The 71,246-nt window shown below is 49.0% G+C and overlaps 1 protein-coding gene across 7 annotated transcripts; it reads left to right on the forward strand.

Moving 5' to 3' along the window:
* The first annotated feature begins 15,939 nt into the window (after positions 1–15,939).
* KCNA6 (potassium voltage-gated channel subfamily A member 6) lies at positions 15,940–52,106 on the forward strand. Of its 7 annotated transcripts, XM_043441128.1 has the most exons (3): positions 15,940–20,786; positions 32,464–32,706; positions 51,701–52,106. In XM_043441128.1, exon 1 carries the CDS (start codon positions 16,055–16,057, stop codon positions 17,639–17,641), a length of 1,587 nt encoding a protein of 528 aa, XP_043297063.1. In that variant the 5' UTR covers positions 15,940–16,054; the 3' UTR covers positions 17,642–20,786; positions 32,464–32,706; positions 51,701–52,106. The 7 variants fall into 7 exon arrangements, with proteins under 7 accessions (XP_043297063.1, XP_043297061.1, XP_043297062.1 ...); XM_043441126.1 differs by lacking the exon at positions 32,464–32,706 and having other exon boundaries at positions 51,698–52,106; XM_043441127.1 differs by lacking the exon at positions 32,464–32,706.
* The last annotated feature ends 19,140 nt before the right edge of the window (positions 52,107–71,246 follow it).

The following is a 71,246-nucleotide window of genomic DNA, read 5'->3' on the forward strand; positions in this document are numbered from 1 at the left end:
AAAAAAAAACCTAGGTTTGAATTCCAGCTCAACCATTTGTCAACTTGGTGAACTTGCAGAAGTGTGTTAAACTCTCTGAGCTTCAAAGAACAGTGAGGATTAAAAGAATAATATATGTAAAACCCCGACAGTGTATGGTTCATAGCAATCACCTGTCAAAGTTCACCAATGCTGTGAAAAATTCTTAGTTTGATCAAGGAGATTAATAGGAATATGGGGAAGACATCCCAGACAGTGTGATAGAGCTGTCCTCATGCAAATAGAAATCTGAAGGTCTTTTTCGTGAGGTTTGCCCCCATTTGGAGTTCAGAGACCTGGGTTCTAGTTATGGTACCACCATGGACAAGCTCTGCGACCTGGAACCTTTCAAGAGCAGGCCCTCTTGTTAGAAATCAGGAAGACACTGAGCGCTTGCTTGGCTGCGTGGGGTTCCCTGGGGGTCATCAGAAAAACTGGAGACAGCTCATGAAAGGCAAGAGTCTAGGCAAACATGAGGGGTCCCAGGTGGGTGAGCTGGGAGCAGAGACAAGATGACTAGGGAGTGAGAGACGGAGGAGGAGAGAGAGAATGTCCTAGAAGCTCTGGTAACCATAAGATTGTTTTGAGTCAGTCCTAGTGAGGGGGAGGAACCTAGAGCCTGTTATACAGAGTGAAGTAAGTCAGAAAGAGAAAATCAAATATGGTATATTAACACACACACATATGTAGAATCTAGAAAAATGGTATTGACAAACTTATTTACAGGGAAGGAATGGAGGCACAGATGTGGAGAAGAGACTTGTGGACACAGTAGGGGAGGGAGAGAGTGGGATGAATGGAGAAAACAGCATCAACAAAAATACACTATCAGGTTTAAGATGGATAGCTGGTGAGAAGTTGCTGTGAGCACAGGGAGCCCAGTCTGGCATTCTGCGATGACCTGGAGGGATAGGATGCAGGGAGGGGAGAGGGATTCCAGAGGGAAGGCATGTATGTATAATTATGGCTGATTCCCTTATTTTATTGGAGAAGGAAATGGCAACCCACTCCAAGATTCTTGCCTGGAGAATTCCATGGACAGAGGAACCTGGTGGGGTACAGTCCATAGAGTTGCAAAGAGTCGGACACCATTGAGTCGGACACAAAAAAAAACACCCTTTTTTTGTATGGCAGAAACCAACACAACATTGCAAATTTTTTTTAGAAAGGCAAATAAAAAAAAAAGGTTGTTTTTTATGTCTGTGTTTCTATTTTCTAAATAAGTTTATTTTTTCCTATTTTTGAGACTCCACATATAAGCGATATCATATATTTGTCTTTCTCTGTTTGACTTATTTCACTTAGTGTGATAATCTCTAGGTCCATCCATGTTGCTGGAAATGGCATTGTTTCATATTTTTTATGGCTGAGTAGTATTCCATTGTATATATGTCCCTCATCTTTCTCCATTCGTCTGTGGATGGACTCTTGAGTTGCTAGCAGTTGACATTTGTGAATCAGTATGGGTACCAGCACATTGCTGGCAGGAGGCCAATGGAGAAACTCCTAGAGCTCTAAAAGGGTGAGAAAAAGTCATCAGATTTGGGGCATATTTTTAAAGCTTCTTCCTGTGATGAACTAGGGTGAGTGACATTCTTGCTCTATCTCATTTCATCCTCACACCAGCTCAGGGTCAGCTTTAGCCCATAGAGAACATCATGCAAATTAGAGAAAGATGCCCCTTTCTCTGGAAGTGAGCAGCCAGGCCAGGGTGCATGAAGTAGATTGGGGTGCGGGGTGCCCCATAGGGTGCAGCCTGCCAGTTCATGACTCTGTCCTTTTAACTCCACTGACAGAGGTACTGTCAGGACTCCCAGTTCATAGATGAGAAATATTCAGTCCGTATTAGTTGAGTAACTTCCCTGGAGTGGGGGAGACGAGATTTAAACCCAATATACAACCTCACACCCCAGACAGAATCTTCATACCTGGACTGTAAGGAACCCAGACTGCAAGGGCAAGGAGGTGGAAGGAAGAGGAAGAAACTAGGGCTACAGACTTCCATGGCAAAAGTTCATTCCTTGTGCCAACAGAAGCTAAGGTGAAAGGAACTACGGTTATTAAGTTTCTACTTGATGAAAACTATCCCATATGTCTTCACATTAATTTGGGGGGAAAAGAGATTTTAGCTTCATTTTTTTTTCCCCTTTGGTCAATGTTTCTTTAAAAAATATTTTTTATCTTTAGTTGGAGGACAATTGCTTTACAATGTCTTGCTACTTTCTGGTGTACAGCAAAGTGAATCAGCTGGATGTACACATACATTCCCTCCCTCCCACCCCACCCATCTCTTCCCTCTAGCTCAGTACTAAGCTGAGCTCCCCGTGCTATGCAGCAGCTTTCCACTAGTTATCTACTTTCAACATGGTAGAGTATATATGTCACTGCTAATCTCCCTTCCATATATATGCGTTAGCATGATATTTTTCTCTTTCTGACTGACTTCACTCTGTAAAACAGGCTCTAGGTTCGTCCATCTCAGTTCAACTGACTCAAACTTGTTCCTTTTTATGGCCGAGTAATATTCCACTGTGTATAAGTACCACATATAGATGGGAACACGGAGGCTCAGAGAGGTTGGGAAATGCATCCAGGCTCACACAGTTGGAGAGTGGCGTCTGGTCTGTGCTCCTTCCTCGTCATCTCCCTTGAGCTTGGGCCCTACCAGTGGGCAAAGGAGCTTCCCCCGTTTCTCAGAAGATCAGAGGGCATCTGAATGGGGAGTGGGCCACACACTTCCTAATATTTTAGGGACTTGACATCAGGGCAGTTGTGTGGAGATCATTTCTTTTTTCCACTCACTCAATAAGGTATGAATCTCTATTATTTAGACAGTGATGTATGGGGGCTGCAGTCAGATCAGAGGGCTTCTCTCTGGCCTTGTAAATTAGTCCACACCCTGCCTGGTTCCCATTTACAATTCAGGGTGCGGGCGCCATATGCTCAGTCCCCACCCACCCAGGGCTCTAAGGGAACTCAGGGATGCCTGTGTGGTTTGATATTTCCCCAAGCGGAAATAGAATCTGGACATATGAAAGGTGGGCTTCCCTGGCGGCTCAGTGGTAAAGAATCCACCTACCAAGCAGGAGATGCAGGTTTGATCCCTGGTTTGGGAAGATCCCCTGGAGAGGGAAACGGCAATCCACCCCAGTATTCTTACCTGGGAAACCCCAAGGGCAGAGGAGCCGGGCAGGCTTCAGTCCATGGGGTCGTAGAGTCAGAAAGGACTTAGCAACTAACAACAAAACATGTGATAGGTATCAAAAGTTGCAACTTCCCTTTCCTGTTTCCCTAAGGTTGCTTTGCCCTTTCCTCGGCCAATTCCTGAGCTGATGGCACAGAATACCCCGAGAGCAGAATCTCCAGACAGCGGGGGCCCACCCTCCACCTCCCCTGCCCCCCTGCATCCCCCATTCTCAACCTCCTTGTTTTTGACAAGAGAGTAGGAACCTGTTTTGTAAGGATGCAGGGCTCTTTCCTAGCGCGGGGCCCCTTCCTGGCTTCGGGAAGGACCAGAAGATTCGGCTGGACGTGTTTTTCATGGAAATGGAATTCAAATTGGAACCTTATGTGTTGCAGAACAGGGCTAGAGTGTGGCCTGCACCAGCCAGACTCGGATTTCACAGGTCTGCTGACTCGGCTTAGCTGAGCTGCAGCTTTCTCTCTAAAGGAGGGACTTTCTGCCGGTGCTTTTCCTGCATGGACTCCCTTCTGATGATGAGATGGTGAAATGTGATGCCTAGGGGTGAGTGAGTCCGTGTGTGTGTGCGTGCATATGCACGCATGTGCATGTGTGCGCAAGTGTGCGCGCGCACATGTTTTTGTGTGCATGTGTATGTGTTTGTGTGCATGCGTGTGTGTGAGTGTGTGTGTGAAGAGAAAGTGCAGAGGGCTAGTCCCACTTTGAGGAAAGTTCTGGGCTCCCCTGGACTCTACCCCCACCCTCACTCCCCAGGAGGCAGTCAATTGTCGCAACTCAGCTGGGTTGGAACCTCTGCTGTAAAACCTAATAGCTGAACAACTCTCTGCAGGTTACGTGGCTTCTCTGAGGGGTTCAGTTATCTCTGTCTGCATGACCAGGCAGCTGACACCTCGTGTCTTCAAATATTGATTTGCTGTCATTATAGCTCATGATTCTGGGGCTCAGGAATCCAGACAAGTCAGAGTGGGGATGTTCTGTATCTCCTGTGGTGTCTGGGGTCTCAGCTGGGATGATGTGAATTCCCGAGTCCCGAAACAGCTAGGGCTGCTTGAGGAGCCTCTCGGTCCCTGTAAACGTGTGTGTGTGCACCTGTGTCTGTACGCTATGTCGGTACATGCATGTGTGCTCAGTTGCTAAGTCATGCCCAACTCTGCATGCCAGGACTATAGCATGCCAGGCTCCTCTGTCCATGGGATTATTCAGGCAAGAACACTGGAGTGCGTTGCCATGCCCTCCTCCAGGGCATCTTCCTGATCCAGGAATCGAACTGGTGACTCCTACACCTGCTGCATTGCTCCTCATTTACCCACTGAGCCACCTGGGAAGCCCCTCTGTACACCTGTATGTATATACTCCCCCCTCGCCAGGTGGGTAGATTGTCCTGAGGGTTAGGGTCATGCTTATGGCTATTTCATACAACACTTTCAACCCAGCATCTAACACAGTACTGGTATACAGGAGACGCTCAATGATTATTTGTTGAATAGATGGATGACTGCCTCTTGGGTTACCAGTGTGTGTGACCAAGACAGCAGGCGATGACAAGACAAGTGAGCATGGTGACAGCCTTCTCAAGGAGCCACTTGTCCCCTCCACACACAGAAACACTGCTCAGGTCACCCTGGACTAGGTGGAGAGTTCTGTTTGACAGCTAATCCAGCTTGAGTAGTCCAGGACTCACACATTCTTACCATACTCTGTCTCATATAATTGAAAATGTGCACACTAACTAATCTAGTCTTTTCACATGAACAGGTTCTGGAAATAACTGAGAGACACAGAGTACTTTGAGATCTCGAGATGACAAGTCAGTTGGGAAACGTCCTCTACTGTAATTTGCCGCTAGTGTCAGATCCTTCATCTTGTCCCCATGAGCATGTCCCCATGCGGAGTGGTCCAGGCTTGCTTGGGAAGATGGGGGGAAGTGGCCTCCGGGTGTTGGGGGTGTCTGCCTTCTCTCTTGCTGCCTCTGTGCACTGCAGCTGGTGATACACATCCTCCTGGGCACCACCTCCAAGAATCAGGTCCTGGACCAGCTGGGAGGGGTGCCTAAAGTCCTCCTCTCCCCCAACAAAGGGAAGGACCTGTTGGGTGTTGCCAGGGATCACGATGTGAGACCTGTATTGGGAAACTGCTCTCTACCGATGCTGTTGTTTTAGAAGAAAATGGAATTCTTTCTACCTACAGTGAACACATGCCCAGAGACCCTCTGAGATGGTAACAGCCTAGGATTAGGAGCTCACAAGACAGAGAGTGAGGGTTGTAGAACCAGGATTAGAATTTACCTTAGACCCCAAAGACCTCTCATATAAACCCCTCACTGTGCAAGGGAGGAAACAGGCCCAGGAAAGTGCAATGATGTGGGCTGAACATGGACACCCCAGATCTGGAAGTCAAGCTCCCCAACTTCGACTTCAGGGCTCAAGCCTCTGAACATGACTGTTCTTTGCCAACTGTAAAGCACTGTGAGCAAGTGAGGGCCTTATTCATGATATTATGAACATGTGTCCCCTGGTCATTGGATGGGAAACGTACATGGAGAGAAAGCAGCCATCACCCCTCCCTTTTCTCCCCTAAATTCCCTCTGACACCCCTCCACCCCCGCCCCTTCTCTGGACTCTGACCCCCTTGCTGGTGTCCTGGCCTCGGGCCTGGGTGGGAACAACTTGTACATTTTAGAAAAGAGGGTGTGGAGGAAGAGGGACGTGTGTGAAGGCTGCCTGGTGAGGCTTCCAGGTCTTCAGAAGAAATTCACGAAATGTGGGGAAACCAGGAGAGCAGCATGACTCCCCTTCACTCTCCTCCCGTACGGCCTCCGAGGCCCCCAAGGCCCCCAACCTCCAGATGTCCTGGAAGACCAGCTCTGTGGAGCGGGATTCTGGATTCCCTGCTCCCAGCCTGGCAGCCAGCATCCTGCCCCCACTGTGGTCAGGGCCTGGCTGCCTCTGGGAACTGTATCTGGGTGGAAATGAGGTCCTCCCTACCCCAGGCCATCTCCAGGCTTCCTGAACCACCGAGAGCAGTGGGAGGAGGGATGAATAATTTAGTAAAAGGCCATCAAATATAATTTGTTCCTGGGAGTGAATTAGAGGCTGTAGTTAAAAAAAGAGAGAGGCTACCATCGGTGGACCGGGAGTGTTGCATTATTCAGCCCCAGCTATTTCATTCCCTTGGGAAAGCGGACAAGCCAGAACATGAAAATCAAACTCTTAGCTCCTCAGGAAAGGGAGCAGCACCTTGGAGGCCCAACCACATCCAACTTAGACTCACTGGGCAAGGGACAGTGGCTCTTTGCCTGCAGGGTGCTTGGGGGCTTTGTTGTTGTTCAGTCAGTAAGCCTCATCCAACTCTTTGCGACCCCATGGACTGCAGCATGCCAGGCTTCCCTGTCCTTTACCACCTCCCAGAGTTTGCTCAAATTCATGTCCATTGCATTGGAGGTGCCATCCAACCATCTCATCCTCTGCCACCCTCTTCTCCTCCTGCCCTCAATCTTTCCCGGCATCAAGGTCTTTTCCAATGAGTCAGCTCTTCGCATCAGGTGGCCAAAGTATTGGAGCTGCAGCTTCAGCATCAGTCCTTCCAGTGAATATTTAGAGTTGATTTCCGTTAGGATTGACTGGTTTGATCTCCTTGCAGTCCAAGGGACACTCAAGAGTCTTTTCCTGCACGATCTGAAAGCATCAATGCTTTGGCGCTCTTTGGTGCTCAGCCTTCTTTATGGTCCAGCTCTCACACCCATACCTCCTTACACTTGGGGGTAGGAAGCATATATGCTTTGGAAGGAACCAGGCACCAGCTGTCTGGCCTCCCCTTACAGCTCCCCTGTGTCCATTTGTATCTGAAAGAGAAAGAGGGGAGTGGTGGATTCAGGTGGGGTCTCCTCTTTCTGTGGAGTCCTCCCTAACTTCCTCTGTCTCTTTCTCCAAAGCAGCTCTGTCATTATCCAAGGGGAAACCAAGCCCAGAAGCTAAAAGTGCACACCAGACATCTCTGTTTAAGTTTCTGCATCTGACAGGCTACCTCTCAAGGTCTTTGTGATCTTGCCTCCCCACTCTGTTCTGGGGACCTGTCCTCCTTGATAGACAGCCTTCTCTAATTTCTTTCTTTTTATTTTTTTATTTTATTCTCTTTCTTTGCTTCTTCCTTTAAACTTTTTTTTTTTGGTGGTGGTGTTGCATAGCTTGTGGGATCTTAGTTCCCCAACCAAGGATCAAACCCACGCCCTGGGCAATGAAAGTGCCAAATTCTAACCACTAGACTGACAAGGAAGTCCCAATTTGTTCCTTTTTAGTTTCCTGCAAGTTCCTGACCCTGGGAAGACAATCAAAAAGCATTTTACTTCTGTTCTGAGGCAAAGCAATAGAACTTCCTTTGCCTTAAGCTCCCATCACAAACCTGCTGTTTCACCACCCTTAATTATAAAAATCCTTTCATTTGTCATCAGAACGAAAAGAACTTTTAACACCAGTTAGCAAAATCAACTAGAGAAACAACTCCTTTAACTGTGTCAGAGCTTCCAGATCCATCTCTTCATGAACTTGCACTTCACTCCAGTAGAGGAAGAATCAGGGAAATGTTTTCTCCATCTTTTCCGAGCATCCCCTCTGCAGGATGATATGGTGGAGGAAGAAATAACTAACAACAAGAACACCAAGAACAAAAGAGTTGGCCAAGATTAAGCTTTTGAAATGAATTCATGATTTATGTTCATTTTTTTTCTTGTGGCCATAGAAAATAGAACATTAATGATTGTTGGGCTTCCCTGGTGGCTCAGTGGTGAAGAATCCACCTGCCAATGCAGGGGACATAGGTTTGGTCCCTGGTCCAAGAAAATTTCACACTCCATGGAACAACTGAGCCCAGATGCTCCAACTATTAAGCCTGTGCTCTGGAGCTCGGGAAACAGAACTACTGAGCCCATGAGCCACGACTACTGAAGTCTGCTTGCCCTAGATCCCCTGCTTTGCAACAAGAGACACCACCATGGTGAGAAGCCGGTGAACCATGGCTAGAGAAAAGCCTGCATAGCAATGAAGACCTAGCACAGTCAAAAAATAAAAATGATGTCTGTTGTATGTATTTCCAAGCAGGAAAACAAGTAGCTGAATTAGTCAGGAGAGGCTAGGTTAAGCTGTAGTAATAAACATCCCATACCTCAGTGGGTTCCATTGAAGGATTATTTATTTCTCAGACTATGCATACTTCATTGGCATTCTTGGGGCCCAGGTTGATGGAGCGGCCACCTTCTCAAGCACTCAGGATTGTTATGGCAGAGGAGAAGACTCAGGGTATTACAGTGCTGCAGGCCAGATAGGACACAGTCAGTTCAGTCGCTCAGTCGTGTCCGACTCTGCGACCCCATGGACTGCAGCATGCCAGGCTTCCCTGTCCATCACCAACTCCCGGAGTTTACTCCTGGAGATCATTGAGTCAGTGATGCCATAGATGGGACACAAGTCACAGCGAATCGGTTGGGACTAGTCACGTGACCCCACTCTACCGAACGTGGACCAGGAAGGACACAATCCTACCACGTACCCAGAAGGTAGGAAGATGGAAATATTTGGTAAACAGCAGCAATGGCTACCATTGTCTGCACTTCTGATCAAAAATGTTTGACCAAAAAAAAAAAAAAAAAAAAAGTTTGACCATCACAGGCAAAATACACGTACTCTCTAAGAGAGACAACCCAAAAGTCCTATCCAGTCCAGATATCAAGCTCAAAGTATAGGACCTCCAATGATGGGCAGTAGTCTTTGTGTTCAAAGGGACATGTTTGATATTAGCACATACATATGAAATCTAGAAAGATGATACTGCTGAACCTATTTTCAGGGCAGCAATGGAGATGCAGACATACAGAACAGATGTGTGAACACAGCGGGGGAAGGAGAAAGAGGGACAAATTGAGAGAGAAGCATAAACTATATACATTACCATATGTAAAATAGATAGCCAGTGGGAATTTGCTGCCTGATGCAGGGCGCTGGAAGTAGGTGCCCTGTGACAACCTAGAGGGGTGGTAGATGGGGTGGGAGGTGGGAAGGAGGTTCAATAGGGATGGGACATATGTTTACCTATGTCTGATTCATGTTGATGTATGGCAGAGAACACCACAATATTGTAAAGCAATTATCCTCCAATTAAAAATAAATGCATTTAGAAAAGGGACATGTTCTGGTCTCTAAATCAGTTATAGATGTGGCTCCTCCTAGTTAAAAACCTCAGGGAAACAAAAAGATAGATTATCTTTCCCTAGTCTACAGCACAACAGACAAAGGTTGATTTGGGGCTTCCCTGGTGGCTCAGATGGTAAAGAATCTGCCTGCAGTGCAGGAGACTTGGGTTCGATTCCCTGAGTCGGGAAGATCCCCTGGAGAAGGAAATGGCAACCTATTCCAGTATTTTATCAGGGAAATTCTATGGTCAGAGGAGCCTGGCGAGCTATAGTCAAGGGGGTTACAAGGAGCCGGACACAACTGAGTGACTAACACACACACACACACACAACCTTAATAAATATTCCCATTCAGAAAGGGGAGAGATGGAATCAGTGCAGCCTTCCCTAGACTGTGGTCGTGACGGTTCTGAACACCTCTTTACAGAAAGAGGTCCTCGTGTGGCTGCTTGGGAGGGATTCCCAGGTCACTGTTCTTTGTCCCCTGACTTCTCCCCCCCTTTTCTCTGTCATCTTCCTTGGTCCTACCTGAGATGGGTGTTGCAAGTGATATGCTCCTTGGAGACAGAGCAGCTTTCTCTGCCTGCTTCTTGACCATAAAGATTTAGGACCCTAAAGATTGTTGCACATCAAGCAATTAAAAATAAATGCATATAATTAAAAAAAAGGTTGTTGCGAGTCTTGAACAGTCCTGCATGGGTTAGTCCAGATGTCACTTCCCTTGGTGGCGTGACTGGTGTAAATCATCTTAGATTTTCTCCTATCTGTCCAGGCAGCTCTCTGGAAATATAGCCATACCTCCTGGAGCCAATAACCATATCCACAGTTCTTCTTGAGATCAACCTAACAGTGGATAATTTGAGCCTATTAGTTTTCCTTTTTTTAACAATTAAAAAAAACTTAAGTCTTTATTGAATTTGTTACAATATTGCTTATGTGGTTTATGTCCTGGTTTCTTGGCCATGGGGCATATGGGATCTTTGCTCCCCGATCAGGGATCGAACCTACATCCTCTGCATTGGAAGGCAAAGTGTTAACCACTGGACCAGCAGGGAAGTCCCAAGACTATTCATTTTCAGTGGGAGCTTATACCCTCTAACTTCTCCCTTCTACCCCCAGAAGTCAATTTGTCTAATGCAAATACTTGTTTTTTGAAAGCTACAACTTTAATTAGGCTTCTGTAAAACACCTTATTTTCTTCAGAGGTATTAGCAAGGGGCATAATTGTCCTATGCTTGACTTGCTCCATGAAGCAAGCCTGAATCCTAGTCAGCCCTTCTGGCACAGAAGTCTTTTAAATTTTATTTATTTCTGATTGACAAGCAGTTGCCTCTGCCAACCCTGAAAATCCCCATGTTTCTGGACTCTCTCTTGTCCATCTCCTCTCTGCTGCCAATAGTAGCTACCATGTGATACTAACCATCTGGTTTCCAACTTCTTCACAGATGTACGAGTTTTTAGGTACATTATCTGCCTTCTAAGTTATCACCAGAAACAATTTTTCAAATATTTTGCCACTCATAACATGAATGGCCCATAACAGCCCCCAATAAAATGTCTTTATTACCCATAACTTGGCCCCTGATTGTTGCTGTTGTAGTCATTCAGTTGTGTCCAGTTCTTTGTGATACCATGGATTATAGCCCACTGGGCTCCTCTGTCCATGGGATCCTCCACGCAAGAATACTGGAGTGGATAGTCATTCTGTTCTCCAGGGGATCTTCCTGACCCAGGGGTCAAACCTGGGTCTCCTGGATTGCAGACAATTTCTTTACTGTCTGAACCACATGCTGCTGCTGCTAAGTCACTTCAGTCATGTCCAACTCTGTGCGACCCCATAGACGGCAGCCCACCAGGCTCCCCTGTCCCTGGGATTCTCCAGGCAAGAACACTGGAGTGGGTTGCCATTTCCTTCTCCAGTGCATGAAAGTGAAAAGTGAAAGTGAAGTTGCTCAGTTGTGTCTGACCCTTCGAGACCCCATGGACTGCAACCTACCAGGCTCCTCTGTCCATGGGATTTTCCAGGCAACGTACCAGGTCATAAATTTTAGGTTTTGGTTATAGTAGCTTCTCAATTCTGGGTATTATAGTGAGTCAGTGTGGGTAGACTAAATTAGGCCATGGAAATAAGTCCATCCCCAGATATCAGAAAATTAGAACAAAAGATTTTTTCTTACTTATGCTTCATCCCTGTTGCTTTGTCTGGGGGCCCTGTCTCAGGTCACTTCACTCTGGGACTCATCTCATTCTGCCAGAGCAGTCACCATCATGGATGATGCTGACCATTGTGGCTATGATAAAGAAAGTTCTGGAGGCTTTAATGAAATATTTTGGTTCAGAAATGACACACATCACTTCTGCTTACAGCTCATTGGTTAGAACTACTGGCCTGGTCCAACCGTAAGTGAGTAGAGTGTACAGTTCCCCACCTTCCTGAAATGGAGAGAGTTGGAGACATTTGGAAAATATCACTGATGATGCCACAGTAGGGAAATGGGATGAAGAAGCAGGCTGCAAACTTGCAGAACTAACAAGTGCTCTTGGGATCCTCCCTGAATGATAAAATGCTCTTTATAGATTTATTTCTTGGCAGGGTTAGTCATCTCCTAGGGCTGTTGATTTGCACGACTCAGATGTCTAATGCATTCCTTTTCCAATATATAGCTTCACTCAACTGAAAACTGTTAGATTTTTCTCTGGTGGATTCTGGAGCATCATTATCTCCTTCACCAGTCTGTAGCTGATATCATCACCATCATCGTCAAAAACTCCAGCTAAGCAGCTAATTATAAATGATCCTTATCTATAAGACGTATTTGCGTTTGTCCTCCACTTGTCACTCTGGTCCCAGGGAAAGCCCAGAGGGAGGGAAATGGTCATGGGACACAGTGTAGAACTTATTATTCCTGCCCTCAACAATCTACGGTGAAAAGCTAGAGAGAGAGGTGATTCTTCTTAGGAAGGGTATGTGTATGCACACCTGTAGACAGATAGGAACTGAGGAAGCTGACCCCTTACAACTCTTTCCTTCCATGGAGGTCTATGGCTGAAGGGGCAGTGGAAAGGACCATTCACAGAGATTACTCAGAGAAGCAAGGCTAAGTCTCCCCAGAGGAAAACCATGAAGATCCCACTGCTGGGGTAATGACAAGCGCACATGCTCGTACACACATGCACACACAAGTGTGCACACACACACACACATACCTATGACCTGTCTAGCTCACGGCTTTGGAACTTGTCTGCCCAGAATGATCTTCCCTGCTTGTAGCAAGTCTGGCTCATTCTCTTTGAATTCTCAGTTAAATTAGTACCTCTTCAGAAGGAACTTTCCCAACCACCTGATGCTTCAAAGCAGAATTCCCAGGTTCGTGCCTAACTCAGCATCCAGTTTATTTTCTTCAGAGCCTTTAGCACAATATGTAAATATCTTCTTTATTGTTTACTGTGAAAATTTTCTATCTAGAATGCTATATATTTATTGCAAGAAATAAAAGCAGATGGTCTGTCCAGGTTACTCCTAAAACCCCAGCACCTGGCACATGATGGGCATCCCATAACTTCTCAGTGCAAACTTATTAAATAAATGAATGATAGTGACCATCAGTGAAAACGTCTGGCTTTAGATAGAATTAGGAAAGCCTATGCTGTCATGAAACTGGGGCTCCGTAAATTCTGGAGAAATGTTCACTTGTCACTGGAGGTGGCATTGCAGTCTGAGGATGGGGTTATTCTTCTTGTCTTCCTTCATGTGGGAACTGGCACGTCTAAAGGTGTGATTTTACTCACCCCTTAATATCTGCTTGAGAGGAATGATCTAGAGAAAAGGGCTTTTCTGTGGCTAAGAAATGAGTCTCTTTCACACAAGAACTAAAAACAGAACTCTGATTCACGAACTTGCTAATGGGTTTTCCCTTGGGGGGAACCTTTCTGTGCCAGTGAGACCTCTCTTGGGGTAGAGCCTTATGCCCCACGTCAAGGCAACTATGGAGCTTCTCTCTGACTGTAGCTTGGCAGCCTTAACCCAGGCGACACTCAAAGGGCTGTTCCCATCACCATCTTAGACAGAATTCAGGCTCCTCCCCACGTTTCTCCAAGGTTTGCTTGGAAGAGTGACTGACCTAGTGGACAACCTCGTACATAAAAACGGCAGTGATGAAAACAAGCATGCCAATGACTATTTCATGGTAAAAACTGCTCACCAAAAATAAAAGGAATCATGAGTAAGTCAGTTTACCACTCAGAAAAGAATTACAGATAATTGGACAGGGGTAAAGACAAACCAAGAAACTCCAGTACTTTCTGGGTTATACTTGTAGGTTTCCTTTTCTTTCTTGAAAGTAAAAAAAAAATTGAATGGAGCAACCTACTAGTGCAAAGTTTAAATTGATTGATGACAATAGCTTGTGAAAAAGAAAGATACTGACTGGATGATACACTTGTGCTTTTGACATTCACTGAAACAGGCAAGTTGGGAGAAGGGAGCAGCAATGACCAGGAATGAAATGGAAATGACTACCTAGAAGGCATGGTGAGGCACCAGACTAGAGAATGAAAACGCGGTGGTGCGGCCATCTGTCTCCTACTATCTCAGCACTTGACCTCTGCCCTACACATCCAGCCTACTTGGTTCCCAACTCACCTTCCTCCCCAGAACCCTGCTGGGAATGGACCACTGTGGTTTTACAACACCGCGCTTTATGCAAAGAACTCTCACACGAGTCTTGTGGTTTGAGAGTAGCTCTATGTATCCTTCCCATCATGATCGTCCATGAACTTGTACCAGTGCTCTAAGAACACCTTCTTGTTCTGGTTGTCAGCCAACTTATGTTTGTCCATAGCCACCCCCAAAAGGGGAAACTGAGGCAATGAGAAGCCAGCATCAACCCTACTGGGTAGGTAGGCAGTGTGAAACGATCAGACCCTAACCTATCTGATCTAGTGATGGTCTCTGGCCGAAATGGGTGGAAAACCATTCTTACCTCCTCCCTCCTGGAGACTCCCTACAACCAAATCTGGTCCCTCCCCAAATACTGCCAGGTGGGTCTTCCTTGTAATATTGCCTAGGAGCAGAGGCCATCTTTCTCAGAAGATTGTGGGGGAGTGAATGAGATGCTGCATGTGCGGCACCCAGAAGGTGGTTGGCACATATTAGGTGGCGAGGAAGCACAGCCATTAGTTTAATCGACACTCCCTTCTCAGACACTCCAGATTCGTTCCCAGGGAGGCTGGGAGCTTATGAATTCCAAGGTGTATAATACTTCCTTAGATTATGTTACCTGTGAGATGCCACCATCTTCTGGTTCTTTTTTCCCTGGGACTGCTGCCCAAGCTCCCTTGGAAAACCTCTGCTGGGAAAGGCAACAGGCGACCTCCACCCTTTTCTGGGCTCTCACTTTGCAATCCTAGAAGAAGGGCAGCCTCACCCGCCCTCCTAGGTTTGCAAAAAGACCCACTCTGGGGAGTGACACTCAAGTACAGTTTAAATCAGGAGCTCCCTGGACATCAAAACGTGCTTCCTTTATTTTGTAAGTGGAGATTGGAGAAACTGGCAAATGGATCTTTGTAAATTCAGAAGGAGAAAAGATGATTTGATTTTTTTTTTTTTTTTTTGTCATTCAGTTTCGGGGTGAGTGGAGGCACGGACCTCTGTGCCTGGTGGCGGGGCGGGGTGTTTTCTTATTGATGAAATGCACTGCGCAGGTCAACTCCGCAAACCGAAAAGGGAGAAGCGGTTGCGGGGGCGGGGGGGTGTGGCAGGGGGGTAAGCGCCTGTTCTGAGGGCGGCGGATGCGGACGCGCTTAAGGGAGAGGCGTGCCAGGAGAGCGCGGGAAAGACTGCCGGAGAGGCTAGGGTGCTTCTGCGCGCCGCGCCCGGGCTCGCGCAGCCCCTGGCCGGGCGAGGGGTGTCATGCGGGAGTGGGGTGGGAGGGGGCAGCAGGCGGGGCCTGCCACGTCACTTGGAGAGAGTGTGTTGGGAAGGAAGGGCAGAGCGGAGAGCCGAGCCGCTGCAGCTGCGGCGGCTGCAGCGAAGGCTTGAGCGCTGGGGAGGTGGGTCCGCGCGCCCCGGCCCCCGGGGCGGCCCCAGGGCCCCTCTCGCAGGCCGGCGGCGCGGCTCGGAGGGAGGCGGTGGCGGCCGTGGCGGCGGGAACGGCGACCTTGGCCAGCGGAACGCGCGGTGGCCGTTGGGCGGAGGCCGAGCCCCGCCGGGCGTCTTGGCCGAGTCGGAGGGAGGCGCATCTGGGGCACGGGTCCCGACGGCGGCCGCGGGTCTGGAGCCGCGGGAGCTGGGAAGTGCTCACACCCAGGGCGGACCCCCGCGTCTCGGAGCCCAGTCTGGGGCGGGGCGAGAGGGGCCAAGCCACGCGTCTTTTTCGGGCGTCCAGCTGCACACGCGCCAGGCTGCGGTTCCAGGTACTCCAAGCTCCATCTGGCATCCGGCGCGGATAGCTGGAGGCGCGGGGCCGAACCCTCCGCGCCCCGGTCACCTCCTCAGACCTAGCCCGGCAGAGACCAGGGCTTCGGGACTCAGGGACCGCGAGCCCCACCCTGCAAAGAGGGCGCCGCTGAGAGCTGGGAGGCGCCGCGGCGCCCGGGTGGTGGTCGTGTCGTGGGCGCCGTCCTAGCGGCGGGGAGCGCAGCGCGGAGGGGACATGCGATCGGAGAAATCCCTGACGCTGGCGGCGCCGGGGGAGGTCCGCGGGCCGGAGGGCGAGCAACAGGATGCGGGAGACTTCCCGGAGGCCGGCGGCGGTGGCGGCGGCTGCTGTAGTAGCGAGCGGCTGGTCATCAACATCTCGGGGCTGCGCTTCGAGACGCAGCTGCGCACCCTGTCGCTGTTCCCGGACACGCTCCTGGGGGACCCCGGCCGCCGCGTCCGCTTCTTCGACCCGCTGAGGAACGAGTACTTCTTCGACCGCAACCGGCCCAGCTTCGACGCCATCCTCTACTACTACCAGTCGGGGGGCCGGCTGCGCCGGCCGGTCAACGTGCCGCTGGACATCTTCCTGGAGGAGATCCGCTTCTACCAGCTGGGGGACGAGGCCCTGGCTGCCTTCCGCGAGGACGAGGGCTGCCTGCCCGAGGGTGGCGTGGACGAGAAGCCGCTGCCCTCCCAGCCCTTCCAGCGCCAGGTGTGGCTGCTCTTCGAGTACCCGGAGAGCTCGGGGCCCGCCCGGGGCATCGCCATCGTCTCAGTCCTGGTCATCCTCATCTCCATCGTCATCTTCTGCTTGGAAACGCTGCCCCAGTTCCGTGCAGACGGTCGAGGTGGAAGCAACGGTGGCGGTGTCTCCCCAGTGTCCAGGGGCAGTCAGGAGGAAGAGGAGGATGAAGGTGACTCCTATACCTTCCATCCTGGCATCGCCCCCGGGGGAATGGTGGCAGGGGGCTCATCCTCATTAAGTACTCTCGGGGGCTCCTTCTTCACGGACCCCTTCTTTCTGGTGGAGACGCTGTGCATCGTCTGGTTCACCTTCGAGCTACTGGTACGTTTCTCTGCCTGCCCCAGCAAGGCAGCCTTCTTCCGGAACATCATGAACATCATCGACCTGGTGGCCATCTTCCCCTACTTCATCACCCTGGGCACCGAGCTGGTGCAGCAGCAGGAGCAGCAGCCGGCCAGTGGCGGGGGCGGCCAGAACGGGCAGCAGGCCATGTCCCTGGCCATCCTCAGAGTGATCCGCCTGGTCCGCGTGTTCCGCATCTTCAAGCTGTCCCGCCACTCCAAGGGGCTGCAGATCCTGGGCAAGACGCTGCAGGCCTCCATGCGGGAGCTGGGCCTGCTCATCTTCTTCCTCTTCATCGGGGTCATCCTCTTCTCCAGCGCCGTCTACTTCGCGGAGGCCGATGACGATGATTCGCTCTTTCCCAGTATCCCGGATGCCTTCTGGTGGGCGGTGGTCACCATGACCACCGTAGGATATGGGGACATGTACCCCATGACGGTGGGGGGCAAGATCGTGGGCTCACTGTGTGCCATCGCCGGGGTTCTCACCATCGCCCTGCCCGTGCCCGTCATCGTCTCCAACTTCAACTACTTCTACCACCGAGAGACGGAGCAGGAGGAGCAAGGCCAGTATACCCACGTCACTTGTGGGCAGCCTGCCCCGGACCTGAAGGCAGCCGACAGTGGACTTGGCAAGCCTGAATTCTCGGAGGCCACTCGGGAGCGGAGACCCAGCTACCTTCCCACTCCACATCGAGGGTATGCAGAGAAAAGGATGCTCACTGAGGTTTGACAGATGCAGGCAGCACCTGCATGGAAGGAAGACACCGAACACACCCTTCCTTAGGGACCCTTCTCATCCTCCACTACTCGCATCCCAGCTCCAGGTGACCTCCTGACTCTCTTCCTCACACCCAGTGGTTGGCGCCAGGACCACACACCTGGACTGTCAGCCTTGTTACTTGACCCCTGCAGCATCCCAGGTTTCTCCATCTAAGTGATATTTTTGAAATTCTAATGGTGCCACCCATTCGTGCCCATCTTATGTCACGTGGACGAGATTTCCATCTGACCTTCCCTCGAGACTCTGATTTTTCACGTTTGGGACTTGTGATGTCTCTAGGAAGAGTGACATCAACAGGCTGGAAACCAGGCATACCAGGGTCTTGTTTCTCCTTAGCATCCTTGGCTTTGGGGCATGCACCCTCCCGTCGTAGCTTCTGGCCACGTGCTAACTAGCCGAAGCTGGTGGGCAGAAACAGTACTCATCCTGTTGTTTTCCTCCAGTGCCCTGTAAGGTCGGCTGGTCATTCTGCAGAGAAGCCTTAGGAGAGTCTTCAGTTGCACAGCCTGGACATATGTTATCTGTCTCTAACCTTGGATGCAATTAGAGAAACTACGATGCCACTTGGCCATTTGGAGGACGTGAGAGGTCAGTCCTGGACCTAAAGGGCCAATGGATTCTTCTAGCGTGACCTGGCATGGTAGATGTTAGTCTCTGGTCTCCACTTAGCTCTCTCGACTCTGATTCCCCTCTCTCTGGTTTCCAGGAAGGCTCCTCCTTCTCAGAGCCAAATACTCTGTCTGTTCAGGTGCCTTCCTGTGCGGAGGAACTGACAAAGGGGAACCATGGAGCTGCGAGAAATGGCCGAACGGAACCAAGCACCTGGCCTGACTGCTTCTTAGGGAAGCGGTGTCCCTTAGACAGTGCCATCTCGGAGCGGTGGAGGAGTCTTGTTGCTGACAGCAAATTCCTCTCCCTCACTTCCCCCAGCCCTCTCTAGCCCTCCATCCTTCTTCCTGGGAATCTGACTTAGGTTTGCAGCTGAAGGCTTGCTAACGCAGACTCCAGCTTAAATCTGCCGCCAGGTAAAAGCACACACTGGATGCTAGTGTGGGTTTCTGTTTGCATTTTGCAAGCAACGAGATAGGCGGTTTAGAGTAAGGAAGAAGCATTGTTCTTTTGCCGACAGCCTCACTGGTAGAGGGTGGTTTTTTTTTTTTTTTTTTTGCTGAGTCAGGTAAACATCCTCCTGCTCTAGCCCTGGAGCCACAGCCGCTGGCTGTCACCAGGGAGATGCCCGGAGGTGCCCCTACCTGGTCTGAGCCATCTTCTTCCATCGTGAACTGAGCTGCTCTTCCTGTGCCACCTGCCCACGTCCCCTCTTCCTCCTCTTTGCACTGCCATTCATTTGCTGCCTTGATAAACTGTGATGACCTGTTCTGAGCTCTCCTGGGTGCAGTTCAGAAACTGAAAGGACTGTTAACATGTTTTTAGTTTTATAATCTAGGCTTTAAGACTCCTTGATGAGTTTTTTTTTTTTAAAGCTTTTCTTTAAGAGCCAACTTACGAGGTACAGCCTCTTGAGGGTTTTCTTGAGAGACACTGTGTCTGGATGTTGCCGCACTTTACAGGGTAACTTGGGGGCCGCAGTTCCTCTTTGTGCCTCAGTGTCCCCACCCGTTTGATGGGAACATTGACGTCTGTCCCCCCACCCCGCACTTCGTGGGGAAAGGCCCAGGAACTCAGCTGGGATCCTGTGGGTGATGCTATGCAAATGCGTGAACTTCCGTAATGATTTCTAGTTCATTACCCTGCTTACCCCTCTCCCATAGGCAAAGCCTCCTCCCAGGGTTCCCGCTTTGGGTCCAAAGCCCACATCCAGGCCATTCTGGGTCCTTAGCTTTTTAAATCCCTCCCTCGACTCTTGAACTGGGCCTCATTCTTTACTTCTTCCCCTTTAGCAGGGAAGATGCTCTTTGGAGCGATTCAGTGGCGTCCTTTTAGGGCCAGGCACCACCATCTTGATTGGGAGCTTGACTTCTCCAAATCTGAAATGCAATATAAAGTGCTCATGATTCAGATACCTGCTCTGAGGCTATGAAGTGCCAGTTTTCTACATCTGTTCTGGAATATTACTCCTGACAGTCCAGGGGGAGAAGGCGGGGGAAGAGAAGGCCCACCCAGAGGCAAAAGGGATGCTCACGTCGAGAGTGAATGTTGAAACACGGATGTATCCTTCTCAGAATGTGTGTGTGTGTGTTTTCATCATCCTCACCATTTCAAGTCAGAGCATGCCCGAGTGGAAAGGGTTTATGAAGAGCTGGGCTCTCTGGGGATTCTGGTTGCCTTAGCAACCTTCCAGACTGTTCTATCTTCTGATTTGGGCAGCCAGGGAGAATGAGAGACGACATATTCCCAGCTTCTGAAATGCGGATGCCTCTCACATAATGTTGTTTAGGGGTTGGCAGGGCTGGGACAGGGATGTGTGGCCTTTGGAAAACGAGGGGGAAGCAGGTTCCCAAAGCTTCCTATCTGGGCCTTTCTTCCTGGTTTCCCCACCCCATCACTGGAGCCATCTCATCTCACTCCCGAGTCTTCAGAAACTTGAATGCTAGGCAACTGCCAGTTAGACCATATTCTCTCTTTCGAAATGGCCTTGGAGGGGACTAGCTTCTCAAGAGGCAGCTGCTACTAGTTTTAGTCCATAATAGCACCACGGAGCATTCACGTCGGCCCCTCCCAGCTCTAAGACAGAGAGATGATGCTACTTCTTCCCAAGGAAATGTCTAGCTCCTGGGAGGGACCTCATACATGGTTCTTCTTAAAGACATCCAAGACAAACTGGGAGGCTGTGACCTGACCTACTTCCTCTGATGGATTTCGCCAAGTGACCCCCTTTGACCCTGAGCCTCCTGATGTGAAGTTCGTTCCCTGAGCACCGAGGGAATCTGTGCCCCGTGTCGCCATGACAGCTGGGGTGGCGATCTCACAGCTGTCAGCAGAGGAGTTAGGTTGTTGTTACACCTGACTTGGGTCGGCAGGAGCTCCCAGAGGTCTTCCTGGATCTGTCAGGCTCGACTGAGATGTGGGGGGATTCCTCCTGCCTGAGAAGCCCCAGGAGAGAAGGGGACAGCTGGCCGTCTTTGCACCCGAGGTAGGTTCTGCTGCTGGGGAATTTCGTTCTGGCTCAGTCTTTCAGGTCAAATGAGAACAGGAGTGGGGAGGGGCAGAGAGGGGGCGGGAGAGCATGCATTTGGGGAGAATGAAGCCTTTGACTGTCTGCTCAGCAGCTTCCTCGCTCGCTCTCTTTCTGTGTGTTTCTGTCTCCATCTATATTACTCTCCTCTGTTTCTGCTTGCACACTATCCCCCTTCACTCCCCCTTTTCCCTCTGCATTGCCTCCTTCTTTCTTCCCTGCAGTCTCACTTGCTCTGCCTTTCTTTCTTCTCACCTTCCTGGTTTTCCCTCATCTGCCATTTGAACCTCTTCTTCCTTCTTTGTGCATCTTTCTCTCTCTTTCTCGGGGGCTGGGAGCACCTTGGGGCATTTCAGTTGGGCTCACTCTTTGGATTTGAAGATGGCTGTGACCTAGGGTGTTTGCTCAGAAGGTTGTTCTCCAGCTGGAGGACTCTCCTTTTTCCTGCCAGTACAGCATCCTGTCCTAGTGTGCTCACCTCTGGGGGCGGAGTCCTGAGTTTCTGGAGCAAGATGAGATTGCTGTGGGTTTAGAAAACATCTCTGATGTTATTTCCTGAATCTGCAAGGAGAAAATAGAGAAGGCGGGGTGGAGAGAAGAAAGAGAACCTCATATATTTCAGATAAATATTTTGCTTGTGTAGCACTGGACTCTGCTCACTACGGGTCCCCAACCTTGAGAAGCTTGCAGAAGAGTTCCAGACAATGCACTATAGATACAGTGAAATAGACACAGAAAAGAGGATGTAGAAGGAAGCCATAGAGTGGAATTAACCTAGAAAAAGCCTTAATTCAAGAGGCTGGCCTTCTGAATGCCCTGAATTCACTTGAAGGTTCTCAGAGCTGTCTCTCTCATATCCTGAAAGCAGAACAAAAGCAGAGTTCATAAATCCCAGTAGTGTGAAGTGCAGGGGACGACTCTCTTTAGAAAGATGGCTTAAGATTCACCAACCGTTCTATAGGGAGGCTTTTTCTTTGTGCATCTCTTTGCTGGAGGTCATGTAGACTGAGTCCCACATGTATCAGGATATTAGGTTTTTGGAGGGTTGTTGTTCAGTTGCTCAGTTGTGTGTGACCCTTTGCAGCCCCATGAACTGCAGCACGCCAGGCCTCCCTGTCCTTCACTGTCTCCCGGAATTTGCTCAGACTCATGCCCATTGAGTCAGTGATGCCATCCAGCCATCTCATCCTCTGCTGCCCCCTTCTCCTTCTGCCTTCAGTCTTTCCCAGCATCAGGGTCTTTTCCAATGAGGGTAGTGGACATTTTCTAAAAGAGGATTGCAGTGACAGTTGTACTTGATAAGTTAACTCACAAAAGTCACTGAATTGTTTTTTTTTTTTTTTTAAGTGACATGAGGCTAATAACCTCAGAGTTTCATGTCTTGTCTGGGAGATGGTTTGGTTTTATAAATCTAGAAGTTAAGCCTCTCTAAAGATGGACCAGATTGCATATTCAAGAAGGAATGACAGTTTTTTTCTCTGCCACATGGGGACACTTTAGAGCTTTCATGCTGCTCCCGTCCAGTGCTAGGAACCATTTGTTTAGTTTTGAATTTTGACAATGAGACCATTGTGGGATTGACATGCCCCTTTCTTTTGGCTCTGAAGACAGGCTAGGCCATTTCTGGTCTAGGCGGAGCCTGGTCAGCTTGTCCTGAACTAGGATAAGCACGTTGGAGATGGCTCGTGACACCACAAAGACAATGAGCTTGCTCATCACCCCCGCCCCCGACCCGCCCAAAGCTAAGGGGTTTATACTTTGCTGGCGAAACCTCACAAACAAATGCAGAAAATCCCACCTCATCTCTGTTTCCCTGGAAACTCAGAGTTCCTTGAGAAATTACAATGGAGCCAAGGTGTTATTCTCCTGGTCTGCTCCCCACCCTCCAGCCGCTGATCGGGTGTCGCAGGTTATGGCGCATTCAGAAAACAGGAGAAGCAGGGGTGAGGGTCTCCCCTTAGCTGGTCCTCCTCTGGGAGTGCTCACCAGATGTCCTTGCTCTCTGCTCTCACTTGCCTTCCCCTCACTGATCCCTTCCTTCCCCTCCCCGCCCTCGGTGCTTTTCCTTACGTGAGACCTTCCAGTCCTGCTATTTGTCATGCCTTCTCTCGGCTGGCTGAGCCCATGCTTTTGGCAATGTTTTGTCCCCCGGCGTCTTTCCATAAATGCCAAGATAGATTTCCAAGGAACGCAGTCCTCCCGGGACAATCTGGCTGGAACCTGCCGGGCCAGCTCTGATTGGTTCTGACTGTGAGTTATTGCCCGGGGAAGCAAAGTTTGGTCTAATTCTAGCTTGTCAGGGTCACTTAGGGAAGGAAAAGAAACCCATTCTTTAAACTGAAGGATTTCCTCTCTCACTCCCACTTGACGCCGGGCTGCCCTGGGGTGCGAGGCTTTCTTGGGGCAGAATCGGGCTGGAGCTTGGGGCTTCTCCCGAGAGAGAGCCTCTAGATGCAAGCTATTGGGAATGAAGACAGATGGGCTCCTAGTTCCTGTGTTATCATGTCTAGTGATGAACCACTTTCCTGATCTGGGCCTGAGGTCCCTGTGGGGCTGGAGACGGTCATTTCTTTACCCTCCCTTTGCTCTGAACTCCTAGAGAGTTCTCGCCACCCCTTTCTTCCATATATTAAAAAAACCCTTTTTATTGGAGACTACTTGATTTACAATGTTGCGTTAATTTCAGGTGTATAGCAAAGTGATTCAGCTATGCCTCTATGCATATCTATTCATTTTTTAAGATTCTTTTCCCATATAGGTCATTATGGAGTATTGAGCAGAGTTCCCTGTGCTATAAGTAGGTCCTTGTGAGTTATTCTGGTGCTCGTCCCTAAGAAGGAGATGAAAACCTATCAGTGAGCACCTTGGAAAGGTTTTCCAGAATGAGTGACTGCTTCTTTCAGAACAAGAAAGAAAAAGAGGCAGACACCTCAACACTGGTACCTCACCTTGGCTATCCATACTGATCTCACCTTGGCCATCAGCATTAGCCGTCGGGGGCCTAGCCCTGGTGGAATTTATGACAATTAAAAAAAATTATTTTATTGAAGTATAGTTGATTTACAATGTGTTAATTTCTACTGTACAGCAAAGTGATTCAGTTATACATATATAGACATCCTTTTTCATATTCTTTTTCATCATGGTTTATCTATGACCTTTTTTTTTTTTTTTTTTTTTGAGCACAGCTCTGACCTCATCCTTGTTGCTATGGAGAGGGTTTTCCTTTCGTCTGTCACGCGCCCGGCAAACACTCTTTGCCCGGCCCTAGAAAATGTCTTGGAGCCTTAAGTGGCCTTCATCACAGGTGCAGGGAATGCAGACAGACTCTGTCTCTTTGGCGAGAGCGAAACCAACATCTCCAAGGAGCCTGCAGCCGAGCTGTCTACGGCACTGCTATTTTTGACATGCTTGCTTGCTCCCAGGACTTGACAACCGCTGTCTCCAGGAGACAGACAAACCCCGCTCTTGGCAGCAGACATTTTGCTTTGGAAAAAAAATATAGGAAGACAGTCCTGCAGCTGGGAGGGACCAGGGCCGTGTCTTACTGCTCCTCCAGGAGGCTGGCACCTGGCCAGTGGGGTGGTGGGTCTGAAGCTGGGGTGGCACCCCCATCTGGGAATCCATCCTGCCCCATGGGAGTAGTCCTAACAGGAGTGAGAATGGAATCTTTCATTTAAGAAAGCATCTCAGTTCAGTGCTTTCAGACATCATGTCTTATAACAGAGGTTAGGAGCCTGGACTCTGGAGCCAGTTGTCTGGGTTCAGATCCCACCTCTGCTGCTCACCGGCTTGGTGATGTAAACCAAGTTCTGGAACCTTCTGTGCCTCAGTTTCCTTCTCTATGAAATGGGGGCATAATGGGGCCAATCTCACAGGGCTGTTTCAAAGATTAGATGAGTTAATGTGAGCACCTTGTTTATATAACACCAAGTAATACCATGTACACGGTGTGGTGTAAGCAAGCACAACACAGAGGTTGATATCAATGCTGTTATCCCTCAACAACCAAATGCAATGGGAATGCTAGGCATTGTTTTCCTCTTTGGCAGAGAAGACAGTTGAGGTTCAGTGGGCAAGTTCAAGGGCACCTGGCTACCGAGTGGTCCACTGCCCTCAGGGGAGACGTGATGAGCAGAACCCAGGAAAAGTCCAATGGATATTCAGCAAGAAGAGAGAATGAACTGTGGTTCCTGAATGTGCACATAGCTTTTTCTTTTGCCATGTCTCCAAGCATCCCTAGTTCCCCAACCAGGGATCAAACCTGCTCCTCCTGCATTGCAAGCACGAAGTCTTAACCACTGGATCACCAGGGAAGTCCTAAGTTTTGTTTTTTTTTTTTTTAAATTTTTGGCCTCACTGTGCAGTTTGCAGGATCCCAGTTCTCTGACCAGGGATTGAAACTGAGCCCCCTGCATTGCCAGGCAGATTCTTAACCACTGGACCACCAGGGAAGTCCCCGATAGGCTTTTAGTTACTTGCCAGTTTGTCTTTTTGCCTGAAAATCCACAGGCTTCCTATGCTCTTTTCCTTCTGGGGCTCCGAAGGAACAGAACTGCTCATGCATCCTTCTAGAGGGTCTTTCCTCACCCCATCACTGTTCTCCTCCCCTCGTGCGTTAGCAGCCTGGGAGGGTGGGGGTGGCTCTCTTCTAGAGCCTTCCTCGCACACTTCCTTTGAATCCTCTTCTTTGGGACAAATGCAGGGTCTCACAGGTGACCCTCGGGACAGAACCCATAAGCTGGACCCTGGCTCAGCGTTTTCATCTACGGTTCTACCGGCTTTCAAAATCCCATTTCCCTGGTCCTCACCCTCAGCGTCCTTTTTTGTCCCACCGTGTCCTTTCCCCTTTGCAGCGGGGTACCTGCTGACATTCCCTGGTTGTTTCCCCACTCTTTTTTCCTCCTTTCAGAGGCTTCCCCGGCGGTGCTAGTGGTAAAGAATCTGCCTGCCAGTGCTGGAGATGCAGGAGACATGGGTTCGATCCCTGGGTCGGGGAGATCCCCTGGAGAAGGGCAGGGCTTCCCACGCCAGTATTCTTGTCCGGAGAATCCCATGGACAGAGGAGCCTGGCGGGTCACAGTCCATGGGGGTCACAAAGAGTCGGACACTATGGAGTGTCTAAGCAACTTCCTCCTTTCAGCGGGTACAGGAGACCCTGGCGTCAAAAGAAGCTGCTCCCCCAACTGCTTTGGTTTTCTGGGCTGCTTCCACTGTGACTGAGGACAGCTGCTGGCTCGGGGGTCTCCGTTCGGGGCCAACAGCTGTACACATCCGTAGCTCATTCCTGAGGCCCCCGCAGTGTCCCGTGGGGGACTTGGCCGCAGGCAGGAAATGGGACTGCCCTCCCCATCCTGCATTCAGACCTTCCCGGCTTGCTTGCTTTCAGAGTCAGAGAACGTAGGTCTGAAGCATCTGAAGCATCTGTCGGCTGCACCTTGTTTAAATCTCTCCATGCTTCCATTTACCATCTGCAAAATAAGGAAGCGAATTCCACTCACCCCACCTGGTGGTTGCAAGGTTGCAAGCGAAAGCATTTCCCAGGCCACACACTCTCAGGAGAGTTGGCTCCCCGCTCTGCCAGGCAGCCGAGGGGGCTTCAGTGACACTTATCAGCCACCCGCAGTGACCAGCCGCCTGCACCTCAAAGAAAGGGCATCCCAGTTGACTGCAGTTTCGTTCTCTGAAACCAACATTGAAACGAAATACGGCATAAAAAATAGACTCAGGATAGCAACTTTTAAGCTAGAAGGCTCTTTTCCTAAAGGATTCATTGCAGAATCTCTTTAAATAAATTGTGTGTAAGACATGATTTAATGTATAGAAATTAAAAGATGCTTGCTCTTTGGAAGAAAACCTGTGACAAACCTAGACAGTGTATTAAAGAGCAGAGATATCACCTTGCCAACAAAGGTCCTCATAGTCAAAGCCATGGTTTTTCCGGTAGTCATGTATGGATGTGAGAATCGGACCATAAAGAAGGCTGAGCACCAAAGAATGGTTGCTTTTGAACTGTAGTGCTGGAGAAGACTCTTGAGAGTCCTTTGGACAGGAAGGTGATCAAAGCAGCCAATCCTAACGGAGATCAACCCTGAATATTCAATGGAAGGACTGATGCTGAAGCTCCAATCCTTTGGCCACCTGATGGGAAGAGCAAACTCAGTGGAAAAGACCCTGATGATGGGAAAGACTGAGGGCAGGAGGAGAAGGGAGTGACAGAGGATGAGATGGCTGAATGGCGTCACCCATTCAACGGACATGAGTTTGAGCAAACTCGGAGATAGTGAAGGACAGAGAAGCCTGGTGTGCTGCAGTCCACCGGGTCACAAAGGGTCAGACATGGCTTAGTGACTGAGCAAACAACAAGAATCACAGGACCAGAGTCAGACAGAGTGAAGTTTCCGGAGGCCGTGGTAGCTGAGTCATAAATCAGACAGACACTCATCGGCTGCTTTAAGGCAATTTGGCATCCCTGGGAAGAGAGAAAAGTCTGGTGTGCTTGGGAAAAATCGTGTTGCCTGTGAGGTTTGCTCTCTGCTGTAGGGGATGTGTCAGGCTTTTCAGGAGCTACATACATTTGTGTGTGGTGAGCCCAGGTGCTCATTCACCCCTAGACCTCAGGCAGTTGCCCTCTACTCATCTGGAAGGGTTTTCATTTTCTGTTTTATTTTGCTTTTTAAAAGATTTTTTTTTTTTGGATGTAGACCATTTTTAAAGTCTTTGCTGAATTTGTTATAATATTGCTTCTGCTTCATGTTTTGGTATTTTGCCTTCATGGCATATGAGATCTTAGTTCCCTGACCATGGATTGAACACACGCCCTGCTGCACTGGAAGGTGAAATCTCAACCACTGAACTACTAGGAAGTCCCGGTCTGAAGTCTGGGAGTGAATGAGAACCTGGGCTCCCCACGTACACACTTTTTATTTTACTTTCAGTTCAGTTCAGTCAATCTGTGTCTGACTCTTTGCAACCCCATGGACTGCAGTACGCCAGGCTTCCCTGTCCATCACGAATTCCTGGAGCTTGCTCTAATTCATGTCCATCGAGTTGGTGGTGCCATCCAACTATCTCATCCTCTGTCACTCCCTTCTCCTCCTGCCCTCAGTTTTCCCAGCATCAAGGTCTTTTCCAATGAGTCAATTCTTTGCATCAGGCGGCCAAAGGATTGGAGTTTCAGCTTCAGCATCAATCCTTGCAATGAATATTCAGGACTGATTTCCCTTAGGATGGACTGGTATGATCTCCTTGCAGTCCAAGGGACTCTCAAGAGTCTTCTCCAACACCACAGTTCAAAAGCATCAATTCTTTGGCTCTCAGCTTTCTTTATAGTCCAACACTCACATCCATACGTGACTACTGGAAAAACCATAGCTTTAACTAGACGGACCTTTGTCGGCAAAGTAATGTCTCTGCTATGCTGTCTAGGTTGGTCATAGCTTTTCGTCCAAAGAGCAAGTGTCTTTTAATTTCATGGCTTCAGTCACCATCTGCAGTGATTTTGGAGCCCCCCAAAATAAAGTCTCTCACTGTTTCCATTGTTTCCCCATCTGTTGTGCCATGAAGTGATGGGACCAGATGCCACGATCTTTGTTTTTTGAATGTTGAGTTTTAAGCCAGCTATTTTACTCTCCTCTTTCACTTTCATCATGAAGCTCTTTAGTTCTTTGTCTTCTGCCATAAGGATGGTGTCATCTGCATATCTGAGGTTACTGATATTTCTCCCAGCAATCTTGATTCCAGCTTGTGCCTCTTCCAGCCTGGGATTTCACATGATGTACTCTGCATAGAAGTTAAATAAGCAGGGTGACAGTATACAGCCTTGATGTACTCCTTTCCCAATTTGGAACCAGTCTGTTGTTCCATGTTCAGTTCTGTTGCTTCTTAACCTGCATACAGATTTCTCAGGAGGCAGGTAAGATGGTCTGATGTTCCCATCTCTAAGAATTTTCCACAGTTGTGATCCACACAGTCAAAGGCTTTGGCGTAGTCAATAAAGCAGAAGTACATGTTTTTCTGGAACTCTCTTGCTTTTTGATGATCCAGTGAATGTTGGCAATTTGATCTCTGGTTCTGCCTTTTCTAAATCCAGCTTGAACATCTGGAAGTTCACGGTTTACGTACTGTTGAAGCCTGACTTGGAGAATTTTAAGCATTACTTTATTAGCATGTGAGATGAGTGCAATTGTGCAGTAGTTTGAGTATTCTTTAGCACTGCCTTTCTTAGGGATTGGAATGAAAACTGACCTTTTCCTGTCCTGTGGTCACTGCTGAGTTTTCCAAAATTTCTGGCATATTGAGTGCAGCACTGTCACAGCATCATCTTTCAGGATTTGAAATAGCTCAACTGGGATTTCATCATCTCCACTAGCTTTGTTCTTAGTGATGCTTCCTAAGGCCCACTTGACTTTGTATTCCAGGATGTCTGGCTCTAGGTGAGTGATCACACCATCATGGTTATCTGGGTCATGAAGATCTTTTTTGTATTTTACTTTACTCTTTATTTTTTCTTTCTGCGTCTGCACTGCCCTGGTACATGGTTTTACATATGTGCAGAGTTCCAAACATCTATCACAAAGTGCCTCACCTGAGATTTCACAGCTACTCCTGACCACATGTCCTAAATCAGAGATGATGGGACACTAAGAAATACTGGACACGACAGTTACGTCTCAGTAAAGGTGGAAAGGATAGAAAAAATAAAACAGAAGAAATGTTGGAAGCGTTCGCATGCAGACTTGAATTTTTGTTTTCTTCTGAAAAACAATAGGTCTGGTCTCTTGGACTTGTGTTTCAGCTTTCTAACATTGGTCAGAAGCACTGAACACAGCCGGTGCTTCAGAAGGGCAGAGTGATCCTTTAAAAAAAATTATTTATTATTTACTTGGCGGCACTGAGTCTTAGTTATGGTGCATGGGATCCTCAGTTGCAGCATGCAGGGTCTTGAGTTGAGGCACGTGGGATCTGGTTCCCTGACCAGGGGTTGAACCCAGGCCCCCTGCGTTGGGAGTGTGGAGTCTCAGTCCCTGGACCACAAGAGAGGCCCCTGCTGTCCATGGAGGCCCTGTGCCTGTAGTGTGGGCTTCTCATGGGAGGAGGCCCTTCCCTACATGTTCATTGCACCCCGTGCTCGGACATCAGAGACTGAACCAGGGTGCCCTGGCCTCCTCCATCTGGTGACCTGTGGACGCTAGCTTGTGTGGGCGCTCTTGGAAGCCTTCCTGTGGGATCGTGTTGGACTGAGTCACAGCGGACTGTTGGATGGGGGTGGGAGGAGGGTGGTTATCAGACACAGGCAGTGCGAGGGAGCGGAGGTGAGGGCTGGCAGCTGGGGAGCAGACAGTCACAACTCCAGACGAGTGGTGTGGTTGCAGAGGAGCCGGGACCTCCCGGCACGCACTGTACAAATATAACACCCTGGGGCTCTCTGCCATCACCCTTGTGGAGGTTCTCGGCACCCAGTGTTAGAATTATTGCAATGTTAGTCGCTCAGTCATGTCTGATTCTTTGTGACTCCATGGACTGTAGCCCACCAGGCTCCTCTGTCCATGGAATTCTCTAGGCCAGAATACTGGAGTGGGTAGCTATTTCCTTCCCCAGGGAATCTTCCCTACTTAGGGATCGAACCCAGGTCTCCTGTGTTGCAGGCAGATTCTTTACCATCTGAGCCATCAGGGAAGCCTAGAATTATTTCAATTTGGGGAAATTGGTCCCAAATTGAATGTTAGACCATTCAATTTGGGGAAAAATGAACACCCTAAGTTACATGCTCTGTTCAGTTACGTGGGCAGGGAGACAGGCGGGTGTGAGGCAATAAAGGATTTCCATCTAAAATGACTAGAAGGAGAAAAAGGCAAACTGTGGTGTTGGGATATTTCCCATTTGAGGATGACCTCTTGCATCTCTGATGTCAGATAACTAGGTGTCCCCCATGCCTGCTGGCTGGGAGTGGGAGAGAATTGAGAGAGGGCATTCCTAAAGTGGGACCGTATGGCTTTCCTGGGTCATCACTGACTCTCAGCCTGGGCTCTGTATTTGTAGGCTGTCTGGGACATCATGACCCCGCTGTCAGCCCCAGACCCCTTCTTGTCCTTCTGAGATTATTCTCAGTGACTTTCGGCTCCCAGGGGAACTCTTGTGCTTGTGAGATTTACTGGCCGAAAGTTAAATCATTGTAGAATTGGATCCATGTCCAACATATCGCCTTGGGAGGCAGATAAGAAAGTCTCCCTTTTTCCAGTGCTTTACGGGTAATTTCATTGCGATATTTCAGGGCTAGAATTCAAATGGAAAGTCTCAAAAGCAATTTGAGCTGCAATCAGCTCAAAATCCTCCCGGATTCCAAGAGAGGTGAGGTCATCCCTTACCAGGGACAGCTTTCACTGCAGAAAACCTAAGTTGAACAGATTTCTATAACCCTTCCTTCCATTCCCCCTAAAATATCTGCTGTTTCCAGGAGTGTGGAAAGAATGAAATCAGGTTGGACTTAAAGGAAATCCATCATGGGCCTTCCATCCTAATGCTTCTCTGCCTCACTTTTTCCAATAGGTGCACTTCTAAAAAGTTGCTGTTTTTGTAGTGTGGGTGTGTGTGCGTGCGTGTGTATAAAAATAATAGATTCACTTTCTGTCAGAGGTGTTTTCAATAGTAGGGAACCTTTTCACATTTAAAAAATCACAATATAGCTAAACTTACATGAGGATACCTGGTCTATAGAAAAAGGAACCTTGCCTTGTTCGTGGCACACTTCCTATGAATACCATCCTAATTTCCTTTCTCCAATGGTGGGTAAAGGAATACTCTCATATTAGATTTGAGAAAGAAAGAGCCTCTCTATCTGTTGGCAGAAGGAGGGGATATTTTTCAAAATGCATCTTCAAAAATGGGAACTTGAAGTGACTCTTACCATTTTCATGTCTTTCTTACTGCATTTTGACTCTAGGTGCCAAATCTGCCAGCATTCCGACGTGTGCGAGGTCGGTCACTCAGTCTTGTCCGACTCTTTGTGACCCCATGGACTGTAGCCCGCCAGGCCCCTGGTGGGTTGCCATTTCCTCCTCCAGGGAACCTTCCTGATTCAGGCAGCGAACCCACATCTCTTGGGTATCCTGCATTGGCAGGCGGATTCTTTACCACTGTGCCACCTGGCAGTATTGCGTTTTCCATCCCTGTGGCCGTGTCAGAGAAGGCAGGGTGGGAGATTTGAGGACACAGTTCTGAGCACCTGGTTTCTCTGTAAGCCGAGTCGGGAGAGGCGATCCCAGCCAACCTAGGAGTTGGCGCGCAGTGCTGCCACCCTCTGGCTCTGCCGCTGTGTGGCCTTGGGGATGTTGGGAACCTCTCTGAGCCTTTTCTTCCCTGTAAAAACATCCCTCATGGCGGCCAGTGGGATGTAATGAGGCAGAGCTGACCCAGGTATGTCACATGGCCTGGCAAGCATCTAGTACATCCAATACAGCAGTATTATTGCCATGGTTTCTCTTTTCTTTCCCTGGTTCAGTGGGCTGTTGAGGCTTCAATTGGTAAGTGTCTGAAAACTGTCCAACCTTTCAGAATGGTGGAAACCACTCGGAGCTCTCATAAATTAGTCTTTTGGGAGATATAAGTATACATAATAGTTTCTCTCGATTTGCAGATTTAGATTTGCTGACCACGATCCAGCTATTCAATCATCAGATTCTTGGCTGTCACAGAGGAGACTCATGGAAAGGGGTTTAATGCCCTTTTTGACTTGAAAACTACTTCCAGGCTAAAAATGCCAGCAGAAGACAGTATCCAAGGAGTCTAGTAAATCCCTTTAAAAAGGACGTAAGCAATGAAGCAACATATCCCTGGGAGAAGTGAGAGCTTCCAGCTCACTTAGGAATTAACTGAGCATGTGAGTAAGTGCGTGGAGACAGATCTGGGGCTCAGCTGGTTACCTGCCTGGCTTCTGGGCCCAGGTGGGGTGCTACCTGGGGTGCCCAGCAGCTCATTGACATCCCTTTCATTATGTGTTTAGGGTCAACGTTCCTTTGAAATTACAACACAAACTGGTGGAAAATATGGTTCAATTTATAGAGAACGTATTTCTTTATACACAGCATTTCAGGAACATGTTTCATTTGCATGGAAGTTGGTTGAACTCACTTAAAGGTAAATATGTAGACAATAAGACAAAATGAAATGGAATAATTGAACAAGAAGAGACTTCCAGAAGTCAGGGAGTCCAGTACTCTGCCTTGCACTTGAGTAAGTTCCTAATTATCCCAGGCCTACTCTTCTTATTTTTAATATTTATTTATTTATTTGGTTGCACTTGGTCTTAGCTGCGGCACGTGGGATCTGGTTCCTTGACCAGGGATCGAACCCGGGCCCCCTGTATGGGGAGCCCACAGTCTTAGCCACTGGACCACCAGGAAAGTCCCCCAGGCCTCTTCTGGGACTTCCCCAATGAGAATCCGTATCCTACACCCCTTCAAGGACATGTGTTTGGGCCAGGACTTTTTCCTCCTGTGTCAGTTACACATCGCCTGCGGTACTTTAACTTCCTCGTATTTTTGCTTCTGCTGCAGTGTATATTCAGCTGACCGTATTACCTAGAATAGCTCCTTCTGTCAGTTCCTCAAGGTGATCTGCAGAGCACCCGTCCAACATTCCCACGGGAACGGAATCTCTGGGCATGATGCCCGTTTCAGAAATGATGGTCCTAGTGGTTAAGAATCTGCCTTGTGATGCAGGGAATGCAAGTTCGATCCCTGGTCAGAGAACTAAGATTCCGCATACCGAGGGACAGCTAAGCCTGCTACCATGACTACTGAGCCCACATGCTCCAGCACCCCCGAGCAGCAACTGGAGAGTTTGTGGGCCGCAACGAAAGATCCTGCACAAAACAAGGGAGATCCCAATGCTGCAACTAAGACCCCACCCAGCCAAATAAATTAAAAAAAAATAAAAAAGAAAACAAGCATTGCCTCTGAGAGATACAGAAGGCATATGCGCAGAAGACTTAAAGCCTCTGAGAAGTCCTGCAACAAGTCAAGCTATTTCACTTCTCAAGTCAGTGCTGTTCAAAGTATCTTTTTTTAACCGCAGAAGCTCCACCTCTTTTTGGAGGGAACTTCTATTCATGTCCCACAAAAAAAAAAAAAACACCCTGTAATCCAAGGAATATTAATACATTTTGAGAAGCTCAGAGAGATCTGAAACTCCCGGTGATGGATTTGAGTCCTTGAAACCTCAGCCCTTATATAAAGGTCTTCTCAAATGGATCATTGTGGACCTCCTTAGCAACCCTCTTCAAGTTTTCCACATTCCTCTTAAGTCTGTGCAGAGGCTTACAGAATCAGTGAGTTGATAAAGGCTCTGAATAATGTGAAAGGAGACATTCCCTCCCCTGGTGACCTTTCTCTTAAGTAGAAGTCCTTGAGAAAAGAACTGCAAGCGTTGTTCTTCATTAGAGGTGAAGTTTATGTTCTGCTTTGCTTACAAGTGGCCACACTTCAGATACACTTCGCCCATGGATGGCTGATTTCAGGGTTGCCTTACGATGCTAGCAGTTTGATTTCCATGCACATTGTTAACCAAATCAGAGATTGCACGCATGTGTGCTAAGTCACTTCAGTCGTGCCTGACTCTGTTCGACCCCATGAACTGTAGCCCGCAAGGCTTCTCTGTCCATGGGATTCTCCAGGCAAGAATACTGGAGTGGGTTGTCATTTCCTTCTCCAGGGAATCTTCCCGAACCAGGGATCGAACCCAGGCCTCCTGGATCTCCTGAATTGCAGGCAGATTCTTTACCACTGAGCCACTGGGGAAGTCCCTTCTATGCTTAGAGACAAAAGGAGAGGATGTGGTTGCTCTTGACCTGCTCTTGCCTTTGTCTCGGCTCCTCTTCTGGACATCCTGGACCGTGAGGAGGATCTTCTGATAACTGATGCTTTCATCTTTAAATGAGGAGGAGCTTCTGATAACTGATGCTTTCATCTTTAAATCCACCAAGAGTCAGAACAAGTGGACTGTGGGGAAAGTGGGAATCACATTTAATTCTGGGTCTGTCACTGGCTTGCTGTGATCCTGAGCAAATCTCCTGCTTGGCACTGGGTGGATATTAACTAGCAGTATGATTCTGTCCCAGTGTCTTCATCTGTACAGTGAGGTGGTTGCATTAGACAATTTTTGAGCTTTTGCTGGAAAATTCTGTGGGTACTCAAGCCTATTCATTAAATGTACAGCTGGTTCCCTTGATCTCTTGGCCAACTTTATTGCTTGACTTTTGCCACTAGAGTGATCGTTTAAAGAGAGAGTGGGCGTTAACTTACAATTTCAACTTTACATAGAATCATTCTGTTTCAGAGTTTATCTACTCCAGTCTCTTACAAAGATCAGAACTTAACACTTAAAAAATATACTGAGCAGGTTATAGGGAAGTTTTGAAAGAGGACATAGTTTTTTATGTGATACCAAGTATGATAAATCTCTTCCCCCTGCTTCTCAGTTACTCTCCATCCCTCCTCCCCTCCTTTCTTCTTTTCCTCCCTCCCTCCTTTCCTTCCTTCCTGTTTTCTCAGATTAAGTCTTTCTTAGTCACTGAGTGATTTCCAGATCTTTTAAATCTCAGAGTAGCAAAATAAGCGTTCCTCGGTGTTGTCTCTGTCAGAACCTTGGCTTTCTGCCTGGAAAGACATGGGGTGTGGACGGACGCTTCTATGTTAGGGAGAAGCAGGGAATGCAGACCAGCAGAGATGCTGATCTAGTATCCTCTAGGGTCTCTGGCTCCCCACTTGCAGAGGGAACCTGCAGAAAAGACAAAGCCTAGTAGGTATAGCTCTTTGGTGTCTTCAAAGTAGGAGCTGACTCTTTCTGGGTGACCCCGAGAGTGGGTGTCGGACTGTTTGCGGGATGTTCCCACCGAGCTGTGTAGTTTCTCTGATCGGAAGGTCTGTCCAGCTCTGCCCTTTCAGCTCAGTCCCGGGAGCTGGGGCTGCACTTTGGGACCAGGGTCCCTGTTGAGCTGGCTCCCAGGTCCTGGTGCTTTTTGGTGTTTGTGCATCATCCTTATCCCATTTTGCCTCGCTTCCTACTGCTGGTGCAGCCTGACAAGCAGCAGAGGTCTGGCCAGAGACAGAGAAAGCCCATGTGGACTCCGAGTGCACGGTTTGAGCAAACGGCTTGAAGTAAACAGTTTTATTTACTGACTTTAAAAGTCATATCTGCTCATTATGGAAAACTAGTGCAATTCAGAAAAGCACAAGGAAGAAAATAAAAGTTCCCACAGTCCCATAACCGGAGACTTTCAGTGTTGGTATTTTGCTGGTTTTTCTTCCAGACTAGCTGTGTCTCTGCATCTCTCTCTGTTGAGACCCATTTTGTATTTCATTAAAAAAAAAAAAGCTCCATATTTTGTCTCTAATTTTCTCATGCAATTATCACATAGATGCACCATCGTTTTGGTAACCTACCGCTTACTGAGGGTCATTCTGGTTGTTTTCTAGCTTTTTGTTCTAAATGATGCTACAGTGGACATTTTCCTCCACAGAAGTGTTCACATTTATGACTCTCTCCTTAGGTTGTGTCCCTCCAAGAGTCAAGTAGCATAGATAAATTGAGCAAATTATTTTCTATACCTCAGCTTCCTCACCGATCATAAAGCAACAACAGAAACAACAGTGATTCAGAGCAGGAGACCCTTCGCCAGCATGGCGGGTGTGGCCACATTTCTAAGAGCTTCGCCTGCAGGGATTTGTTTGCTTTCCCAGCAGCACTGTGAGAATCTCCACCCCAGAGGAGCTGCTGGTCCAAGTTTCACGGTCCAGGCATTCTAGCTGTAGCATCCTTGCTCTTAACTTCCCCGTGAGATGGGGAACAGTCCCCAGGTCTCTATCTGGTCCAAGGTCATCTACATCATTTGTTTCTACACTAGCCATGTTCCCAAGTGACTTGGTTGCGTGATGTGAGTTCTGGCTCCTTAAATCCTTGAATCCTCTTCACCCTGGCATTTGTGTATTTAGTGGGATTGGTGTGTGTGTGTGTGTGTGTGTGTGTGCAGGTACACACACTTATGTAATCTTAGGAATGGAGCAGAGCCAACAGAGAGAGAGTATGGGGCAGAAAAGCCTGGATATCTGTTGACGAAACAATGAAACGTGGTTATTTGGTGTTATTCATTGAGGATAACTCATCTCAGCTTCTATGGCTGGGAAATTGGTCACGTGAGAATTGGACTGTCAGTCCAATGGAGCAGGAATGGGGTGGGAAGTGCTGTCTAATGTGACCCTGTCCCCAAAGCACATGTCTGTATGTATTCCCTGAAGAGGGCATGTCCCCTCCCTGAGTGGCTCTGCCCAGAGCAAGGTGATGCCCGCAGGTGTGACTGTTCATCCTGCAAAGGAGAGGGGATCACAGACTCGTCACAGAATGACGGTCCAGGCTGCCTCATCATGGTGTTCAATGCAGAGACCGCTCGGCCCTCCCAGAAACCCTACCGCAGGAGGTCTGCGAGAAGCCAAGGGTCTGCTTCTCTAAGACGTGTGTGCCATGTGACTGTCTTCAGGAAACCTGAGGAGATCTGAGGTGGTGGATCTCCACCTTTTCAGCACTTCAGAATCACCCTGAAGTGTTAGTCACTTCAGTCATGGCCAACCCTTTGAGACCCCATGGACTATAGCCCGCCAGGCTCCTCTGTCAATGGGGATTCTCCAGGCAAGAATACTGGAGTGGGTTGCCATGCCCTCCTCCAGGGAATCTTCCCAACCCAGGGATCGAACCCAGGTCTCCCACATTGCAGGCAGATTCTTTACCTTCTGAGCCACCAGGGAAGCCAGAATCACCCCAGGAGCTTTATTTTTAAAAAAGTACTGCTTTCTGCCCCCTTTGCTGTCTTAACTCCTCACTTCTCCAGTTTGAACCACTGATCTAGGATGGAGTCCAGGAGCAACACTTAAAAAATAAAAGCTTCTCCAGAGGTTGTGGGGTACAGCCGTATTTGGGGACCACTGGTTTAGGAGGTTCTAGCGCTCATGCTTTTATACCTTCACCTTTAAGTGCCCTTCATGTTTTACAAAGCTCACTCACAACGGGACATCACAACAGTTCACTGAGACCAGTAGAGCAGGCACGTGTATGACTTTCCTTGGCCCAGAGAGGTTGACTGAGTTGCCCGAGGTGGCACAGCTTCCCCACCAGTCAGAGCAGAGGTCCCCTGCCCGGCCCCGACTGGTCCCGCCTGACCCTTTGGGAAGGGGCAGCCTCCCCTCCCTGAAGATCTTGCAGGATGGAATCATCTCAGCCCCCTTTCCGTGGAGCTTGCCTCTTTGCCTTCTCACCCACATCCCTCCTACCGCAGCCCCGTCTCCTCAGAGAGCTCCTCGTGAAATGTGCCAGTCACCTCTTTTCTCCAAGCTCCACCCCCACGTAACAGATGATGGCCCCAAGGACAGAGGGGTCTGACCCCCAGCCCCAGACCTAGCCCTTCATGGCTGATCCTCCGCATTAGCGCCTGGCAGGAGCCAGCAGAGCTGCGTCCGGCAGCAGCTGCCCAGGACTCCCTCTGCTTTTCCCCTGCTGTCATCTCCCATCCGAATTCTCCCTCCACCACCAAAGCTTCTCTCTTGCACCCACTCCCCTCCCACTCCACCCCCAGGATAGCCTTCAGGCCCACCTGAGTCCTTCCTGTGAGCCCTTGCAGTGGCGGGTCTCCTCTCTGGACATCTGGGACGGACTGGTGCTTAACAACGTGGACCAGATTGAGGAGGACAGAAGCAGGTACCTGTATACGTTCTCTATCCATCCTCCGCCCAGGAACCAGCTAGTGGCTCACACTCTCCCCGGACACAAAGCGATGACTTCTGCTTCTCTTTCCTCTTTCTTCCCTTGTTCAAACCTTTCCCCTTGCGCAGGCGGGATCCTGGACCAGCTCCCAGGGACTGCAGGCTCCGTGTCAGAAGCCTGCAGCCTTGGTCCCTGGGATGCTGAGAGGGGGGCAGGGGTGGGGAGGAGGCGGGGTTTTGCGCTGCAGGCTGCGGAGCTGTCCCGGAGGAGGTGCAGGTGCGGAGGCCCTGCTTCCCTTTACTTGCTCAGCATCCTTGTGACAGGTGACGGCACCCCCTGGCAGATACCAGCAGTGGCTGCAGCATCAGAGCAGGTTCCAACCCTGCCTCTCTGACTCGCTAGCCTCGAGACCTTCTTTCTTCTTTGATGCTCTGTGTTCCTCGGCTGTAACGTGGAGAGCATCGTGCTTAAAAACTTGAACAAAACTGACTTTCCGGGCACGGAGAAGCAGGGCAGGGGATGGCAGCAGTTCTGGGAATCAGTAGGACGGAGGAAGCGCCTTATTCAGTGTCTGGTACCCACTCATTCTTTTTTAACAGACATGTATCATGGGCCCACATGAGCCAAACCCTGGAGAATCAGAGGTGAGCAGGGCTTTGCTCTCTTGAGGAAGGAGGTACATGGCAGGCATGAGTAGATAGCTGACCGTGCACAGTGTGCCCAGTGGTGGAGCCTGGGGGGACCGGCTTTCCATGCAGCCCACATCCTGCCCTGTCATTCCCCCTCATCACCTCTGAGCTCTGATTGTGGGTTGTTGCTGTCCAGTCACTCGGTCGTGTCTGACTCTCTGTGGCCCCATGGACTGCAGCACACCAGGCTTCCCTGTCCTTCACCATCTCCTGGAGCTTGCTCAGACTCAGTAGACATCCATTGAGTCAGTGATGCACAGGCAAACATGGATGCAGGAATCAAGAGACAACTTTATTAGCATCAAAGCAGCACTCAGATCCTCCAGCTCGGGGTTCTGAGGTAAAAGGCTGAGTTGAAACATGCAGCTGGGACTGCAGGCAAAGTGGGGAGGGACCCTTACTCCTTTCTACCTTGGAAGGAGCTTCAAGATCACATTGCAAAGGACAGAGCAGTAAGTTGGAACCATTTCTGCCCATGACCATGATAGAGGACTTCCCTTGTAATTCAGCTGGTAAAGAATCTACCTGCAATGCAGGAGATCCTGATTTGATTCCTGAATTGGGAAGATCTGCTGGAGAAGGGATAAGCTACCCACTCCAGTATTCTTGTCCTTCCCTGGTGGCTCAGCTGGTAAAGAATCTGCTTGCAGTGTGGGAGACCTGGGTTCGATCCCTGGTTGGGAAGACCTCTGGAGAAAGGAATACCCACTCCAGGATTCTGGCCTGGAGAATTCCATAGACTGTATAGTCCATGGGATTGCAAAGAGTTGGACACAACTGAGTAACTTTCACTTTCATTTCATGATGCAAAGCTCAGGGGGTCCTGATCTCTGGGGCTTACTTGGCCCCCCGACCTTACCTCATGTCCACAGAAGGCTGCAGTGGTTCCAGAAATCAAGTCCTCATACCACCATGTCCAAAGGCAGGAAGAGAAGAATGAGGAAACCAGAATATGATCAGCTTTCTTAGAGGTGACTTGCAGAAGGAGGAGAGAGAGCAAGACTCTGAAAATTGCAGTAAGTCTACATTCCCAGCTGGTTTAATCCTTCCTTGGAAATCATATGGAAGATGCTTTTGGTAAGAAAGGCAGAGAATTCTGGAGGCTAGAGGGAGTCAGGGGAGGTTTCCCAAAGAAGTCAGTATATCAGCTGGGCCTTGCAAGATGAATAGAAGTTTTCAGGATTAAAAATTCTCAGTAGAAGGAATAACTTGAGCAAAGGCACGGGGACTTGGGACTTCCCTGGAGGTGCAGTTGTTAAGACTCTGCACGGGTTTGATCCCTGAGCTGGAAACTAAGATCCCACATGTTGCAAAAAAAAAAAAAAAAGGTTCAGGGACCCAAGAAGAGGAGGATGTGTTCAAGGAACTGGGAGCTGGGGACACATAGGGTGGGACAGAGTATGCAGTAGAGGCTGGAGAGATAGGCTGGACTCAGGTGGTGAAGAGCCATGAAGCTGTTAGGGGCTGGATTCATTCTGACACCCATGGGAGCAGCAGGAGCTGTCAGTCAGAGACAGGACCTGCTGAGATGCCTTTTGGGAATGAACCCTCTGGCTGAAGTGAGGACCGGAGGGGAAATGAGGCTCAAGACCCAATGCTACGAAGTGGCTGGCATGGCACGTTGGGGGAAAGGGTGGTAGGAGTGATCCACCGAGGTTTCAGCACTGACATTGTTCATCATTGCTGGCACAGCTGACCTCTGGCCAGGTTTATTATTGTGGACAGGGCAGTCCTTTATTGCCCGTGCAAGGGCAGACTTGTCTTAATGCACTACTCCTGGTGCCCCCGAAGGAAGGCTCCTACAGAAATCCAGGTAGATAGAGGAGGTTCTGGTCATGTGTACCAGGAGCTCTTGGATGGACAGGCTGAGCACTGGCTCTGTGGCTCGGAGGTGGATTTGAAAAGAGCCTTTGTACTTAGGTGCTGTGGCGCCAGGCTGCAGAAGCTGTCTGCCTCCAAGAGTTTCTTGAAAGTGGAAGCTGCCCACGTGTGTGCGCTTGGAGGGTGTGGAGTGGGAGTGGGGTGGGGGGAGTTGTCACCATCCTGCTGACCTCAGGGGCACAGGTCTCACAAACCCCATCTCCTCTGGCCACCCTGGCTCCCCTGGACCCTCTCTGGGAGCCGGAGAAGCCCTTCCTCCACTGCTGAGAGCCGGTGGGAAGGAACAGCCACTCTTTTGTCCCTGGAACTTTCTCCGTAAAAGAGCCAGGGCTGCCAGGAAATCATCAAGGGGAGGTGTTTGACAAGCAGGGTTATTCAGAAGGAAAAGCTTTGCCTGCCAGCCTCCATCCGCCCAGGCTTCCATAGGCGCCTCCATCTCCCACTTTTGCTGCCTGGGGAGCTGTAGCATCATGCCACCCACGCCCGGGGTAGGGGGTGGGCGGCAGGGATTAATGTGGGTGCTCTCAGTGGGGAACTGAACCTGAAGAAAGCAAGACTGCTTCCCTCGACCTCGATGGCTCTGTAGCCTAAATAAAATGTGACTCAATAGACCAGGTGACTTAGTTGCCTCTGAAAAGTGAAGAAATCTCCCTGCAATGCAGGAGACCTAGGTTCGATCCCTGGGTTGGGAAGATCCCCTGGAGAAAGGCATGGCAACCCACTCCAGTGTTCTTGCCTGGAGAATTCCATGGACAGAGGAGCCTGGCAGTCTACAATCCATGGGGTCACAAAGAGTTGGACACAACTTAGCAGCTAACACTATGAAAAGCAGGACACTTTTATCTGTTTGCTCCTGGCCTGCCTGACTTTGAACAGTCTATCTGTATGGATCTGTTGTACCTCGGTTTCTTGGGAGTGAAGTTGGATTACTGTGAGAAATAACAAACTAGATGCATTGCACATTGGATGCCGTGTCTCGGGTAAATGCGCACGAACCATTTTGCTATATTTTCATATAATTATAAGAAACAGAAGTGACTTATTGGAAATCTGGTGATAGCTCACATCCAGCTTAGACAGTGTCCTTATAAAGTGGAAAATCTGCAGTTTTCTAGCCAATTCCACCAATGGAGTCGGCTTTGACGAATGCTTCAGAGGTTACACAGGGCTCATGGGCATTTGGCATGACTCAAGTGAGCCCCGAACCTGCTCTCAGATCTTGATCATTGCTTTTAAATCAGAGGAACATGGTAGCACTGAGGGGACTTCCCCATCCACAGTAGTTTTTAATTTTTTAAACATTTATTTTATTTTTGGCTGTGCTGGGCCGTCACTGCTGTGCGCTGCGTTCTCTAGTTGCAGAGAGTGGGGTCTGCTCTCCGTTGAGTTCGCAGGCTTCTCGTTGCGGTGGCTTCTCTTGTTGAAGAGCATGGGCCCTACATATGCAGGCTTCAGAAGTTGCAGAACCTGCTGAGTGCAGGCTCAGTAGTTGTGGCCAATGAGCTTAGTTGCTTCGAGGTAATGCAGAATCTTCCCAGGCCAGGGATGCAACCCACGTACATTGCAAGGCAGATTCTTAACCGCTGGACCACTAGTGAAGCCTCCCCTCCCACTTTAAACAGGGCTCTGTTTGTGTGCTTTTCCTATGCTTGGCTTCTATCAGGGCTATTTGTGGGAAGGTAAGCTTTCTGGTTTTTTTTTTCTAACTCAACTGGTAGTACACCCAAGCCCAATAAAAGAACTCTATCTCTAGTGCGAGACTGGAATTTAGAATTCTAAGTCTAGACAGGATGGTAGCGTGGCATAGTGGTGGAATGTAGGGCTCATGTCTTGGTTTCCTATTCTGTCCATCTAGTGGGGTGATTTGAGGGTAATTATTTAGCCTTGTGGTGCCTCAGATTCTTCATCTGTGAAACAGAGAAAGTAATGTCTATCTCAAAGGACGAGTGGGCTTATTCATGAGATAATGTATTTAAAATATCTTGAACACACCAAGTGATGAGTAAAGTATAGCTATTATTTTAATTGGGCTACAGAACGTAGGTGTTAGTGATTCTATAATTAAATGGGTCCAGTTAGCTTTCTTTGGCTTACAAGAGACTCAGATGTCTGGCTCAAACTAATTTATTCCAAAAGGAAATCTACTACTCATAATTCCTTTGAAACTGGGCTTTGGTTAGCAGAGATACCATAGAACAGGCCAAAGCATGGACAGCTGTAGAGGTTGAATGACTCTGTTGGTGGTTTAGTCACTAAGTCCTGTCCGACTCTTGCGACCCCATGTATTGTAGTCTCCCAGGCTCTGCAGTTTATGGCATTTGCCAAGCAAGAATACTTACGTTCGTGGGATTTCCACTTGTGTTCATGGGACTTCCTAGGCAAGGAGTGGGTTCCCATTTCCAACTCAGGGATCAAACCTGCAACTCTTGCATCTCCTTCTTTGCAGGCAGATTCTTTACCACTGAGCCTCCAGGAAAGTCTGAATGTGAGGCTTAGAGAGGCCTTCCTTAGTAAGGCCCAAATTTTAACAAAATGAAAGTACCAGCATGCCTAGATAATGTAATGAATAGCTCTAACTGCTGAATTTTTGTAATGCATTGAAAAAAGCTGATGATTAGATATTTAGGCTGTCCTGAGGAGGTCAATGCAAGAAGCAGGACAAAATTATTAAATACAGGACACATCCTATGCGTGCTGGATGCACGTCAACCTCCTCTTTAGGCTTAGGGTATATCTACCCATGAAATTCTATCTGTACCTATAAATAGTGTTTTTCAGTTAGTGCTATTAGACTCAATTAATTTCATTCTCATATCCATTAAATTAACCAGAGCCTGTGCTGGCACATTCAAAATAAGTCTAAGGTCCATAGTATGTTGCTTGAAAATAATACAATTCTTTTGAAAAATTGGGCTTCAGGTACAGTGTGATCCAGGAGATAGATTTTTTTTTTCATTCCTCTTAATGCAATTCTGCTGTCCATGTGGACTGCAGATGGTGATATGATGGCCAGTAGCTCTAGGCATATATATCCTCCCAGGTTCTAGTCCCATAAACAGAGTCTTTCATTGACCTGACAAAATGCATGATCTGATTTTCATTGGCAGAATTTCACCTCATTTTCTTATCTAATTGGACATATCTGGGTCATATGCACACTCTTGGAGGCAAGGTTGGAGTCAGTTTCATCCAAAGCACATGGACTGAGTGTGGAGTGTGGAGACTGTTTTTCCAGAGGAGAGTCGGTGCTCTGTGAGGAAGAGAAGGAATAACATAGATGTGGGGTAACCAAAAATATAGCAACCACTCTCCCCAAACAAACAAAAATAGTGACTATCTACTACATCCAGGTTCTTCTGTGCCTCTTTTAGCAAGAGAAAAATATCATAGCTTAGGTAAATCAACACCAAAATAGGACAAGGAACGTGGCTCTGACTTTAAGTAAGGTGTTTGTAAAACCACACATGGGCTTGCTGCTTTAGCTTTTACGATTATCAAAGAATGCTTTTGTATAATCCTTTTTTTAAAGTTACTGGTACATTTCCTCCCAACTTGTAATAGCTTTATTATTTTATTCTGATTATTAAGATAATATAGTTGACTCTTGAGCAATGGACTTGAATGAAATGGGTCCCCTTTTATGCAGATTTTTTTCAATAAATATGTGTACTACAGTACACAGTCCGAAGCTGGTTGAATTTGAGAATACAGAGAGCTGACTGTAATGTTATAGTCAGATTTTTGATTGCATGGAGAGTGGACATCCCAGATTCCTTCGTTGTTCAAAGTTCAACTGTATATGCATAAAGGTGTATTATCGCAAAATAAAGGTCACCAATAATCCCACAGTCCAGAGGTAATTCCTGTCATCGTGGTATAATTATTCCAGATGATTCGTGTGTGTGTGTTTATATGTGTCTTGTACATATAAAACACTTAGCTAAAAATGAAATCAAACATAAACTTATTAATACTCTGTTAGCTTTTAAATTCAGTTATATATTCTGGGCTTCCCTGGTGGCTCAGATGGTAAAGACTCTGCCAGTCAATGCGGGAGACCTGGGTTCAATCCCTGGATTGCAAAGACTCCCTGGAGAAAGAAATGGCAACCCACTCCAGTATTCTTGGCTGGGAAATCCCATGGATAGAGGAGCCTAGTGGGCTACAGTTCATGGGGTCGCAAAGAGTTGGACATGACTTAGCGACTAAACAACAACAAAACATTCATGTATCTTTTTAAAAAATTAAAACAGAATTTTCGGCCATGCTGCGCAGCATGTGGGATCTTAGTTCCCCAACCAGGGATGGAACCAGTGCCCCCTGACAGGGAAGGGTGAAGTCTTAACCGCTGGACCACGAGGAAAGTCCTCTATAACATATATCTTTAAAGATGCTTTCCTCTTACTGCTTTCAAAAATCTGAAGGAGTTCAGGCTTTTGAAAAACAACACAGGCAGCCTCTGCTTATGAGTAGGATAGTACAGTTTGTCTACTGAGCTCAAAAGCTTCAGAAAAAAATCAATTTAAAGATATATACCCTTTATAAATTGAATACTTATCTATCAAAGCAATAGGTTTCCTAAATCATCTTTTTGGCACACAAAAGCACCTTGTAGGGACATAAAGTGTGCACGTTGACATTTATACACATGTACATATGCATAGAAAACAGACTGAAGGTGTGTTAACAACAATAATAGTCATAGCTACCAGTTACTGAACACTGTGCTGTAGAAAACTATTATCGTAAATCCTTACACCGTAAGGCAGCCTCAATTATTATTAGTGCCACCTATCAGATGAGGCCGCCACGTAAGTAACTGGGCTCAAACTGGATCTGTGTGACTCCAAATGATTCTGTCTGAGTGGAAGGGATGTGCGTGAAGTTCAGTTTCCTTTTATAATTTTCCTTTATAGTTCCTCCATTGTTTAAAATGAGTATGTACGTTTTAGGATCAGAAAGGTTATTTCCACCTTGAAAAATTATAGTGCATGGTCAATGGATAGAAACTGAGACAAACAGAAGGAATTGTCAGCTCTATATGAGACTGTTTATGTCACCAACCAGCTTTGAGTTGGGGAGGGTGGCTGTTAACCAGATGGGCATTAAATGGTATCTTGTGTAGTTTGTATTTTGTTGCTAATTATAATGTTCGCATGCTCTTTCTGGAGAAAGCAATGGCACCCCACTCTAGTACTCTTGCCTGGAAAATCCCATGGACGGAGGAGCCTGGTAGGCTGCAGTCTGTGGGACTCTGGGCACGACTGAGCGACTTCACTTTCACTTTTCACTTTCATGCATTGGAGAAGGAAATAGCAACCCACTCCAATATTCTTGCTTGGAGAATCCCAGGGACAGAGGAGCCTGGTGGGCTGCCATCTATGGGGTCGCACAGAGTCGGAAACAACTGAAGCGACTTAGCAGCAGCATGCTTTTTTTTTTTTAAACTTTTAACTTTTTATATTGGAGTATACTTGATTTAGGGCTTCCCCAGTGGTTCAGCCGTAAAGAATCTGTCTGCAATGCAGAAGCCTCAGATGTGGGTTCGATTCCTGGGAAGATCCCCAGGAGGAGGGCATGGCCACCCACTCCAGTATTCTTGCCTGAAGAATCCTGTGGACTGAGGACCTGGTGAGCTATAGTCCATGGGGCTGCAAAGAGTCAGATACAACTGAAGTGACTTAGCATGTTCGCATTGTTGATTTAAAAGGTGGTGATAGTTTCAGGTGTAGAGCAAAGTGATTCAGTTTTAGATTTTCCTGCTTAGGTTGTTACATAATATTGAACAGAGTTCCTTGTGCTATATATACAGTAGGTCCTTGTTGGTTGTCCATTCTAAATATACCAGTGTGTACAGGTCAGTTCCAAACTCCCTAACTACCCCTTCCCCCTACCCTTCCCTTCTGATAACCACAAGTTCTCTAAGTCTGTGAGACTGTTTCTGTTTTGTCAGTGAATTCCTTTGTATCATTTCCTTTTAGATCCCACATACAAGCATTGTCATACGGTATTTCTCTTTCTCTGTCTGACTGGCTTCACTCAGTATGGCAATCTCTAGGTCTGTCTGTGTTGTTGCAGATGGCATTATTTCATTCTTTTTCATGGCTGATGTATATATCACATCTCCTTTATCCATTCCTCTGTTGACGGGCATTTAGGTTGCTTCCATGTCCTGGCCACACACTCTTAAAGATAATGGCGAACCTTAAGCCTTGGGGGAGTCTGGCAGTCTCCCTGTTGGTGTCTGAAGCCTGACAGAGTCCTCACTTTGCTGCAAGCCACATCCATCTCTCTGGGGATGCACAGGGTGTGGAGACATACCCCCGAGGAGCAGAAACTTTGATTAAGCTCAAAGTTTCAAGGGATGCCAAATTCCACATCACTCACAGATAGGCTGAGTGCTTGGAAAACAGTTGGTGAGCCTACCTCTGAAAACAGTGATAAGACCAGCGAGTGTAGACACGAGATTCAAGTGGTCAGTGGTTCACACTGGGCCCAGCAAGAAGCCGAATCGTCCAGATTCTGGTCCTTGCCTTCCCCTGCCCATGTGGCATGGTCCGTGCTCTCGAGAGTGCAGCCTATTTGAAGATGTAACCCCTCCCTGCCGAGAGAAATTGCCAAGAGTTGATTTTAGGGGCAAAGGAAGGGGTGTGTTTTAAAAATACGTGCATGAGAGTTCTCAAATTTAGTTGTTCAACTGTACTGCATTGAAAACATGAAAATTTAAGACTCCCCCTGATTATTTTAGCCTGTGTCTGAAGGGGAGTTAAAGGGGACAACCTGACAGTCTTACTCTTTAAAAGGAACTTTGAAGAATGTTTGATTTTTCATATGACTCTGAATAAGTAGGAAGAAATGGATGAATTAAAACTTGCTTTACTCAGCAAAGGGTTAAATTAATACTGAATTACCAGGTAGTCCCTAATTGCACAGGAAGTGTACACAAATGGTGCGCCACATTAGGTGTTCAAATTTAGAACCCTCGATGCCCTATCTTAAGTTGGATTTGGAATTTTGTGCGTTCGCTGCAACAAACGGTCATTCTCACGGTGGCCCTGTCTGTTGCCCAGTGTCACCGTCTTTTCTGTATAGTCACGTGCATGCAATAATTCACCTACTCCATTACATGGTTTGCCTTTATTTTAGAAAATTGAGGGGAACACGGAAAAATTAACAGCACCAAGCAATGATGTTAGTAGAGCTGAGACAAGATGAGAATCATTAGATTTGCCGGAAGTGCTGTATCTTTAGCTTCGATCAGTGGTTCACTGGGATGCAGCCAGTTAACATATTGAAAGATCATGTGTGAAGTGCTGGAAATAGACCTGGATGATTGTATCTGCCCGGCAAAGCATGAGGAAGGATTTCATCAGATCTTAGCACTCCAGGATAGAAACCCCACACAACATATAATCTTTTGCACATTTTACATAAATACACACTTCCAGAAATTATGCATGAAGATGGGAACTGCAAGTTTAGAGAGGTGTGAGCGGAAGGGCTTTAAAAAAAGCATGCAGTCTCCATATCCTAGAGTTTCAAGGCAGAGATGAATGTTATGTGCACCCAAGCAATACATACTGGTTGTTGCCATAGCAAATGGTAGTGGTTCAACAGGTTCAGTATTTATTCATTTGGCTCCTGTGTGTGCTTGGCAGTGGTGATAGAATGATACATGAAATGAGAATGGTAAATAAAATGATAAATGAAATCATGAAAAATGATTTCTTCCTCTAACAGAATTGATGACAATCACGAGGTGTGTGTGCGTTGATGGGGCATATGGAAGCAGATGTTAATCTAGTAAACCCCAACATAAAACTGCAACTGTGAAAAGTGTTATAAATCACAGATATCCACATACCTGAGCTATAAGGGCCTGAAATGGGGGGATTTGACTTAATGTTATTTGAATGATGAAAAGGGGATTAAATAGGCAAAGGTTCCAGAAACAGCATTCCAGGCCAAGCAAACTATGTCCAAAGGCCCTGTGATGGGATTAACATAGTGACTACAAGAGATGGAGTTGCCAAGGGAACAAGGGAAAGGGTACCCACAGAGCAAGGTGGTCTCTCCACAGTGCAGTGGATTGGATGCACTGTGTGGATACAGGTGGACCAGTCACAAAGCTTTTACCGGCATCCAGGTGGACGATGGCATTAGAGCCCTAGTGATGGAGACAGAAGGAGGTGACTGGATTTGGCAGCAATGGAGGAGGCGAGCGCTTCCAGCCTTGGGGTGGATCAGAGGTGCTGGGTTAGAGAGAAAGAGGTGGATGGGAGGAAGGAGGTGATTTTTTTAGGATTAATAATACAAAAGAATAGGAAATCCAGTACTCACTTCTTTAGTATAGCGATGAAGTATGACTGGGGCTGGGGGAGGTGCAAACAGCATATTTAAAACATTTTCATTTTTATTCAACACACACACACAATTTGAAAAGCCACATAATGCTGTAAGGCTTTTAAGGAAACCTGGCAGGCTCTGCCTCTCTTCTCCCCATGAATCCAAGTCCTCAGAGGCCACCACTTTCAATTATTTTAACAGTTACTTTTTGGCATTTCCCTTTGTTTTTCTCTGTAAATACGTTATCTCCTAATTTGTTTTTTCAGCTAGTAAATATTTATAAAGTGCCTGAGCACAGTACCCATCGTAAACAAAAACACACATCCTATAAATAAACACGTGGTGGACAAAACCCCCCGCCCTCACGAAGCCATCACTTAGGTGTGGAGGATGCGTAAAGGTTTAAATAAAACATCGCTGTCAGCCTCTCACTGTGTAGAGGCAGTGCTCTGTAGGGATGCAAGTGTTAGTTGCTCAGTCGTGACCCCGTGGACTGTAGCCCGCCAGGCTCTTATGGTTCTAGGTAATATGGTGAAGAATAGGCATCCATGGGTGTCCTGTGGGCACTGCTGGGGAGGAAGGTAGAGGTCAGTAAGGGAAGCGGGGAAAGGGATGACCCAGAGAAACAGCATCTGAGCAAAGACTGGAAGGATTGGGAGAGAGCCCTGTGGGTGTGTGACGAGAGGGCATTCCAGGCCAGGGCAGCAGCGAGTGCAGAGGCCCCGAGGTTGGAGGAGGTTGGGGGTCGCTGAGGGTCCGAATAGCAGAGACCCTTGCTGCTGGAGCGAGGTGAGTAGGGAGGGCTCTGGGGGTGAGATCGGCTTGGTGGGGTGGGGAAGCCCACTGGGGAGGGCTTCGTGGGCTGCTGGAATGACCTCAGCTTCTACCCCGGGTGATGGGACAGCACCTCATGTCTTGATTGGAAACCATATTCCCACTTTCCCTGCTTCCAGCGTACTTTTTGGTTAAATCAGTCTTCAGGGTTCATACCATGATCACTATCAAATATTATTCCCTGCATTGCCAGCATCATTTTTTTTTTTAGATTCCATATATAGGTAATATCATATGATATTTGTCTTTCTCTGTCTTTCTTCCCTGAGTACGATCATCTCTAGGTCCATCCGTCTTGATGCAAGAGGCATTGTTGCATTCTTCTGTATGGTTGAGTGGTATTCCATCGTATACGGGTACCACATCTTTATCCATTCATCTGTTGATGGACACACGTTGCTTCCATGTCTTGGCTATGTGAATACTGCTGCTATAAACATAGGGGTGCAAGTGCGTCTTCAAATCAGATAAACTTTCCCTCTTCTGACCGAGTGGCAGAGGGGTAGGGGCTTGGTTTTGTGGGAGTGGGCAGGATACCTGGAGGAATTTGTCTAAGGCACCCTGGCCTGTTCTTGAAGGGCTTTGTGGGAGTTACAGGGACATGCCGGCACATCCAGGTGGCTTTTTCAGCCCAGGGAACCGTAGATACAAACCTTGAACATGGAACACTGGGCTCCCAGTCTCACATGCTTTCCAGTAGAAGACAGTGATGTCTGATAGCACATGGGACAGACTGCAAAGGCTTCAGGAATCAGAGGAGAGAGAGATCCATCATGTTGATGTGGCCAGGGAGGCTCTGGGAAGCTCTGGGGCTCGTCTGGGCCAGGAGGGATGGGGAAGGCATGGAGGGAGTTTGGGCCGAGAAGCAGGAGGTTCTGCAGGACCAAGGGTGGGTAGCCAGGCTGTGGCAAAAACACTTTCATGGAAGGATGGTGTGTCTGATGGATGCTGAGGGTTAAGACGAGCCCTAGGACCCAGGAGAATGGTGTCAGCATCCAAAAGAAGGGAGCTCAGCTGATAAATTGTACGAAGCTTTCCCTTCCTGGGCCTGGGAGTTGAATGAATTGCTTGGACTTGCTTTTGGAGACTGAGGGGCCATTACAAGTGGAGTATTTGTGGCCATGTATAAAGGCAGCTTCTGCAGGAGCCCTTCAGGGCTCAGCAGCTACTGATGGGCTTTGGGGGACTCCTGTGGAGCCTGTGGGGTGGGAGGTGTGGTTTGGGTAAACCAGAGAGCCCAGGGACAGGGCAGGTGGGGTACCAGCATGCAGAGGAACCAAGGAAGAGGCTGGAGCTCCGTCCCAGGTCTCCTGGGGCCACTCCAAACCTCCCATCACTAACTTACCTCCTTTTCTTCTGATTTGTCCCCAGCAGGGAAGAAAGGAAGAGGCTGGCCCAGAGTTCCAAACCAGGAGACCTACACCTGTATTTCTGATAGCGGCCGGACAAAGAGGACCGGGACCCTCAACTTCTCCAGAAGACAAGACACCCCCCTCCTTGGGTGGACGGGCCTGACACTCCTCCAGTGGCCTCCCATGAGCCATGATCAAGCTGGAGAAAACTGGGATGGGACCCATGGGCATTTAAAGATAGGACTTGGGATACTGGGTTGAGGGCTGGGGCAGGGAGGAGAGACAGAAGAACTGAGGGTGCAGACAGAAGAAAGCAGGTGTGGAGGGGTCAGGGGTCGAGTGATGCCGGCAAGCGCATGGCTGTGCTGCAGGACCGCCCAGGACAAGGGTGGCCATGGAGGACTCACAATAAATACACTCAGAGTCTCGGCGGCTATACATTTCACTGCGTGCAAATACCAACAGCTAAGGTGAGCAGATGTGTCAAGTAGTCGTGACAAAGGCAGGCAGGTACCCGAGGTGCCAGGACACTTGGCCAGCATCCCAGGGCCCACCCACAGATGGCATCAGAAAAAGTGGTTGAGTCCCCTCCACGATGACCCCCCCCCAGACAGGGGACATTCTCCACAGAGGTCAGGTGTGTCACCCATGGTCAAGGAGTGGTCTGCCTGCGGGCAGATGTCGAGGCCAGATGATGAAGCCGTGCACGGGGTCTCCCAGGACAGTGGGGGCTTCTCTCTAGTGTGTTACCCACTCCACTCCTGGCCTGTCCCCTGGGGAAGGACAGCAGCTCCATTTCTGGGAAGTCCCTCCTCCTTACCTCCCTCCCTCCCTGCAGCATCTGTCCAGGGTGCTCTAGTGGGGGGCATTCCCACAAGTGCCCACTCATCCAAGTGTCTGTCTTCTTGGTGACAAAATGCATGAGGTTGATTTTCTTGCCTTGGGCTTACTTTTCTAATTAGGTGTTGCCAGGGTTACTGTCTGCTTTAATGCTGGACCCTCCCAGATCTGAGTGCTGGGTCACCAAACTGCGGTGCCTTGGCAGCAGGGACCATCTTCTCAGCCACACGCCCACCTGATGTCTAGTAAAGCCCCAGATGTGGACTTGTCACTCACAAAGTATCCAGTGAACGAGTAAGGTCGTGAATGAATGAATGTAGGCTCTGGTTAATATACACAGTTAACACTTGTTTAGTTGCTAAGTCGTATCCGACTCTTTGCAACTCCACGGACTGTAGCCCACCAGGCTCCTCTGTCCATGGGATTTCCCAGGCAAGAATACTGGAGTGGGTTGCCATTCCCTTCTCCGAGGATCTTCCTGACCCAGGGATCGAATCTGTGTCTCCTGCATCGGCAGGCAGATTCTTTACCACTGAGCCACCTGGGAAGCCAGAGAGTGGGGGAGTGGAGACCAGATTATCGTAGGGGGAGAGGAGAAGGCTGACCTGGAAGGGGATGTTTGAGTGGAGAGCAGAAGGGGTCAAGGAATGAGGGAGGTGTTCTGGATGAAAAGGCCCGGGGTGGGAGCCTTGCTGGCGTGTTCTAGGAGCACAAAGGGGCCAGCGTGGTTGGAAGCCAGTGAGCCCGCAGGGCACAAGGTCAAGGTGAGCTGAGCGCCGAGGGTGGTCCAGCCAGGCAGGGCCTTGGAGGCACTGAAAGGACTCTGCCTGGACTTGGACTTGGAGGGGAAGCCATTCCTCCAGGGTTCTGAGTGGAGAAGGGATGTGATCGGACTTAAAATTGAACAGACTGTCCAGTTGGGAAGCTGGTGGGATAACCTAGGTGAGAGCGGCTGGTGGTTGAACCCTGCTGTCCGCAGTTGGGGGAGTGATAAGAAGCACAGATTCTGTGTAACTTTTGGTGTGGGGTTAAGAGAAAGAGTGAAGGCAAGGATGGCTTCCAGCCTGTGGGGGAGAGACGGAACACCAGAGGCTGGACAGTGCTAGAGGATTCTGTGGCTGTGCTGGAGACCCCGCAACCCCCTCCCAGAAGCCAGGATGAGGGGTGACCTTACCCTCCAGACTCCGCCCCCATCATAGCCTGACTTTGCCCCCAGTCCCACTGCCCTCTCTGGTGGACAGATGAGGGTCAGCTGCCTCTGGCCCCGCCGTCTGTCTCCCTGACCCCATGTCCAGGACAGACTGCATCTGCGTTTCTGTGATTCATTCTAGTCTCTCCCTCCTGGGGAGGTTGGGGACCCGTTGGCCTTGGCAGTCAAGGTATTGTTGCCTCCCAGGGCAGCCAAGCTGGAGCGGGTACACAGGAGACCAGAATTGCCTGAGGCTGAGACCTTGGGGAAGGAATGGTGGGATGGTTGGGGCGCTCCAGTAGGAGAACCCGAAATCGATCTGAGAAACGAAGAAACAGCAGCGGGAGGCTGAGAACACCTCCCTCCTGGCTCCTGGAAGGACCATGGAAGCCTCGTCCAGAGTGGACAAATGGACAGCAGGAAGCCTGTTGTTGCAGGCCACCCTCAGACTGCCCTACTCTCTGCCATTGGTCTGCATTTGGGATGCACCATTTCCGGTGATGGCTCTTGTCTTCATTTTTTTTTTAATTAATTTATTTTAATTGGAGGATAATTACCACATTGTGATGGTTTTTTGCCATCCATCAACGTGAACTGGCCACAGGCATACATGTGTCCCCTCCATCCTGAATCCCTCCCACTTCCCTCCCCACCCCATCCCTTCAGGTTGTCACAGAGCACCAGCTTTGGGTGCCCAGCATCATACATCAAACTCTCGTCTTTGGTCCGAGGTATAGATAGCAGGAAACTGATTTACGAGGCCACTCGCAGGTGCTGAGGGCTGGTGTCAGGAGGACCGCTGCTTCCTGGGCTCAGCTGTGCTGGCTGGGGTCCGGGGAGCCCAGTGGGCCATCTGAGGTTGGGGGGTGGTCTCAGGGCCACCCTCTAGCTCAGATCAGCCTCTCCAACAGCAGAGTAGCAGGCGCTATGGGCCGAGAGTCCAGAGACCTGGGACCCCAGGATATACCCCTGGATAACTGAGAGCGAGTTGATTTCCAGATCCCTGACGGCAAATGAAAACCCTCTCGTCTTGCTTAGGGAGATCATGTGGATTCAATTCTTATTAAGCATCTATACCTGCAAAGTCCATACAGTCAAAGCTATGGATTTTCCAATAGTCATGTATGGATGTGAGAGCTGGACCGTAAAGAAGGCTGAGCACCAAAGAATCGATGCTTTCAAACTGTGGTGCTGGAGAAGACTCTTGAGAGTCCTTTGGACTGCAAGGAAATCATCTCTGAATATTCATTGTAAGGACTGATGCTGAAGCTCTAATACTATGGCCATCTGATGTGAAGAGCCGACTCATTGGAAAAGACCCTGATGCTGGGAAAGATTGAGGGCGGGAGGAGAAGGGGACGGCAGAGGATGAGATGGCTGGATGGCATCACTGACTCAATGGACATGGGTTTGGGTGGACTCCGGGAGTTGGTGATGGACAGGGAGGCCTGGCGTGCTGCAGTCCATGGCGTCACAAAGACTAGAACACTACTTAGTGACAGAATGACAACAAATACCCACAGGCATTATAACGACCAGCTGATGGGCTGTGTCTATTCTGGGATCCAGGCAGAAATGACTTGATGGATCGCCTGCAACACAGGGTTGTTCTGATTACGTGAGTTAATGCAGAAGCAGAGCCCGGCTGCCATCAGCACGTGTGCATGTTAGCGACAGTAGTCACTGTCATGACTGTTATGGGCTGGCCGCGTAGACATCTTTTCCTGCTCAGTTCAGTTCAGTCGCTCAGTCGTGTCTGACTCTGTGACCCCCTGGACTGCAGCACGCCAGGCTTCCCTGTCCATCACCAACTTCCAGAAATTGCTCAAACTCATGTCCATTGAGTTGGTGATGCCATCCAACCATCTCATCCTCTGTCATCCCCTTCTCCTCCTGCCATCAATCTTTCCCAGCATTCGGGTCTTTTCCAATGAGTCAGTTCTTCGCATCAGGTGGCCAAAGTATTGGAGCTTCAGCTTCAGCATCAGTCCTTCCAATGAATATCCAGGTCTGATTTCCTTTTGGATTGACTGGTTTGATATCTCTTAAGGAGGAGAATTCCTGGGTCTTGTTTCCTCAGGCTTCCAAGTGCAAACCCTGATGGACCCCTTGGCCCAGAATCCTTGTCCCTGTGGGTGGCAGAAGGGCCTCCTCCAGCTCTCAGCTCAACCTCAGGCTATGATGCTAGCCTGGTGGTGGGAGAGGTGAGGCCGAGGTGCATCAGACAGTCATCATGCTCTTCCTGGAAGTGCTGGCTGACTGTCAGGCTCCCTCCAAGCGTAGGAGGTTATGAGCAATGCTGTGCTTCCTCGTAGGTGAGTGGCAGACCGTGGGCTCATCAGACAGTCAGGGCGTCTCAGAGCATCTCAGGGACGGGCGATCAGCTGGTTGACTTGCACCCGCTGCCCCCCACAAACATGTGGAGGAAGACAACCCCCAGAAAAGTGACAGGGGTTTGTCCACGGTGGGAAGTGAGTGGCTGGAAGAGATGTCCTGGGTGGGAGGTTAGGGCTCAGGGTCCTTGGGCTTGTTGCTGATTCTGAGGCCTTTGTCACAGCCTCCTGTTCTGGAGGTGAAAACAACTTCCTCCAAAATCTACTACTTGAGATGACTTGTGAGAATCTGGACTGCGCTTATCAGCTCCATTCCTTGCCCGCGGGTCCTTGCGGCTCCCTTTCTGGTCCCCAGTCACCTGCCATTGCAGACAGCGCCACTAGAGGGCGCCACCACTGCTTCTGTTTCTCCCATCGGTGGGATGGGACTCCCTGGGGCTGCCTTGGGAACCGGACACCTCCTGGCTCTCGGTCACTCCGAGGGGTCCCTGCATGTCTAGCCACACCTGCTGATTGAGTCCGTTCAGGGCTGAGAGTCTGCACTGCTTTCCTGGGGCCGCTGGGGTCTCTACTCAGCTGTCCTGATGTAGCTGGATGTCCAGGGAGTGGGGATGACCCCCTCCCCACTGCCCCTTTGTCCATCCGTGCAGGAGCCCCAGGAGGTGCTTCTCAGAGAGCCAGAGTAGATACAGGGAGAGCCGAGGTTCCAAAGGCTCCCGGAGCCCTGGCCTGGGAAATCCAGTGGGCAACTTGAGGGGTCCCCTACCTCCTGGAAGAGGCAAGAGCAGCCAGAAACTGCCCTGAAAACTGCACTCAGAGGCTTGACATCCCAGGGACTTCTGCCTGAGTTGCTGTCAGTGATGGGAAATTATCCACAGGGGCCAGGAGATGATGTGGCAAAGAGATCAGGTGTCTTTTGGAAAAGTGATTTTCTAGTTCAGATACCACTCTGTCACAGAGATTCTCTGGAATCCCACCAGGCTAAGAGTCAGGCTGAATTATGCAGAACGCCTACCTACCATCAGGGTTAGAAGCGGAAGGACGGATAAGTGACCTTGTGCATAACCTTGTATCCTTCACCTCTGGGCCTCAGTTTCCACCTCGGTCAGACAGGGGTTTGTATCTCTTTCTCTAGTTGTGTTAGGTGTAAGTTTAGGTTGTTAGGTTTGTATTCAGATGCTCTACGAGGCCCCTCCTGCAGGGACAGCGGTCTGTCCAGTTTGTCCTCTGGCACTGTGGCTCATTTGTCACCAACTCTCTGCTTTCCGCAGTTTAAAGGCGGTTAAAAGTCACTGTCCTTCCCCACGTGAGCTTCTTTTAAAAATCCCACTAAAAATAAAATTAGACTGACCTCTTAGAACCGGTGAACTCATCAAAAATGATTCTGAGCCCTCTGTACTTAGGTGTCAACAGTAATTGATCATTTCACGGCAATAGGCTGGAAAAGCTCAACAGCAGGGGCCGGGGTTTCCATTTTCTGTGTCAACTATCACTTGCTTGCTGTCTAGTTTCTTCCCTGGACCTGCTGATTTCTGAGGGGCTGGGACCAGCTCATCTGGGTTCTGTGAGGCTGCCTCATGGCTTGGTGACAGGGTCCTCATTTCTCTGAATTTCCAGGCCCCGCTTTGTCTCTTAAAGATGCCTCGTTGACTAAGACTCCATCCCAGACTTGGTTGTGGTGGAAAAGAAAAGTGGATGACAATGCAAGGGAGTGAAGAGGTTTCCTTAGAGGCAAGGAGAAGAAATTCCTTCCAATTAATACATTGTTCTAGGCAATGCATGATTGATTGGAATCAGGAAAATGTGCTTTTTCAGTTTTCCTTTTGTCTGGTGCTTTAGAAAATTTTTTTATTTTAATTTATTTATTTGGCTGCATTGGGTCTTTGTTACAGTGCACAGGCTCAGTAGTTGCAATACAAGGGATTACTTGCCCTGAGGTATAGGGGATCTTAGTTCCCCGACTAGGGATCGAACCTGTGCCTCCTGCATTGGAAGGTGGATTCTCAACCACCGGACCACCAGGGACGCCCCTGTCTACTGCCTTAATAGTCAAGAAAGTCTCCAGATATTAATGGGGGCAGGATACCAGGGGCCTGTGTGATCCAGGGTAGGCCTTCTCACCCTTCACTGTGGATTCAGATCATCTGGAGACCTTGTTAAAGTGCAGATTCCTGGGCTCCAACCCCCGGAGTTACTGAAACAGTAGGTCTGAGAAGGGGCCCAGGAACCTGCATTTCTATCAAGCCCTGGGTAACACCAAGGCTGCAGGTCAGGACACCAGGCTGGGGGGGCGGCGCTGACCTAGGACACAATGATGCGTCATCTACACCCAGGGCGGCGAGCCCTGTGAAGATCCTCACCGGGAACTGTCGCACTCATAGGGAGCAGTCACTGCCATGGATGCTAGCAAAGCTGCATCTCCAAGGAAACGGAACGGCCCCCCCACTGTTATTCACAAGGCTCAGGTGCTAACTAAGCAGACGTGAAAGTGCCGGTCGCACAGTGTTCGACTCTTTGCGACCCCAGGGACTGTAGCCCTCCAGGCTCTTCTGTCCATGGGATTCTCTAGGCAAGAATACTGGAGTGGGTTGCCATGCCCTCCTCCAGGGCATCTTCTTGACCCAGGGATCCAACCTGGGTCTCCTGCATTGCAGGCAGATTCTTTACTGTCTGAACCAGCAGGGAAGGCCAAAACTCTTGGCTAATTACCATGTTGCCAGGAAGCATCCCAGGTCTGTGCTCTGAGCTTCTGGCCCCTGCTGGCCACCAGGTGGGGCAGGGTGATTTCTTTCCAGGCCTGAGGGGCTGACAAGAGGAAAAGAACTGCGGAGATGGGAGCGGAGACTTTCAGGCAGCCCTCTGTGTGTGCCGGCCTCCGCAGGACTGCTGCCATCTCCGTGTGAACCTACCCCATCCACATCTAGGGTGTGGTGGGGAGCGGGGCTGTTGGCTTTTCAAGTTGCTTGTTTCTCCTCGTGTTGTCTCCCAAGTGCATCCTCGTTCACCCCCTGTGCAGTCAGTGACTGTGGCTTGAGATGAAAGGGAGATGGCTCCTCCTGGAGCAAAGATGGAAAGACAGGAGGAAGAGAGGAACCAGAATGTAATGAATGGAGGGACCAGAAGCCTCTCTTCCCTGGCTGGGGCCTGAAATTTTCTCCAGCTCCCTGTGATAGCATTTTGGCCTGCGCAGATGAGCAGACTCCCTTTTTTTGTGGATAGAAACAAAAAGGGGTGTGTGTGTGTGTGTGTGTGTGTGTGTGTGTGTGTGTGTGTGTCTGTTTAGACTACAAGCTCCCACCCCACATACACCTCTTAAAGTGTCTTTGGGTAAGAGATGTGGCTCACCGGGTAAAGATCCCACCTGCAAGGCAGGAGATGCAAGAGACACGGGTTCGATCCCTGGGTTCGGAAAGAGCCTCTGGAGGAGGGCATGGCAGCCCACTCCAGTATTCTTGCTTGGAAATTTTCGGGCTACAGTCCGTGGGATCGCAAAGAGTCGGACGTGATTGAGCGCGCGCGCGCACACACACACACACAGAGCATCCTTAGTGAGCAGAGCCACGTCCCTGCGCTGTCGGCTCACTCCCTAGATGGCTCTACTGCCAGCCGCCCAGATCATCTTAAACCAAAGACCACGGGGTCCCCCTTCCCCTGCACTGATGTCTGGGATATAAATTCTGACTTTCCTAGTGACAGTGTCCCAAAGGACTTCTTTGCCCCTTGTTGACTGCGGAGGCAGTTGCTCTCCAAGACGGAGCATCGGCCTCATTGCTCCTGCTGCTCTTTGGATGGCAGGGACTCTCAGCATGGGATCCGAGGCTGCCCTCCAGCTGCCCTTGAACTTGCATCTTTGGGGACACTGCATGGCCTGTCCCCTCTGGCACCTGCCCACCTCCACGGCTGACTCCAGCCGCTGCTGCTCCAGTGCAGCCTGCCCGCTGGGACCAGGCAGGGGTCTGGAGACCCGCGCAGTCAGGGAGCATGCGTGGTCCAGGGCCCTTCTCCGGGAGGGAGATGCTGACGCGGGTCCTTGAAGGACCCCGCCCCGCCCCCTCCCGCTTCGCCGTCCCCAGCGCTGTAACTGACCCGGAACGTCAGAGGCAGGAAAGTCGCTGCTCCAGTTGAATTTTGCTGCAGTTTCTTTTTTTTCCTTCCTTCGATGCTGAGAGCTATTTTTAGCCACAGATTTTTTTTTTTTTTGCAGGGGATCCACAGTCTATTTTTAAAGCCCTTACGGAGGCTAAAGCATCCAGTGTCCCCCAAGAGAATTTTTGGAGTTAGGTGGGAGAGGCCTTCCTGAAGATGAGAGGGTGGTCCGGGAAGGCCTAGGGAGGGCTGGCAGAGGCTGGGCCCCAGGCAGTGGTGGGAGTCTGTGGAGACCCCACCCTGCTTCTCCAATTGAGCAGCCTGGGAGCCAGGAGAGCCCGCTCTGGCAGCTGCAACGACACGGCCTTCACATGTGTCATTGGTTTAACGTATGAGTGAATTTCTACACTCAAATCTCTCCCCATCCCCTCCTTCCACAGCCCCCCTGGCAGAGGAGAGCTGGGTCATGGAAGGTGTTGGGCAATGAGTCCAGCAGGAGGCCAGTCCTGGGGGAGGAGAGGGGCTGAGGGGGCCCCAGGCGGTGGCCCGAGGTGAACTGGCCGGGCAGGGATCTGTTGACTGCAGGCTCCACAGGAGGGGCAGAAAGAGGAGGAACCTGGGACCCAGAGCAAGGCTGCTTCTAGGAAAACTCAGGTTCCATTCCAAGCTGCCTGGACAGAGGCGCTGATGGGTGGAGGTGCTGAGGGGGCCAACAGACCTGCCCTCCAGCTCCCTTAGGCTTTCCCACCACCAGCCTGTGGGCCTGGATGGGGCAGGTGGGGAGAGGAGCTGGGCTGGAAAATTCCAGACAGAGTTGGTGAAAACCTTCTGCAGCTGAAACGAAGTCTCCTCTCTCTCTCTCTGCTCTGCACCTAGGGAAGGACAGCGGACACCTCGCAGGAGGTCCAGGTCCTTCCACACCCCTGCTTTCTCCCTTCTCCTGGAACTGAATCCACCGGGCAGCTTTGAAAACGACCAGGGCGCTGGGCCCCCTGGTCCCACCCCCTGCCCTTCCCCACCACCTCCGGCTGCACCCAGAGGAGAGGAGGAGGGAGGCAAGGATGGAGGGAGTCCTGAATTCCAGCTCATTAGCTGAGCATCGCCTGGCCAGTTGGCCAAGTGCACTGAGGAGGCTGCTGTGTGTCCACCGGGGTCGGCAGCACTACCCTCCCTGGACTCTGCCAGCAGTGCAGACCATCCAGGTCGGTCTGGCCTCTCTGCCACCACAGGGCAAGGGGCCCAGCCATGGGTGCCCCAAAGAGATGCCCACACTCTGCAGCTTCCTTACTGTGACCCACCTGGAATCAGGCCAATCTCAGAGTGCCCTCCTCGCCTGGTACGTCAGGTCAGGCTCCACAGAGCCCAGGACCCCCTCTTTCTGGAGCGTCTGCTCCGTCAGTCTGACTGCATCAGTGGGGTTCCCCTGCCCACTTCCATGTGAGATCGTCATCCCCTCCCCTTCACCCGTGTGCCGCCCCCCCCCAGCTGAGGTTTGTCACCATCAGACACGCACGCATCCTCCCGTCTCCTGTTCATTATCTGCCTCCAGTAACAGAAGTCCCATCAGGACAGGAATTTCCTTTCCTCTGTTCATGACAAGTCCCTCAACGCCCAGGGCAGCACTGGCATATTTTAAGCACTAAATGTGTATTTGCCGAATGAATTAATAAAAAAACCCCAAAATATGCCGTGGTGGAGGCACCCCTAGGGAGGCTTTCTCTCTGACTCCCTCTCCCCCGAGCAGAGCATTCAGGAAGGTGACCAAATGGGGACATCTCCCTTCCCAGCACACACAGACGAGATCAGTTTTGGCCCCAGAATAGCAAGCAGTTCAGAAGCTCAGGAGGAAGGGACTGAAGAGGTCTTCAGACCTAAGCCCCACATTTGTGCAGAAGAGGGAATCAAAGCCCAGAGAGGTGAGGTCACCTGCCCAGGGTCACACAGCCTGTGAGAGACAGACAGCAGAACCTGGGTCCCCTCCTCCAGGGTTATGATTCTGGGGGTATCAGAGACCATCTATTTGCTCTGCCTCAAAGTGAAAGGAAAGCATTATACTCTTTCCCAGGCTAGGGAGCAAGTGCTTTCCTGACCCTAAGGGGTAAGTGTTAGTCGCTCAGTCATGCCCAGCTCTTTGCGATCCAGTGGACTTTAGCTCCTCAGGCTCCTCTGTCCATGGGATTCTCCAGGCAAGAATACTGGAGTGGGTTGCCATTTCCTCCTCCAGGGGATCTTCCCAACCCAGGGATCGAACCCGGGTCTCTTGCACTGCAGGCAGATTCTTTACAATCTGAGCTACCAGGGAAGATTTCCCCCAAACTCGGGGTGGACAGATCAGCAAAGCAACGTCCCAGGCTCCCAGCCAGCTGGAGGGCTCACAGGTTGTGAAGACATTGGCTCTCAGCAGGACCCAGACCAGGAGCAGTAAAGAACCCACTTGACAAAAAGAGACACCTTGCATCTCCAGGAGGCAATCGACGGCTGCATCCCCTCACTGCCAGTGAAGCCAAAGTCCTCACCAGGGCTCATTGGCAGGAGGACTGATCTACATGATTTCATCACACTCGGGGGGCCTGTGTGGATGTCACAGAGTCTGAAGGACCCTGGTCTGGGGACAGCGGTCCCGCAGCCAGAGCATCAGTGACCCTAACTCCCACCTGCACTGAACAGCCAGTTACCCTGGAGAAACAGGCAAGGGGAGTGTTCCATGCAGAGGGGCACTGCAGTGAGCTGAGCACTGAACTGGGTGAGCTCACTGAACTGGGGTACGGGTCATGGGGGACAGCTGCTGGGACACAGTTGCAGGACTGCCAGACGCCGAACCAACGCTGTGAATGCGGACACCGCAATCATGTGCCTGGGGCTCCCTGTGAACTAGATCCCCGTTGTTGACACAGGCCCCTGAAACCCTAGGACAACCTTATGGGTGGGTATTAGTGATGGCTCAGATGATAAAGAATCTGCCTGCAACGCAGGAGACCTGGGTTCAATCCCTGGGTTGGGAAGATCCCCTAGAGAAGGGAATGGCAACCCACTTTAATATACTTGCTATGGACAGAGGAGTCTGGTGGGCTACAGTCCACGGGGTCTCAAAGAGTTGGACATGACTGAGTGACTTACACTTTCACCTTCACTTCACTTAAAGAGGCACAGAGGAGTTAAAGTCCCCAACACCTCACTGTTGATAAGGGGGGTGGGGCTGGGAGTCCAACCCTGACTCAAGAAGACCCTCATGCCAGCCTTCTTCTCTTTGATGTTGATGGGAGTGGTGGATGCTGCTTTTAGGGAGCACTCACTTGAGTGCCATGCTGTGCCAAGTCACTCAGTCGTGTCCAACTCTGTGCGACTCCATGGACTGTAGCCCGCCAGGCTCCTCTGTCTATGGGATTCTCCAGGCAAGAATACTGGAATGAATTGCCATTTCCTTCTCCAGGGGATCTTTCTGATCCAGGGATCAAACCGGCGTGTCTTACGTCTTACCTGCACTGGCAGGGGGTTTTTAACCACTAGTGCCATCTCGGAAGCCAATCCCCCTCAAAGCACTTTACATGTATTAATCCATTTAACCCTCCAACTGTCCTGGAGATAGGTTCTGTTGTAGACGAAGAAGTGGGGACATTCACTTGGGTAAATTGCAAGCTGCCTGCAGGTAGTAAAGAGTGAAGCAGGATTTGTAGAACAGGACAATGTGGAATTGTTGCTGTTTAGTCACTAAGCTGTGTCTGACTCTTTGCAGTCCCATGGACTATAGTCTGCCAGGCTCTTCTGTCCATGGGATTTCCCAGGAAAGAATACTGGAGTGGGTTGCCTTTTCCTCCTCCAGGGGATCTTCTTGACCCAGGGATCAATCAAAACCTGTGTCTTCTGCATTGGCTGGCGATTTCTTTACCACTGAGCCACCCATGTGGAGATGAGCATGGTCCTATTTCTCTAGGACTCGGGACCAACCTGGTTACATGTCAGATCACAGTTAGAGACAAACGCCTATATTTCCTTTGTCCATTCTAAGAGGAAACTCTGTTCCTTGAAGATTCCTCCCACATGGTTTTGAATGTCCCCAAAGTGCCTCAGATGCTCTAAGACTGTTCCGGCAGCAAGTGCAAGGTCCCATCATTGTTTTCCTCTCATGCCATGATTATCCCTCATTCTCCTCCATCATCTGCTGCAGCTCCCGCCTTGAAATATTCCCTACAAGAGCCTGAACAGAAAGAAGATCAGCTTCACCACCCCAGGCTGCTCTGTGTAGCCCATACGTCACAGATTTTAGGGGAAAAAACTCTCAGTATTTACTGCTTATCAAATCCATCCCCCTCGCTTCTCCCCAGCCCCTAGCCAGGACTCAGGTACAGGTCCTGGGAGCTGGGTGATCTGAGTGACACTCAGAACCATACGCCTCCTCTCTTCCCCACTGATGCTGCCATTGGTGCTAGTCTAGAATTTTTTCCTCCCCAGCAAACAAGCTTCCTATTGTCCATCGCCTGCTCGGTCAGATTCTCCTCGGTGGTTCTTCAGATGTGCAGATTGCCTGAATACAAGGTGAAGGAACTCCTCTTCTCCAGCCTTTGTTTTAAAATGAGTCAGGTGGGGAGGGGCCGGTAAGCTGGGGACTTTCTCATAAGGGCTGCTGAAGTCTGTGGCACTGCAGCAAGAGAACATGGGGAGTAATTTCTAATTTTCACAGCACTTTCGCTTTCCCTGGGTCATCCTCTCCCCTTTCAAGTCATCTGTGATGAACTACCAGATCTCCAGGGCACTTCTGCTGCCCTGGCAATTTCCAGAGCAGCACAGTTACAGCACTGAGCTTCTGGTCAAAGATGCAGCTTCTGAGAGGATATGGTCTGCTAAGGGCTCTGGCTGAGCTAATACTGAAATATGCAGGGTGGAAGAGCCCTGGGCCAAATTCCATTTGTAGGAACCATTGCATGCCTCTGTGTGTTTTAAAATAAGGGTTCCTGTTTGTCTACTAGGTTATCTATCTGACCATAGTGTGGGTTTTTATAAGGAACTTGGGAGGTCCACACTGTTAGCTTGGTCCCAGGAGTCTCCAAAGTCTGTCCTTGCCCGTATAGCAGGAAGGGAGTGAAGGGCACTGAACTGTGTCCTTCCCTGAGATTTTTCTGGTCCAAAGACATTCCACCTAAGGACAGAAATCAGAAGAATGCATGGGCAGAGACTGACTAACAGTCTTAAGGTGTTGCTTCTGGGAATAACAGTGGTGATGATGATCTGAGGCTAATAATAACAAGGAGGTGGATGGTGATGACGGTCATGATGGTGGTGATGATGGTGGTGGTGATGGTGGTGGTGATGGTCATGATGTTGATGGTGGTGATGGTGGTGATAGTGATGATGATGATGATGGTGGTGATGGTGATTATGATGTGGTGGTAGTGATGATGTTGATATCAGATAGTGCCTCAGTTCAGTTCAGTTCAGTCGTTCAGTGATGTCCGACTTTTTGCAACCCCGTGAACCGCAGGCCTCCCTGTCCATCACCAACTCCTGAAGTTTACCCAAATTCATGTCCATTGAGTCGGTGATGCCATCCAACAATCTCATCCTCTGTAGTCCCCTTCTCCTCCCGCCCTCAATCTTTCCCAGCTTCAGGGTCTTTTCAAATGAGTCAGCTCTTCGCATCAGGTGGCCAAAGTATTGGAGTTGCAGCTTCAACATCAGTCCTTCCAATGAACACCCAGGACTGATCTCCTTTAGGATGGACTGGTTGGATCTCCCTGCAGTCCTAGGGACTCTAAAGAGTCTTCTCCAACACCACAGTTCAAAAGCATCAATTCTTTAGCACTCAGTTTTCTTTATAGTCCAACTCTCACATTCATACATGACTACTGGAAAAACCACAGCCTTGACTAGATGGACCTTTGTTGACAAAGTAATGTCTCTGCTTTTTAATATGCTGTCTAGGTTAGTCATAACTTTCCTTCCAAGGAGTAAGTGTCTTTTAATTTCATGGCTGCAGTCACTATCTATAGTGATTTTGGAACCCAGAAAAATAAAGTCAGCCACTGTGTCCACTGTTTCCCCATCTATTTGCCATGAAGTGACGGGACCGGATGCCATGATCTTAGTTTTCTGAATGTTGAGTTTTAAGCCAACATTTTCACTCACCTCTTTCACTTTCATCAGGAGGCTTTTTAGTTCTTCTTCGCTTTCTGCCATGAGGGTGGTGTCATCTGCATATCTGAGGTTATTGATATGTCTCCCAGCAATCTTGATTCCAGCTTGTGCTTCATCCATCCCAGTGTTCCTGATGATGTAGTCTGCATAAAAGTTAAATAAGCAGGGTGACAATATAAAGCCTTGACACAATCTTTTTCCTATTTGGAACCAGTCTGTTGTTCCATGTCCAGTTCTAACTGTTGCTTCCTGACCTGCATACAGGTTTCTCAAGAGGCAGGTCAGGTGGTCTGGTATTCCCATCTCTTGAAGAATTTTTCACAGTTTATTGTGATCCACACAGTCAAAGGCTTTGGCATAGTCAATAAAGCAGAAATAGATGTTTTTCTGGAACTCTCTTGGTTTTTCGATGATCCAACGGATGTTGGCAATTTGATCTCTGGTTCCTCTGCCTTTTCTAAAACCATCTTGAACATCTGGAAGTTCATGGTTCATGTACTGCTGAAGCCTGGCTTGGAGAATTTTGACCATTACTTTACTAGCGTGTGAGATGAGTACAATTGTGCAGTAGTCTGAACATTCTTTGACATTGCCTTTCTTTGGGATGGAATGAAAACTGACCTTTTCCAGTCCTGTGGCCACTGCTGAGTTTTCCAAATTTGCTGGTATATTGAGTGTAGCATTTTCACAGCATCATCTTTTAAGATTTGGAATAGCTCAACTGGAATTCCATCACCTCCACTAGCTTTGTTCATAGTGATGCTTTCTAAGGCCCACCTGACTTCACAGTCCAGGATGTGTGGCTCTAGGTGAGTGATCACACCATCATGATTATCTGGGTTATGAAGATCTTTTTTGTATAGTTCTTCTGTGTATTCTTGCCATCTCTTCTTAATATCTTCTGATTCTGTTAGGTCCATACCATTTCTGTCCTTTATTGAGCCCATCTTTGTGTGAAATGTTCCCTTGGTATTTCTAATTTTCTTGAAGAGGTCTCTTGTCTTTCCCATTCTATTGTTTTCCTCTATTTCTTTGCATTGATCACTGAGGAAGGCTTTCTTGTCTCTCCTGGCTATTCTTTGGAACTCTGCATTCAAATGGGAATATCTTTCCTTTCCTCCTTTGCTTTTTGCTTCTCTTCTTTTCACAGCTATTTTAAGGCCTCCTCAGACAGCCATTTTGCTTTTTTGCATTTCTTTTCCCTGGGGATGGTCTTGCTTCCTGTCTCCTGTACAATGTCATGAACCTCCATCCATAGTTCATCAGGCACTCTGTCTATCAGATCTAGTCCCTTAAATCTATTTCTCACTTCCACTGTATAATCATAAGGGATTTGATTTAGGTCATACCTGAATGGTCTAGTGGTTTTTCCCATTTTCTTCAATTTAAGTCTGAATTTGGCAATAAGGAGTTCATGATCTGAGCCACAGTCAGCTCCTGGTCTTGTTTTTGCTGACTGTATAGAGCTTCTCCATCTTTGGCTGCAAAGAATATAATCAATCTGATTTTGGTGTTGACCATCTGGTGACGTCCATGTGTAGAGTCTTCTCTTGTGTTGTTGGAAGAGGGTGTTTGCTATGACCAGTGCGTTCTCTTGGCAAAACTCTATTAGCCTTTGCCCTGCTTCATTCTGAACTCCAAGGCCAAATTTTCCTGTTACTCCAGATGTTCCTGACTTCCTACTTTTGCATTCCAGTCCCCTATAATGAAAAGGACATCTTTTTTGGGTCTCATCTTCACATCTATCCCATGAAACAGATACTAGTATTAGTCCCAGTTTGCAGATAAGAAAACTGAGGCTCACCATGGTTAAGTAACTTGCTTAGGTCACATAGCAGGGAGGCAGTAGGACTGAGTCTCTCATGCAGGAAGCCTGCCTCCACAGTCAGCCCTAAATCAACACCTCCACCATGTTTTTAGTCCGTGGCTGCCCCTCATGCACCCCAGATTCTGAATCCAGATAATGGGCCTGGCTAGCTCCCACAAAGTAAAGATGCTCCTACCCAGGAAAAGGGACATAGGGAGCAGTCCACCTGGCACATCTGGAAAGTGCCCAGAACTGGTGACTGGGGAGCAGAGAGGAAGGGCTGGGGGAAGGAGAGGAGACTTGAGAGGCACACTGGATGAGAGAATGAAGGAGATTTTATGTGACTACAACCTGGAGGCAATAGAATCATCAAAGGTTTTTGAGCAGAGAAATGGCAAGTTCAGATTTGTTTTCAGGAAGGTACCTGCAGTGGTTCAGATCTGGTTGGAGACATTCTCTCTGTATCCCTTCAAACCCTGCCAGCAGGAAGAAGGCCCTCTCTTGCACCCACAGATAAGGCTGTGCTTGCCCACAACATGGGAGACAAGGCAAATTGCTCCATTTTGCAGAAGCAGCAGCTGGGGCTCACAGGTTCCATGCTATTCCAGCTTCCCTTGGGGCTCAGAATGGAGGGGATATGCCCACTGGAGGATGTGGACAAATGGTAAAGAACCATCTCCCTAGGGAGAAAAAGCCCAGCTTTGGAACATTTTGCAAATTTCCTTGATATTAATACCCTTGCTGTGGCTGATCTCAGGCTACCAAAGGGTTATCTACAGGGCTGCAGAATTCCTGAAAAGTTAACAGTTGGTTCCAGCAAGCCAGCAAGAGTGGGGTCCACACCTCTGTGTGACTCTTGTGCCCTCCCTTGGCCTGTATCTGCACAGACACTGGGGGTGGTCCTTCCCCCAGAGAGGTAGAGTGAGTTACCCAGACCGCAGCTGACCCACTTGGACACTCAGGGGTTGATGAGGGATGGAAACTGGCATCCTGGCTCCAGAGCCACGTGTTTGGATGGGCTCTGTTTACGAGGACAGACTCTGATCTCTGCCTGGATCCCCTTCAAGAGAGATTTAACATTCAGTGGTAGCAAAAATTTCCTCTGGCTTCTAAGGCTTATGGGCTACATCTTCCTACCAGAACTGGGAAAATAATGTCAGGGTGCATTTTTAATAGTGAGTACAAATCTCCTTGGACATGAATTTGAGCAAACTCTGGGAGACAGTGGAGAACGGAGGAGCCTGGTGTTTTGCAGTCCATGGAATTGCAAAGAGTTAGACACGATTTAGTGACTGAACAACAACAACAAATCTCCTATGGTGATGGATGAATTCGGATGTCTCAAATCCAATGCATCTGCTACAAGGTTATATGCCATTGTTCAATTTCCAAAGTGCTTCTGTGGTCCTGGTATTCATTTAATCGTTTGTTCATTCATTCATCTGACAAAACTGGGAGGCCATGCATGGAGATTATGGGCAACAGAAGAGAAGGACCACCAGTGAGGCATTGAGAATAAATCAGAGGTGGGAGCAGGCAACAGACCATGAGTCCTGCTTGCAAGGTGAAAGTGAAACAGTAAGGAGGGGTGGCTTCTCTGGTGGTCCAGTTGTTAGGAATCCACCTGCCAATGCATTCTCACCCAGGTTCAATCCCTGGTGTGGGAAGATCCCACATGCCACAGGTCTACTAAGCCCATGCACCACAACTACCGAAGCCTGCATGCCCTAGAGCCCATGCTCTGCAATAAGAGAAGCCACCGCAATGAGAAACCCATGCACCCCAACTAGAGAGCACCTCTTGCTCACTGCAACTAGAGAAAGCCCAACCCAGCCCAGTCAAAAATACAGAAATAAAAAATAATTTTAAAAAGTAAGGAGTGGATGGCATTCGGGCCACCCCCAAAGATGCAGTGTCTGTATTTTATCATTTTAAATGAAAGTTGCATAAGAAACAGCAGGTAAAAGAAAAATGCTTGGGCCTTTTCTTGTCACCCTGAAGCCAGGAAATAAATTTCCTGTGTGAAATTACCCTCCTCAATCAGGGAAGGGACCTCTATCACCAGAAACGGGAAATTCAGGGTCAAGAGGCTGTTTTTACATGTATTCTTTCTTTCTTTCTTCCTTTCCTTATTTTATTGAAGTACAGTTGATTTACAATGTTGTGTTAGCTTCAGGTGTACTACAAAGTCATTTAGTTATACACACACATATATATATATTCCTTTTTGGGTTCTTTTCCATTATAGGTTATTGCAAGATGTTGAACATAGTTCCTCGTGCTACACAGTAGGTCCTGTTGTTTATCTCTTTTATATACAATAGTGTGTATCTGTTAATGCCAAAGTCCTAATTAATCCCTCCCTCCTCTTTCCCATTTGGTAACCATAGACTTGTTTTCCAAGTCTCTGTGAGTCTGTTTTGTAAATAAGTTCATTTGTATCATTTTGGTTTTTCAAATTTCATGTATAAGTGATATCATATGACATTTGTCTTTCTCTGTCTGACTTACTTCACTTAGTATGATAATCTCTAGGTCCATCTTATGTTGCCACAGATGGCATTATCTTGTTCTTTTTATGGCTGGGAAGTATTCCATTGTATATATAGACCACATCTTCATCCATTCATCTGTAGATGCATGTTTACATTGGTTCCATGTCTTGGCTATTGTAAATAGTGCTGCAATGAACATGGGATACATGTACCTTTTAGGACTGGAGTTTTCTCCAGATGTGTGCCCAGGAGTGGGGCTGCTAGATCAGATGGTAGCTCTATTTTACCATCTCCATACCCATGTACAGGCCTCCCCAGTGGCCCAAACGGTAAAGAATCTGCCTGCAATGCAGGAAACCCAGGTTCTACCCTTGGGTCAGGAAGATCCCCTGGAAAAGGGAATGGCTACCGACTCCAGTATTCTTGCCTTGTAAGTTCCATGGACAGAGGAAGGGAGCTTGGTGGGCTACAGTTCATGGGGTTGGAAAGAGTTGGACACAACCAAGTGATTAACACATACCTGTGTTCTTCTGTCACACACATTTTCTGAAGTTCTACTAGCAAGGTGAGAACCTTGTGAGATCAGCAGTATTTTGTTATTTGTCTGAGAAAAGGGAGGCTCAGAGAGGTTAATGACTGGCCTGTGGTCACACAGCTGGTAAAAGGCAGAGCCAATGAGGATAAAAGGG

This window comes from Cervus canadensis, chromosome 21, assembly GCF_019320065.1.
Source record: "Cervus canadensis isolate Bull #8, Minnesota chromosome 21, ASM1932006v1, whole genome shotgun sequence".
Lineage (NCBI taxonomy): Eukaryota > Metazoa > Chordata > Mammalia > Artiodactyla > Cervidae > Cervus > Cervus canadensis.

Coding starts and splice junctions, on each gene's coding strand:
- KCNA6 (XM_043441128.1), top strand. CDS start 16,055: ATGCGATCGGAGAAATCCCTGACGCTGGCGGCGCCGGGGGAGGTCCGC.